We start from the raw sequence: 54978 nt of genomic DNA on the forward strand, positions 1-54978 counted from the left end.
TCCTGGAGGAGGTGGCTTTGGAACTGGAGATACTGACTGTCCTATCACTCCAGACCCCCAGATGCAGGTTTGATCCCAGTCACCCCATGGTCCCTCATGTCCTGCCAGGAGTGATTTCTGGAGCAACGCACCAGGAGTAGTCCCTGAGTACCACCCACCCACCCCATCCCCCACCAGAAAACAACTGAACAGGGCCAAAGTCCAAGGCAAAGCGCCTTTATCTGGGGTCTGAGGGTGGCAGAGAGCCACGGAGGGCACAGGAAGTGACTAGGGCTCCAGGGAGCACCAATTTTGGGCTGGCTCCAGGGAAGCCAGGGGCCGCCGTGAGCTCACTGCACTTTCCTAACACCCGGGGGCTCCCCGGGGAGGTCCGTGGGGCAGCCAGGAATGCGGTCAGAGGACAGCAGTGCCTCTGCTCTGGAATGCCCACTCCTGCCCATAACGATTAACACCAGGGCCCTGACTCAGTTTCCCATCCTGACCAGTGCAGCTAGAGGTGGGTGTTGCTGCTGCAGGGCCCAAGGAGATGGACCTCAGCCGGTGGCCCTGCCCGGCTGCTTTCTTCCTGTTTCAGATCCCGCTCCAGGCTAGGGTAGATGGTGATGGTGTGTTTGCTTATACTAAAGTGTGAATGACTGCCTTCTAGGTTGGGTGGGGGGAGGGAACAATGCTTCACCGACTCCAGCCAGGACTGGGACAAGCATCACTCCCTTCCTCTGGGAGGTCAGCCAGTCACAGGGGGTCCTAGGGCCTCCCTCCCCCGACCCCCACTCTGAGCCCCACGGAGGCCACCACGGACCTTAAGACAACACAAAGCACCTTTATTTCAGGGACAGAAACTCCAAAGCAGCCAAAGCGAGAGGCCTGTGGCCTTGCTGGTTGTGGCAGAATGTCTGCAGGCATTTTTCTTATCTTTTTTTTCCGTGCTTAGGCCTGACTCCTGGCTCTGTGCTCATGCTCGGGAATCATTCCCGGGCCCTAAGGAAGATGCCGGGGATCGAACCCAGGTCGGCTGCATGCCAGGCCCGGCACCCTCGCCGAGGCCCGGTTCCTCGAGCCCCACTGGGGGAATCTTTTTTCAGTCCACACGGCCAAGCGGGCTGGAGCTGGCTCAGAGTTCTTTCCCTTCCCCGCTACCGCCAGGCTCAAAGGCACGTTCCCTGGGAGCCTTTCATGAGCAGCTCCTAGGGTGCTGGGGGAAGAACCCCCGTAGCGAGAGACAAAAGTCAGCAGTGGGGGTTAGTGGGGGGGCCCCGCACCCCAAGTCCCTGAGTCCACCAGCACGGTGGAGACTGGTCTGCAGTTCTCCGCCACGTCCACGAGGGGGCAGCAGAGCCCCGGCGGGGTCAGAAGTCCAGCTCGGGCATCAGCGTGTGCCTGGGCGTCCGGGGGGGTTCCGGCTCCTCCTCGGGCACCAGCGTGTGCCTGGGCGTCTGGGAGGTTTCCGGCTGCTCCTCGGGGAGCACCATGCCCGCGTCCCCGTGCTGGGCCTCCCAGGCCCTCTGCTGGGCCGGCCAGTCCAGGTGCGCCCAGCGCGGGTCGGGGGCTCCGACCACCTCGTCCACCCAGACGGACAGGTCGCGGGGCGTCTCGGGGCGCTCCAGGAGCAGCGGGGAGAAGGGCCCGACCAGCCAGGGAAGGGGCACGGCCTGCAGCACCAGCTCCAGCAGCTCGTCCACGCAGGCGTGCGCGCGGGCCAGGCTGCCCCTGCCCTCGGCCAGCGCGGCGGCCGGCACGTCCCGCAGGCAGCGCGCGTCGGCGAAGGCGGCCTGCAGCGCGTCGACCCGCCGCCGCACTTCGGCCACCTTGTCCTGCGCGCCGGCCGGCAGGCCCCGCACGCTGCCCTCCAGCGCGTCCACCGAGCCTTGCAGCTCCCGCATCAGGCTGCGCGACAGCGACAGTGTCTCCAGCTCCGCCTGGGGCGGGGGGGGGGGGGGGGGGGGGGGGACGACAAGCCGCCCGGCCTCAGTTTCCCCGTGGGAGCCCGCGGGAAGCAGCGCACGCCACTCTGTTTCCAGCACCCTTGGGACGGGCTCTCGGCCTCAGCTCCCCCTCGGACTCCCAGGGGAGCATCTCTCTGCCTCCGTTTTCCAATGATACTCCCCTGACCCCCACCTCAGGACCACCATTTCTCTGCCTCAGTTTCAAGAGGCTCTCAGCGGGGCTGGCTCCCTGCCACGTGTCCCACATAGCCCAGTCAAAGGTCTGTCTCCGCACAGATGTGGCTGTTGACCATGTTCGAGAAGGCTACGGACCAGTTTCTCTCTCTCTCTCTCTCTCTCTCTCTCTCTCTCTCTCTCTCTCTCTCTCTCTCTCTCTCGGGGTGCCACACCCGGTGATGCTCAGGGATGACTCCTGTGCTCAAGAATCACTCCTGGCTCCTGGCGGGGCTCGGGGGACCATATGGTATGCCAGGGATAGAACCCGGGTTGGCCACATGCAAGGCCAGTGCCCTCCCTGCTGTCCTGTTGCTCTGGCCCGCGGCCCCCATTTCCCCAGGAATACCCTGCCTCAGTTCCCCCAACCCAGACCCTCCAGGAAACCACTGACCTGCCTCAGCTTCCCCAGAGACAACCCAAGATGGTTCTGTCTCTCCTCTCCCGTGTCCCATGAACTCTCCACAACACCATAGTCCTTCCTGCCTCAGTTTCCCCTGGTGACACCCTCCAATCTGGTCTCAGCACTTAAGTGCGTTCCAGCCTCTGACCCCTGGTACACGCCCCTCCGGGGTCTGACCCATGGTGCTCCCCAGCCCCCTCTTCTGCCCTTCTACCTGAGAGCGGGTGCACCCGTTTTCAGGGGGGCTCTGGCTCCAATCTTCCCATAGCTCCAGGACCTTCCCGGAGCGGCCCGGGGCTCTGGGGTTCGCGCCACACTGCATGAGGTCGATCTGCAGGGACAGGGATGGAGGGAGACTCAAGCCTGGGGGCTGAGGGAACCAGGACGCCCCCCACACACTCAGCCTCCAAGAGCACTTTTTAAAAAATGATTATTTTGGGGGGATGGAGTGATAGCACAGCGAATAGGGCGATTGCCTTGCACAAAGCCAACCCGGGTTCGATTCCCAGCATCCCATAGGGTCCCCCGAGCACCGCCAGGAGTGATTCCTGAGTGCATGAGCCAGGAGTGGCCCCTGTGCATCAACCAGTGTGACCCCAAAAGAAAAAGAAATTCTTTTTTGTTTGTTTCTTGGACTGCACTGCTGGTGCTCGGGGCTGACTCCTGGCTCTGTGCTCAGGGATCACTCCTGGCAGGACTCAGGGAACCCTATGGGGTGCCGGGGATCGAACCCGGCTCGGCCGCATGCAAGGCAAACACCTTCCTGCTGTCCGATCACTCTGGCCCCTCCGTGAGCATTCAAGGCAGTGGTGTCTGACACCACCTTCACACCTGCCCATCTCACCTGCCCAACCTGTCCTTTCTCTCCTCTGTCCTCTGACTTATGGCCTCTACTTCCCTTCCGCCCAGACTCAGCCAGGCCCTTGCTCATGCCGACCCCTGCCCCGGTTCACAGCAATTCAAGTTTCGGTTCACTGGCCACCCCTTTCAGGAAGCCTTCCCTCCTGCCCTGCTAGCTGGACAGATTCCTCCTCTGGATCCCCCATCACGCAGCTCATGCCCATCATGACCTTGATTCCTCTATTTTGAGGGACCTGTGTGTGTGTGAGCACAGCGCCCCCAGTGCCCAGAACAGGGCAGTGTTACAATAAAATACATCGTGATCTCTTCTTGCTCTGGAACACAGTCTTAAGAGACAGAACATTCTAAACCCACAACATGGGGAGAGAGTACCCAGAAAACATGAGGATCAGTGACATGAAACAGACTTTTGGTTTTGCTTTTGTTTTGGGTCACACCCGGCGATGCACAGGGGTTCCTCCTGGCTCTGCACTCAGGAATTACTCCTGGCGATGCTCAGGGGACCCTATGGGATGCTGGGAATCGAACCTGGGTCGGCCGCGTGCAAGGCAAACGCCCTCCCCGTGGTGCTCCAGCCCAACATGAGACAGACTTGCCAGGGCAAGTATGTACTCAGTATGTACTCAGTCACACCCCCCAGACCGCCCACCCCTACCCCCACCCCGTCCAAAGAGACAGCATTTAGAGCGAGTGGAAGGTGCTATCAGGGGCAGGAAAGGAGAGAGGAGAGGGTGTTGCATGGGGACAGAGTTTCGGTGGGGGTAGGGAACATTCTAGAGAGGATGATGGGGTGGACGGCAAGACCCTGGGAGTGGAGGAGCCTTGGGTCTTCCGCTGCCTGCTAGGACATGGCCACAATGTGGTTGATTGGTTTGTTTTAGGTCACACCTGACAGTGCTCAGGGCTGACTCCCGACACTGCGCTCAGGAATCACTGCTGGCAGGTGTTCGGGGGACCGTGTGGGGTGCCAGCGATCAAACCCAGGTTGGGCCACGTGCAAGGCCAGCCCTCCCCGGTGTGCTCCAGCCTCGGTCCGTGGTTCCACACGGAGTGCGCTGGGCTATGTGTGATGGGTCGCACGTGCCCTCGTGTGAAGGACTGCTCCACTGTTCACGGGGCAGTGACTGGGCCCCACAGCTCAGCTGACTCACCGCTCAAGCATCAAGTGTGTGTTGAGTCCTTGCCACGTGATCGGTGCTTGTGCCCGGTGCCTGGGTCAGGCCGGAGGTCTGGTCAGTTGCCCCAAGCAGCGCTTTACACTCAGGGTGACCGCCTTGCACATGGCCGACCCGGGTACGATCCCTGGCATCCCACAGGGTCCCCCGAGCCCTGCCAGGGGTGGCCCCTGTCGTCGGAACCCTGGAACACGCAAAGGGGGCTCTCACCAGCTCCAGGGCCTCCTGCAGCTGGGCCAGTGTATCCTGGGCTTGGTGTTTCCTTTGCCTCAGTTTTCCCAGGGAGTGTTCATACGCCAGGTGGCGGAGCCGCGCCGACAGGGAGCCCAGGCGGACAAAGTAGCCTTGCTGCTTCCGCTGCTCTTCCAGCGAGCCCACCTCAGGACCCTCAGCCTCAGCCGCCAGCGCCACTGGGGGGGCAGGACAGGGAGGGGGCTGGGATGGGGGTCACCCACTGTATATCTGCTCACCCCCTTCTGAGCTCTTGAGCTGTAAGAATCATCATTTCCCTTTGCTAATGGGGACCCCTTAGGCTCCCCCCAGGCCTCAGGTGTGTGTGGGGGGAAATCAAGGCAAACACCCTTCAAAAATGGAGAGGAGGAGTGGGCAGAGAGAGAGCACAGCGGGGAGGGCGTTTGCCTTGCACCCGGCCGACCCGGGTTCGATTCCCAGCATCCCATACGGTCCCCTGAGCACCGCCAGGGGTAATTCCTGAGTACAGAGCCAGGAGTGACCCCTGTGCATCGCTGGGTGTGACCCAACAAGCAAAAAAAAGTTAATAATAATAATAAATAGAGATGGAGACCGGTATCGTCTCTGGGGTCCCCGATTGCCCAATAAGACGGGCAAGATGCCAAACTCTGAAGAAAGACACCCTTACTTATTGGTTCGGGGCCAGACCCAGCATGCTCAGGAGTTACTCCTGGCTCTGCGCTCAGGAGTCACTCCTGGCGGCGCTCAGGGGACCCGAGGGGATGCGGGGGATTGAAGCCGCGGACACTGGCGTCCAGCCCAGGCGGTAAAGGGACTTCCTAAAGCGGCCAGTAGAGGGCGTCTTGAGCAGCCGGGCCCGGCCGCGCCTCTCGGCCCCCTCACCTGTCTTTCCCACCGCAGCCACGAGAGGGCGCCCCGGAGCTCTCGGCGCTCCCAGGCCAGTTGCAGCTCACAGTCCGGCACGCAAAGTCGGACTGTTAAGTGCCCGAACTGCGGCAGGCCACGTCAGAGACCAAATGACACAGTTGGGGCGGGGATCCCCCAATTTGAGACCCTGGGGGTCGGATTTCCGACGAGGAGCAAGTTTGGACGGGAGGAAGCTGTGTGGCCTCGCGAGGGCCCCGGACCTCTCTGATCAGGAAGGTCCCGGGACCGGGCTGGGGCTGGGGCAGCCTCACCGAGCTCCTCCTCCGTCATGGGCAGGAAGTGGTCCACCAGCTCTTCCGACTTGCCCAGCACCACATCCACGGCGTGGCTCACGGAGCGCTTCAGCTCCACGCTCCAACGGCGACTCTTCTGGGCCAAGCCCACCACACCCGTCACGCCGCTGGCCACAGCGTCCTTGGCCGAGGTCACTACCTGGAGGCAGGGGACACTCTGGGCACCGTCCCTGAGTCTCCGTGCCCCTGGGTGTGGGCTCAGGGATTCCAGGCTCTGAGCCTCAGTTTCCCCAACTCGTGGCAAACAGGATGGGCGCAGGGATGGACTGTGGGTGAGGAATGTTTTTGCCCGTTGAAAAACAGGTAAGTCTGGGTGGGTGGAAAAGAGAACGCCGGAGACCCCAATTCCAGCCGCAGCACCACATGGTCCCTCCGAGAGCACTGAGCCGGGAGTGTCCCCTGAGCACTGCCAGGTGCGGCCCAAACTTTAAAAAAGGAAAACAGGAGCCGGAGAGGGCTCGGTGGGCTGAGCGCACGCTACACATGTTGGAGCCCCGGGATGCCATCCATACCCCCTGAGCACTGCCCAGAGCAAGCCCTGAGCACAGAACCGGGCGGCCCCCAAGCACTGCTGCGGGGGAGGCAGCCCCCAGGCCCAAACCTGAGCGCAACAAATAAAACACAAAAGCGGGTGGATGTGGGCCCTGAGAGCCTCCCTGCCCCCAGCCCCCCTGCCCCGGCCCAGTCCAGCCCGGCCAGGCGGTACCATCTGGGAAGGCTGTTGCAGGAACGGAAGCTTCTGCTCCAGCTTGTCCAGGCCTCTGCAGGCCAGGTGGTTCATGGTGGCCACTGGGTGGGAGAGAGGCCCCGGGAGAGACAGACAGGGAGAGCGTGAGGTGCCTGGTCCCGCCTCCTCCGCCCGTCCATCGGGGAGCCCGGGGCGCCGCTTGCTCGCTCGCTCGCTAGGGGACCTCTCCTGCAGAGTCAGCTCAGGACAGGCCGGACTGACGGACGCAGGGACAGGTGGCAAAGGGAGGGAGGCCGAGGGAGGGGACCAGGCCAATGGGCCCGGGCATGTCGGGGACGGGCAGGGAGAGTGAGGCTGTGCCTACGGCGGCGGGTCACCCCCCTCCGCAGCAACCCCCCCTTGCAGGAAGGTGAGCGGGGACGCCCAGGTGGCGAGCCCGGCGAGAGCCCGTCCAGAGGGATCCCGGGCGGGGACTCGAGGCCCTTCTCGGCGCGGGGCAGGGCGGGGGCTGGAGCACTCACTCTGGGGCTGCAGGTGGCTGAGCAGCGGCTGAGCGTGGTCCAGGGCGCGGGTGGTGAGGTCCGACGCGCAGTGCTCGGCCAGGCGGCAGGCGGAGCCCAGCAGCGGATACTTGTCCTTGGCGGCGCTGTAGGCGCCCGACACGGCCGAGCACGTGCTCCTGACCAGGGGCAGCGCCGCCACACGCTGCACTGCGTTCTGAGTGAGGGGGCACAGAGCTGGGGAAGCCTGGGCGCGGGGGGCTTGGCCCACCTGCCCTCTGGGGACGCGAAGGGACGGGCGCAGGGGCCGGGGCAAAGCGTGCCACGTGCCATGCGCGCCCGCTAGTGGCGGCACACGCCCAGCCTCAATCTTCCCACCTATACAAATGGGTTTCTCAGCCGGCCTGGATGGGGGAATTCAGAGGAAGAGTGCAATGTTTCATGCAACGTGTGCATCGATTTATCTTGGGTATATATACTGCACCTGGCACTATTATTATTATTATCATACGGTTTGGGGGCCACACCCACTGCTCACCCAGTGGTACTATTTGGTAACTCCCCTCTCTGTGTTCAGGAATCACTCCTGGGGGTGCTTCTTGGGAGATCCTATGAGATTCTGGGGATCGAATGCGGGTCCCCACTCGTGAGACAGGAGCCCTCCTCGCTCGCTGTCTCTCATCTCAGTCCGACGCCATTATGGTGGTCAGATGCCAGTTAAGTTTCGCGCCGGAGATGCTGTAGGGTGAACACGCCCCTCTCTGGGCCTCAAGGGAAACGGGGAAGATGGGCTGGACCCCCCAGAAGCCCCCAATACACTCCCTGCGCCCTGCGCTCAGGAGGGGCAGCGCCTTACCTGCTGGTCAGGTTCCCACACGCTGGGACTCGGGGCCTGAGCTGACTCACTTTCAGACATTCTGGCTTCCAGTGGGCACCCCTGGGGGCCGGTACCTTGTGAGAAGGGGGCGGGGAGGAACCGAGCACTGCCGACCCCCGGCTTCCCCCCCACCCAGGTCTCGGGATTCCTCGGGTGGCTCTTGCAACAATCCATGCAAATGTCCCTTTCCTCTTAAGCCCTGTCTCCCCTAGGGGCCGGCAGACCCGCTTTGGGAGGTGATGACGCGTGTGCACAAGGCCCAGCGGTATCACAGAGTTTCTGTGAGTGGGGCGCCCGGTGCGAGTCAAAGCAGGGGCGATGGGGAGAGAGGGACCTGGGTTTCTTCTCTTGGCGTTTACCTGCTGTGTGACTTCGGGCTCAATTCTTCACCGCCGCTGCAAAGCCGTCAGGTGCCTGCTGCCCCCAAGTGTCCCCCTGCAGGTAGGAGGGTGTGGGGGGGAGGGGGGCAGCTGCAGAATCGACCTGTACCCACAATCCCTTTTTGACAGAAAGGGAAACTGAGGCAGCCAGCAGCCCTACGCTGATCCCAAGGTCAGTGCGCTGATAAGGCAGGGCAAGGGGGCGCGCTGCCGCCCCAGGCGCCCCTCCTGCCGTTCCTTTTTCATGCCCACCCGGTGCCCTTAACGCCTGGTCCACGGCCAACAGAGTCCTGGGCTTCAGCCAACTAGGCCAAGGGTCCAGCCACCTGCTCCATTCGGTCACTCCACTCCTCTCCCCTCCCTGTATGCCCAAACCTTCCTTCCACCCACTGATTGGGGTGACCCGGACCTGTGTAGGCCACACTCCCCAGGCTGACGCAGGCAGCCTCAGACCCTCACATACCTCCAAGGACCCCAGGCTCCCTCCAGGCTCCGCTCCCAGCCGCCCCATCCTCTTTATAGTGGCCGGTGGGCGGGGCCCTGGCACCGACCAATGAGGAGAGCTTATCCTGGGGGCGGGGCCAGGGCGGGGCTCCAGGCTCCGCCCCCGCAGGCCTGGGCGCTCTGGCCACTGTTGCCATAGTAACGTGAAGACGCTCGCCATCCAAGAAATGCGCTGCGGCTTCTGTGCGCCAAGTTTGGCCACCTGTCACCCTCGCCTCTGTCACAGCCCCCACCGCCTGGTCAAACGACCTTGGGCAGGGCCTCAAGGCCTTTCTTTTTTTAAACGTCAGTTAGGACCTGGCGCCTGGAGGGCTGCAGAGAGCACAGGGGGAAGGCGCTTCGTTGTCTGGCCAACCGGGTTCAATCCCCGGCATCCCGTAGGGTCCCCGGAGCATCGCCAGGAGTGACCCCTGAGCGCAGAGCCAGGAATCAACCCTGAGCACCGCTGGGTGTGACCCCCTCAAAAAAACGTCAGAACGAAACGAAAAAAATGGAGTTTGGAACTTGGAGAAATAGTACAGGCCTTAAGAGTCTTGCTTTGCATGCGGCCAGTTCTGTTCGAGTTTGATCTGCGGCACCACTTATGGTGCCCTGAGCTCCAGTGGAGACAGGAGTAAGCCCCGAACACCGCAAACTGAAAAAGAATAAATAATGGGCTGGAGCGATAGCACAGCGGTAGGGCGTCTGCCTTGCACGCAGCCAACATGGCCGCCCCGAGTTCGATTCCTCCGCCCCTCTCGGAGAGCCCGGCAAGCTACCGAGAGTATTCGATATGCCAGACACAGTAACAACAAAGTCTCCAATGGAGACGTTACTGGGCCGGCTCGAGCAAATCGACGATCAACGGGAGGGCCTTTACCTTTTACCTTTAATGACGAATAAAAGCAGGCACTTCAGGCAAGCAGGAACTAGATGGGCTTATTGCCTTGGACACCGCTTTTACCGTGGTTGAGGTCCCAGTAACTTAGAACACCTGCCCTGGCTCTCAGAGCGACTGAGGGAGCCATTGAAATTCCGCTCTGCCAAATTCCAAAGTCCAGAGTTTCCTCATCAAGCACATCAAGGGCGAGAGACTGGGGGTGAGGTGAGGCTATAAAGATCCCAGCGTTTCCCAAGTCTGACTCCAGTACCCCCATATGGTGTTGCAAGGAGGGGCCAGGGGATGGGGTGGGACCCAGACTGGGTGTGGTGGAAACGCAGTCTTTTACAGGGGTCTGCTTAGCCCCGTGCAGCTGAACCGAAGGATGGCTGCCCCCTGGTTTAGCAGGGGCGAGTAAAACAAATTGTTTGGAAACCTGAAGCAATCTGGTTTAATTTCAACCTTCCCCAGGGCACAAGTTCTGGCAGGAATCCAGCTGTAAAGTGACACGGGGCAATGGTCTGGGATTTATTTCCAGCTAAGCCCTGGGGATTGGAGGTAAGGGCGGGTGAACAGCCACCAACCATGGTGCCCCAATTATCATCCACGTGGGCATTCATGTTCTGCACCTCTGGGTCTAACAGAATTCCTTCTCCATCACCCTGGGGAGGGAGGAAGGGAGAAAAGGGGGGGGGGTTGAGGAGGGGGGAGGGGAAGCATGGAACCCGATTCACTTGGTTCTGCTCAAGTTATTTATTAATTCCTTTGGCGAGCCCCAAGGGATGTCTAGCAGAGGGGACTCCATCCCAGAACTTGCATTCAGAAAAAGCCCCTCAAACTCAGGCAGAAGGACCAAGCAAAGTCCATCTGTGGGGTTTGTGTGTGTGTGTGTGTGTGTGTGTGTGTGTGTGCGCGCGCGCGCACTGTTATGGGGGGTCTGGTTGAGGGTCCCCACAGAGGGATCTGGAAACACAGGAAAAGGTTCATCTAGAAGAGTAGAAAAGGTTGGGCCTGCAGAAAGGGTCCCCAGCCTTGGAAAGGGGACCGTGTACCTGTCTGCAAAGTGGGGTTCTGCAGCACCCCTACCCCCGCCCTCAGGGATCCTGGGCCACTGTCAGCAGCGTCTGGCCCTGAAGAGCCACAGGCTCCGCACAGCGGGTGTCATCGCGAGAGAACATCTTTTCCTGATTGACCAGCAGCCAGTCATAGAGGTCGCGCAGGGCCTGGTCGCAGACCCAGGGGTTCCTGGAAAGGTCAAATCCGTCCTCCATGTCCCGGCTGGGCCGCCCTAGGGAGGCCCAGAGACCCTCGGGCACGCGGCTCAGCGAGTTGTTGGACAGGTCCAGCATGTCCAGCTGCCGCAAGTTGCGGAAGGCGCCGGCCGCCACCTCGCTCAGCTCATTATCCCCCAGGAAAAGGAAGCGCAGGTTGCGCTGTGGGGCCAGCAGCTCGGCGCCCAGCACCCGCAGCCGGTTGCCCTCGAGATGCAAATGCTCCAAATTCACAGGGCCCCAGAGGAGGTCCTCAGGCAGAGCGTCCAGCTGGTTAGCGCTCAGGTCCAGGATTCGCAGCCGGGTGAGGTTGGCCAGCAGTCCGGGGGGCAGCTCCCGGAGCTGGTTCCCTGACGCGTCCAGATGCTCCAGGGCACCCAGGTCCTGCAGCCATGAGCGGTCCAGGGTCGCCAGCCGGTTCTCCTTCAGCACCAGAGTGCAGAGGGCGGCCGAGCGCCGGAAGAGCCCAGGGGGCAGCCGGGCCAGGGCGTTGCGCGTGAGATCCAGCACCTGGAGTCGAGGCACCTGCAGCAGGAAAGTCGCAGAGAGGTTCTCCAGCCGGTTGCTGGAGAGATGCAGGTCCTGGAGGTCGGGGACACCCCAGAGGATGCCCGCGGGCAGCTGCGTGAGGTTGAAGAACTCCACTACCAGGTGGATGGTGTCGGCTGGCAGCGAACGAGGCACCTGCGCTGGGGGATGGCAGGTGACGGACGTGCCATTTTCCAAGGGGACCACGACGCAGGCGTCGGGGTGCGGGCTGGAAGCCACGATGAGCAGGATCAGGATCAGGGTTCTGGAAAGATGGGGCGTCAGGCCCCCGGGGCTGCGGGCAATCACACGAGATATTCATTTGGACCGATTTTACTTTTTGGGTTTGGAGGCCATACCCAGTGCAGAGCAAGGGGCTTCGCTTTCCTTTTTTTTTTTAGGGGGTGTCACACCCAGTGATGCACAGAGATTACTTCTGGCCCTGCACTCAGGAATTATCCCTGGCTGTACTCAGGGGACCATGTGGGATGTTGGGAATCGAACCCAGGTTGGCTGCGTGCAACGCAAACGCCCTACCCGCTGTGCTATCACTCCAGCCCCTTGAGGGGCTTTGAAAGCAGGAAGTTCCGGTTTGATCCCTGGCACCACTTGGTTCCCTAAGTACCTCTGGAAGCGGCTCCTGAGCATTGCGGGATGTTGCCCAAAAAGGAATTTTTAAAAAGAACGTGAGGGGCTGGAGTGAACGTGACCCAAAGAGCAAAAACAACAAACCAAAGAACAATTCTCACAGCCCTCCCGGGTGGTGGAGCTGGGTTCAACTTACCTGTGGGTTTGCTCTCGGCTCCCAGGGGACATGGCGACCTCTCACTCTTCTCCTTGCTTGGTCCTGAGAGGTGGCCTTAAACCTGGGCAGGGGGCAGGGGTATGGCACAGGGACATCCCCACCCATTTCCGTTCAGTCAGGAGCTGAGCTTTGGCCAGGGCCAGCCAGGAGAAGGTGGGGTGAAGATTGCAAAACGGCTTCCTGGCAGGGGAGGCAGCTGGGTGGGGCCCTCACCCCCCTCAGCTGGGCTTTGACTCGGTTCCCCCCTCACCCCTTGAGTTCCTGCGTTAGGGACAGCGGGGCGGGGGAGGGGCTGAGTCTTGGGGGCCAGTGTCCAGCTTTCCTTCCTGCCCCCAGGACTGAAGCTGCCCTGGGGTGGGGGGGCGCTCTCTGAGCTGGAAATGTTGATGACGAATCTGTGTGATCAGAACGTTCAGTGCACAGGAAGAAGAAAAAAAGAACTTGTCTGGAATTCCTGACATATTGTTTTGATTCATGGAGAGAATTTTAAAAAGGAGTTCAAAAGTGGCTGATGGCAGGGCACCCAGATCTCTGAACAGTGGCGTGGAAGGACCAAACACCAGGCTTTGAATTCTCTGAACCTTGTGTTTAAATTATTTTGATTAACGTTTTTTGGGTTTGGGGGCCACACCCAGCAGTGCTTGGGGCTGACTCCTGGTTCTGTGTCCAGGGATCACCCCTGGCGGGGCTCAGGGGATCCTTAGGGGTGCCAGTGATTGAACCTGGGTTGGCAGGTCCAAACGGCCTCCCCACTCCAGCCCCTACGTGATTATTCACTGGGGGTGTGTAGCTAACTCCTCCCGAAATAAACATAAACTTCAGGAGATTCAAAGCATGTTTTGTTGTTTTGGGGTCACATCGGCGACGCTCAGGGCTGAGGATCCCTCCTGGAGGGCTCTGAGGACCCAGTGTGGTGCAGGGGGTCACACTGGCCCAACGTGAGGCCAGCGCCCAACCCACTCCACTATCTCTGGCAGCTCAAGTTCTAACTTGCTTCTCTGTGATGCGTCTCCCTGAGGCAGGGAAGGGGTGAGGTGCGGGCGCTGTGTATGTGGAAGGGTAACCCCATGATGCCCAAGACCCTGGTCCCCCCACCCCCCACAGAGCTGAAACAGGGTCTGGGGGCCGGTGGTTGTAAACAGTTTTATTGATGGGGAGGGGGCTGAGGGAGGTAAGTTCAGAGAGGGTCCAGGACCCTGCTGGCCACTGGCATGCATGGTCAGCCGCGGTCAAGAGGTCACAAGGGGACAGGTGGCCGGGACCCTCTGACCCCCCAGGGCCTTATTTACAGGGGGCTCCCCCCTCTTTGCCCAAAGCCCCCAAGACGAAGCCCTTCTGGCAGCTGTTGCCAACAGGGCGTCTGGGCAGACCCTGGGGTGTGGGGGGCCCTGAAGCCCCCTCCCGCCTCCCCTTAAAAGTCTGAACCGGCTCCTTGGAGGCCCCAGGGCCGTCTGGAAGCGACGCTGCTGCGTTGGCTCAGCCAACGGCCAGACCGCTGGGGGGTGGGAGGAGCCCCCGCTCGCACACAGACACGCACGCGCCGCACGGCAGCCCACAGACACACACAGATGTTTTCCCGGCTCCTTGCACACAAAAACAGCATGCACACACGCGCACACACGCACACACACACGCACGCGCGCCGGCTGCCGGGGGCGCGGACGGAGGGCTCGGTGTGGCGGGGAGGGGGCTATCTGCAACTCTGAGCCCCTTGCCCCTTCCACAGACACCACCCCACCCCACCTCCGCCTTGAGCCCCCCTCCCCCGGCCCTTCACCCCGAAAACGGAGTTGTGCAATTGTTAGAAGAAAAAAACAACCCCCCCAAAAAAACTGCCAAAGAAATGCAAGTTGGAAAACCAAACATCCCCGCGCGCACGCAGAAGGTCCACTTCAAGCCCACAGCACGTTCCTCCCGCCCCACCCTGGGTGCCCCTCACCCTCTCCCCAAACCGCCTCAGCGTCTGCGGCCCCGGCGGAAAGGGGTGGGGGCGACGGTGGCGCTTCCACGGAGGTCGAGGAACTTGTGCTTCCACTTCCACGCGGCGGGCACGAGGGGCTCCCGAGCACCGCTGGGTGCCGGCCCGCCGCTCGCGCTCCTAGAAAACCGTGGCTGGCACCGCCGAGGCGTCGTGCGGAGCGGGAAGGCTGCCCCGCGCTGCCCCGCGCCCCCGCCTAGGGCACGGGGGGTGCAGTCCTGTCCGTGCCCCCGTAGGAGAGCAGGTGGGCCAAGTCCGTGCTGGGCCGCGCGTGGCGCCCGCGGGGCCGCTCCCCGGGGCCGCTGTTGAACGTGTGCGTGCGTCGCAGCGCGGCGGCGGGAGGCGCGTGGGGCCCGGGTCTCCGGAGGCTGCCGGTGGGCGGGGGGCTCCAGGCGCGGCTCAGGCTGTCGCCGGCGGAGGGCGCGGAGTTTGGGTCCGAGGGGCCGGTGGGCGCCGACACCACGCGCCGGCGGTCCGGGCTGGCGTGCGGGGTGAGCGGGAAGTCGCCGGCGGCCCCGTGGGACGCGCGGCCGGGCCGAGGCGCGTAGAGGCGCGCGTCGAGGCTCGGCTCCAGGCCCGGCGCGGGGGGTCCCGGCTGCTCGGGGCCGCGGGCCGGGGCGAGCAGCAGGAGGGACGAGGAGGCGGAGGCGGTCAGCAGCGCGTGGCCGTGCTCCCAGGCGCGGGGGGCCAGCGCGTGGTGGGGGTGCGGCGTGGGCAGGCGCTTCTGCGGCAGCGGCGTCTGCTCGGGCGTGGGCAGCAGCCCCGAGTCCAGGTCGTGGGGGCCGCCCTGCAGCAGCGTGGCCGCGGTCCAGCCGTTCTGCATCAGCGGGGCCAGCAGCGCCTCCGGGGGACCCCCGGGGCCGGCCCCCGCGCCCACGCCGCCCCGGACCCCCGGGCCGCCACCGCGGCGCTCGCCCAGCCGGCTGACGCTCAGCACCGCCTCGCCCGCGCCGTGCGCCAGGATTGCCTCCTTGTCCTTGCGTCGCGCCGCCTCGCGCCGCTCGCGCAGCCCCACGTACCAACCCACGGTGAAGCCTGAGACCACGGCGCCCACCACGAACGCGGCCACCGACGACGTCACCAGGAGGTTCACGGACACCAGCCCCGCGCGCTCCTCCGACAGGCTGGCGCGGAGCAGCCCTGGGGGGCGGGGGGGGGGGGAGCAGGTGAGCACGGGAGGCCTCCCCCAGCCCCGGAGCCCCGCCCGCCAAGCCGGAGTGTGGGCTTGACCTGCAAGTTTTTCTCTTTTTTTTTTTCTTTTTGGGTCACACCCGGCGATGCACAGGGGTTCCTCCTGGCTCCGCACTCAGGAGTCACTCCTGGCGGTGCTGGGGGACCCTATGGGATGCTGGGAATCAAACCCGGGTTGGCCGTGTGCAAGGCAAACGCCCTACACGCTGTGCTATCGCCCCGGCCCCTGACCTGCAATATTTTTATATGTTCGCTTCCCCTGACTGTGCTCAGGACTGACTCGTGGCTCTGTGCTCAAGGATGACTCCTGGCAGCGTCTGTATGGGATGACGGGGATTGAACCCTGGTGGGCTGTGTGTAAGGCATGCGCCCTCCTCGCTGTGCTTTCTCCCACCCAGCCAGCAAATGCTTTCCTTTAATTTTGGCCACACCTGGCGGTGCTCAAGGCTGACACCTGGCTTTGCACTCAGGGATCACTCCTGGAGAATTCACCGGATCACACAGGGTGCTGGGGATAGACTCGGGTCACCCAATGCAAGGCAAGCACCCTAACCACCGTAGGTTATAGAACCACTGTATATCACTCCAGCACTCAGCACGATTCTGATTTTCTTTCTTTCTCTCCTTTTTCCCTTTTTTCTCCTGTTCTTTTTTCTGGGGGAGTCACACCCCTTGGTGCTCAGGGATTATTCCTGGCTCTGCACTTAGGAATCACTCCTGGGGGTGCTTGGGGGTATCTGAAGTGGTGGGGAACAACCCCCGGGTCAGCCATGTGCAAGGCAAGTGCCTTAACTGCCCTATTAATGCTCCAGACCCCACTGCAAATTCTGTCTCACATCCCTGAGGCTGTCTGTCCTCACCAATTTTTTTTCTTTCTTTGTTTTTATTTTGGGGGGGGGCAGGTGGAGGGGTGTTGGCCTTCACTCCCAGGTGCTCAGGGTGTTGTGCTCAGGCGCGCCCCCTAGCGGTGCTCAGGGAGACTGTATACGGAGCCCACGGTTTGATTTGACACGGGCCCAATAGCCAGCCATCCCTGCTGCCCCATCCCCCTAAGGCAAGTCGCTGGCCAACTCTTGGGCCTTTGCAAAGCTTGTCTGACTGAGGGTCTCCTTGTCTGTGTGTCCTCTCTCAGCCTCTCTCTGTCCCTGGGGCTCTGTCTGACTCCTTCCTCCCAGCCACAAGTGGGCGTCTCTGTTTCTCCCCCACCCTGACTCTGGGCCCGGGGCACGGGAACCCCAGGGGGTTCTCTCTGGAGCCCTTCCCCTCCCTCCCTCGTACCTGTGCAGTCCCCCAAGCCTGACGTGGTGGCCCCGGACACATCCTGCTCAAACGTGACCCTAAGGACAGGGAGAAGAAAAGTTGGGGCCCTGTGAGTGGGGGGGCCTCGATCCCACAGGGGGAGGGTGACCCCTGTGCGTCCCCCACCCCCATTTCTCTTTCCCGTACCTGGTGCCAGGGCTGAGGAAGATGCAGGAACCATCCGGGGCCCAGCCGCAGTAGGGGTCCTGGCTGCCAATACAGTTCCTAGAGCAGACGGGGGCCCCCCAAGAACAGTGAGTTCTCCCCCCACTGATGGCTGTACTCCCTGAGCGGCAGGGACGGGAAACACTCATGACCGCTCTGCAGTGGGACTGTCCATCCCCATTGTCCAGAGGAGAAAACCAAGGCCAGGAGTGTTCCTCGGGCATGACAAATGGAGGGTTTCTTTAGTGCCATGACTGGAAGGGGCTTCGTGGACAGGAGGTTCTCGTGTCTGGGGATCACCCGAGTCCTAAAGTTGGACAGCAGTTTCCCTGTGGCTGATCTGCACCACCTCCCTGCCTTTTTTTTTCTTTTGGGGTCACACCCAGCGATGCTCAGGGGTCACTCCTGGCTCTGCACTCAGGAATTACTCCTGGTGGTGCTCGGGGGACCCTATGGAATGCTGGGAATCGAACCCAGATTGGCTGCATGCAGGGCAAACGCCCTCCCCGCTGTGCTATCGCTCCAGCCCTTTCCATGCCATTTTTTGAGGGGGGAGGGACCACACTCAGCAATGCTCAGGGTTAACTCCTGGTTCTGACCTCAGGGGACCTGTTGGGGATCAAACCAGGGTGATCCTCAAGCAAGGCAAGAGCCCTCCCCACTGTCCCTCCCTCTGGTCCCTCCCCTCCCCCATTTTTCCCTGCAGTGCCAAAAGCCTCACATATGCAAAGCAAGTGCTCTTCTGCGGATCCCATTGCCAGATTCCCCGGCTCCTGTTCTTATTGCCCTTAAAAATGTTCAAGTCCTACATGGCCTCACCCCAGACCCCTCCCTCTCTCCCTCCTCTATCCCGGCTTAGCTCTGTCCCCTGGGTCTCCCCACTACTGTTCCCCTTCCCATCCTACCACAGGACCTCTGCACAGGCTCTGTTCAGTGAATCCAGCTCATGGTTCAATGAAATTGGATGGGGTGGGGTTCTGACACCGTGTTCTCCTCCCCTCGCTTGGCCCCGGACCCACACAACTGACATTTTGGGGCGGGCACTTACTTCATGCACCCCGAATACTGCTGGCAGCGGGCCACCGGGACCCGGACCACGCAGCGTGGGAAGGCCGCCAGCAAGCCGCCCGAGGCTGCGTCCAGCTCCAGGCTCAGGAGGCGCTGGCCACCCTCGCCGCTGGCTCCAGACCTTCCACACCTGCGAAAAGAAAGGCTCAGGGGGTGGCCACATTCAAAGGTGCGTAGCTCCCTCAAAGGTGTGGTCTCGGGGGTGCAACCAACCCAATGGTGCTCGCTTTCAGGGGTCTGGCCACATTACCCGCGTGGCTATATTCAGGGGCAGGTCACACTCAGGGCCTGGCCACACCTGGGAGTGGTCTCTTTCGGGGGCGTGGCCCCATCCAATCCACCCCGCCCCCTCGCACCTGTCTGGTCGGTAGGTGTCAAATTCCTCTAGGAAGACGCTGGGCCCGGTGATGCCCAAGGTGCTGGCATTGGGCCAGATGAGGAACTTGAGGACCGTGCCGGCCTCGGAGCCCAGGAAGACCACCGTCTGGTTGCCCCACGGGCCGGCGCCCACGTCCACGGCCACCCGCGTCAGCTGGTGCCTGGGTCCCGGGCAGCGGAGGGGAAGGTCAGGCTGGTCACACACAGCCCAAAGTTACCTGGGCACAGGCTGATAGCGCCTGTGACCGGTAGGGTGATCACAGACATCCCAAAACTGTTCTCCCAGTGAGGTCTGTCTGTGTCTCTGACTTGTTTTGCTAGAAACTGGTTCTGTTGTTACTTTATAGTTCACGGTCCTCTCGTTGTTCATCGATTTTCTCGAGCGGGCCCAGTAACGTCTCCATCATGAGACTTGTTGTTACTGTGTTTGGCATATTGAATACCTCACGGGTAGCTTGCCAGGCTCTGCCGTGCGGGTGAGATACTCTCGGTAGCTTGCCGGGTTCTCCGAGAGGGGCGGAGGCATCGAACCCGGGTCGGGAGGGTTGGCCGCGTGCAAGGCAAACACCCTTCTCAAATAAATAGCTGTGCTATTTATTTGAGAAAACAACAACAACAACAACAACAAAAAACCTGGGTCGGAGTGATAGCACAGTGGGTAGGGCGTTTGCCTTGCACACGACCGACCCGGGTTCGATACCCGGCATCCCATATGGTCCCTCAAGCACCACCAGGAGTAATTCCTGAGTGCAGAGACAGGAGTAACCCCTGAGCATCACTGTGTGTAACCCAAAAAGCAGAAGTAAAAACCTTTATAGTTATTTGTTTTGAGTCAGGCAGTGCTCAGGGCGGACTTCTGGCTCTGTGCTCAGGGATCACTCCTAGCGGTGCTCTGGGGACCCTATGGAGTATCAGGGATAGAACCCAGGTTGGCTGCATGCAAGCAAGGAAGCACCTTCCCTGCTGTGCTATCTCTCTGCCCCTGTTTTACTTTTTTTATTTCAGCAGTGGTCAGCAGTTACTAGGGTTATATCCAAGGATGCTTGGGAGCGGTGAAGTGCTGGTGATCAAACCCAGGACCTCACAGGCACAAGGCATAGGTTGTACGCAATGAGCTCCTCCCACCCAAGACTGAGCTGCTTTTCATGTCTGGTTCTAGCGGGAGAACCCTCCTCCCCTCCCCCCACCTCCTCCTCCTCCTCCTCCTCCTCCTCCTCCTCCTCCACCTCCTCCCACCTCCACCTCCTCCTCCTCCTCCTCCCCCAGCATCCAGCCCAGCCTCTTGTCCCCACCCAGCCTTGCCCTGAGACTGACCGCAAGAGTGTCCGCACAATCCAGGGTCCCTGACCCAGAGAGGGAACAGCCTCATCCATCAGGGGGTGGGTCTTAACGAAGTTGAGGATTTCGTCCGGGAGGGAGCTTGACGTGTTGTATTGCATGCCGGGAGTCACACAGCAGCCAGGCCTGGGGGAGGGGCAGAGGGGTGGTCAGGGCCGGCCTGGGGGGTCCTGGGGACTGGACCCGGGTCAGCAGCGTGCAAGGCTAGCCCCTTACCCACTCTCTTATCTCTCTGGCCACTAAGGGGTCTTGATTGGCCAGGAAACCTGGGGTTTCTGCCTACTAGGGCATCAGTTTACCCTGTCCTTGTGATGGGCATGGATGAACTTGGCCAAATAACTACCTGGGAAATCGAAGCACTCATACAAGAAAAAAAAAAAAGAAAGAAAAGAAAAGGGCGTCAGAGGGGGGAAAAAGGCAGACTATCACAGGTTTTTTGTGAGGGGGTGGACCCCCCTGGTGCTCAGGGGTTCCTCCTGGTTCTGCACTCAGGAATTACTCCTGGCAGTGCTCGAGGGACTCTATAGGATGCTGAGGATCAAACCCAGGTCAGCCGTGTGCAAAGTGCCTCCCTGCTGTCCTATTGCTGCAGCCCTCGACAAACACAGTTTGCAGATGTCAGAGAAAACCCTAACGACATCGAGAAAAAAAACACCTGCTAGAAACAAGAACTCAAGGCAGCAAAGTGGCAGGTTGCAGAGTCACCCGCCCGCCCCCCAAAAAAAACCCTCAATCTATTCTTATATGATAACAACCAACTTGAAGAAAAGGGGGAAAAACCAAATTTTTTGTTTTTTATTTTTTATTTGGGCATCACACCCAGCTGTGCTCAGGGCTGACTCCTGATTCTGCGCTCAGGGATCACTCCTGGAGGGGCTCGGGGCCTTGGGGGACCCTCTGAAGCTATAGCAATCAAACCTGTGGGGCTGGAGCGACAGCACAGCAGGGAGGGTGTTTGCCTTGCACATGGCTGACCCAGAGTCGATTCCCAGCATCCCATAGGGTCCTCTGAGCCCAGCAGGAATGACCTCTGAGCACAGAGCCAGGAGTAAGTCCTGAGCACTGCTGGGTGTGACCCAGGGGGTCACTGGGAAACAGTGATTCAGGACTGAAAACAGTCTGAGACCAAAGGTATAGAATGGAAGGTCCAGCATTATTCATCACAGGGGAGAGAGGGTTAATGATGACCAAGATCTGGGTCCAGGAAATGGAGCAAGAAGGGGCCAGAGAGATAGCACAGTGGGGAGGGCATTTGCCTTGCACACGGCCGACCCGGGTTCGATCCCTGACATCCCATATGGTCCCCCAAGCACCGCCAGGAGTCATTCCTGAGTGCAGAGCCAGGAGTAATCCCTGAGCATCGATGAGTGTGGCCTCAAAAGAAAAAAAAAAAAAGAAATAGAACAAGGGAAACCTCTTCAGCAAACAGTGTGGGAAAACTGGTCAGCCATGTGCGAAAAAAAAGATCAACCTACACTTTCGCCCCTTGCACAAGTGGTCATTCACTCTGCTTGAATGATAGTACAGTGGGGAGGGTGCTTGTCTTGCATGTGGCTGACCCGGGTTCGATCCCCGGATTCTCCTAGCGTCTGCTGAACCCCCCCTAGGAGTGATCCCTGAGCACCGAGCCAGGAATCTGCCCTGAGCACCTCTGGGTGTGGTGCAAAAATCACCACCACCAACAACAAAAAACAATAAACAAAAGTCTTGGGGAATTCTGGTCCACTGTATCCTGGACAGGGTCCCCACCCAGACAACCCCCTTGGGACAGGGCGGTTCTCACCGGGGCCGGGGCACCTGATCTTCTGGGACTGGCGTCCAGATGGATTCTGGAGATTTCTGTTCCCGGAAGCGACCTTCGAACACTGCTGCCACCTGGGTCATGTCAAAGGCGCAGACAGCGGATCCCGGGATGCTGGGGAGACGGGGTGGAGGAGCAAGGGGGGGCACTAGCTTAGGCAGGGATGTACGGGGGGCCTGGTCCCCCCAGGCTGTCGGAGGTTTGGACTACTGGTTCCGAACATTCCCCAGCATCCACCAGCCCATCCCTCCACCGGCTTTCCCAGGCTACCAGTAGGAACTGGTCCCACACCTGCCTCATTCTGCTGTATTCAGTATTCCAGACCTTTCCTCATGACCATGACCTTGACCTCAGGATCCCAGCTACTTCCCCTCTGGTCCTTTACTCTTTCGCTGAAACATTCCCCTGCAGCCTCCGGGCCTTTGCACATGCTGTCCGTACTGTCACCTACAACCTACTTTGCTATTCTCTCACCTCCTCCGAGTTTAATGTCAGTGTCCCCTCTTCCAGGAAGCCCTCCCTGACTTCCTCTGATGCAGAGGCCACGACTTTCCAGTGCTGACCCACCAGCCTTCAAAGGTGAGTGTTTGGCTCCCGTCCCTCACCCACATGCCCCTAGAGCCCCACTGACCTGTTACTGGGGGTAGAGAAGACTGCCAGGACCACGGGCCGGCCCCCCAGGCTGACCACGCCTGTGACGGCCTGTAGCACATTGAAGTAGAAGTGGGAGTCCCCGGGCACTGAGCAGTTAAGCCGAGCCTTCAGAAACGACGTCCACTGCTTCTCCAGCACACGGGGGGAGCCCCCCGCGTCGTTCTTACACACCCGGGCCACGCGGGACACCACTACCTGGGCGCATCAGGGGTGCGCAGGGAGGAAGGACAGGGGGCGGGGCGGTAAGGCCCTGGCCTGGCAGCATCCCACCGAGTTCCACCTGGCATCCCTCAGGGTCCCCAAGCACCACTGGTAGTGATCCCTGAGCACAGAGCTGGGAGTCAGCCCTGAGCATTTTAGAGTGTCCCCTAAAAATAGCAGGTGATTGAGCATATGGAAAGGGGGTGGCCTCGGAACGGGAAACCAGGGGTGTCTCTGACTCCCGGGCCTGACTTGGGGCTCTGTGTCTCCCCTCTGCCCCGACCACAGCCGCCTGGGACTGGCCGGGGTGTTGAGGGGCACGGCCAGCAGCGGGGGCAAGGCTGCCACTCCCGGGAGCCTGGAGTCATAGGACAGCGGGGAGGGAGCATTCGCTGCGCATGTAGCCCACCCAGCTTCATTCCAGGCATTTCATAGGGTCCCCCAGTCCCACCAGGAGTGATCCCTGAGCACAGGGCCAGGAGTCAGCCCTGAGCAACGCCAGGTGTGGTTCCCCCAAGAAAAGCAACAAATAAATAAACTAAGGGGCCAGAGCCATAGCCCAGCAGGGAGGGCGTCTGCCCGGGTTCCATCCCTGACATCTCATAGGGTCCCCTGAGCCCCACCAGGAGTGATCCCGCAGAACCAGGAGTCAGCCCTGAGCACTGCCAGGTGTGATTACCCCCCCAAAAAAAGACAATGTTGGGGCCGGAGCGACAGCACAGCGGGGAGGGCATTTGCCTTGCACGCGGCCGACCCGGGTTCAATCCCCAGCATCCCACATGGTCCCCCGAGCACTGCCAGGAGTAATTCCTGAGTGCAGAGCCAGGAGTAAACCCCGAGCACCACTGGGTGTGACCCAAAGGAAAAAAATAAAGAAAAGAAAATGTCGCTGAGATCGCTGGGCCCGCCTCTGTGCCCCACCGAGTTCCACCTGGCATCCCTCAGGGTACTGTTGCATTATCAGAGCCTCTCGCCCGTGCTGTGCTCCCAGCCTTACCTTCTCCAGGTAGTTGAACTCCATGGCGATCTCCCGGAAGAAGAAGTAAATATGGTTGCCCCACTCCACCGCGTGGACAAAGTAGGGCTCTGTGAGGCGGGAGGGATCAGAACCCAGACCCCAGTGTGAGAGAAGGAGTTTTTCAGAGCTCAGGAGATACTAGTCTGGAAGCGGAAGGAGGGCTTTTATGGTGAAAGGGGGGCCCACCCCAAACAGGGCCTCAGAGTTTGTTTTCCTTGGGTATGCAGGTGGTGGGATGTGTCAGAAGCTACTGTGTCTACACAGAGACCACACGCTATGTCTACACCTCCACACCCAGCCTTGGCTACTATTTTTGTCCCCTTCCACCCTGAGTAGTTTCTCTCAGGCTCAGCTTCGTGTGCAGTTCCCTTGCAGGCCCTTTCTAGCAAGTTCTACTTGGCATCCCACTTGAATCTTCCTTCTAGTAGGGGGATCCGGTGACTATGAGCCCACAATAGCCCCCGATGCTCACCACACCTTTGAACCACTTGGAGTCATGTTTGACGGTGCGGAGGGTAGGCCGGTCCCCAAGGCTGCGGTAGATGACAGCGTCAATGGCCAAAAAGTCTGTCACGGTGGCCGTGAAAAGCATGCCATCTGGTGGAGGAAGAGGCAGGTGAGAGATGAGATGCAACAGTCAATGGCAGACAGGTCAAAACTTCAGGGTCGGGGCTGGAGCGATAGCACAGCAGGTGGGGCGTTTGCCTTACACGAGGCCAACCCGGGTTTGATTCCCAGCATCCCATAGGGTCCCCTGAGCAGTGCAAGGAGAAATTTCTGAGTGGAGAACCAGGAGGAACCCCTATGCATTGCTGGGTGTGACCCAAAAAGAAAAAAGAAAAACCCTTCAGGGTCATAGAGAAAAAAACCCCTTCAGGATCAGGAGGAGAGCATGGATGGCAGGTAGGGGACCTCGGCAGGACCCCCGGAACTGTATGCTCAGCTGAGCACTGCAGGGAACAACCCCAAGCACTGAACTCAGAGTAACTTCCTAAGCACCACCAAGTGTGGCCTCCAGGCAAAACCAAATTAAAAAAAAACATTGGGGGCTGAAGTGAGGACAGGACAATGGAGAGGGCCTTTGCCTTGCATGCGGCCAACCCGGGTTCGATCCCTGGCATTCCATAGTTTCCCTGAACTCCACCGGGAGTGATTCCTGAGCACAGAGCCAGGAGTCATCCCTGAACATCACCAGGTCTGACCACACACACACACACACACACACACACACACACACACACACACCACACACACCTTCAAATCTTGAGCTAGCCTAAGTGAATCCCCCGTCTCTAGACCAAGTCTAAGACAGCTGAATCACCAGCTCCTATGGACATATGGCCCTTCTGCAGCTGGACAGACTCTCTCCCAGCTGCCCACCACGGGGCCTCAACTTGAAGAGTGGGCATGCCCACTCCTGACGAGGGCTGGACTTCTCATGGTGCCGGTCGTAGCTAAGGGTGGCACTTACCAGAGAAGAGGCCAACGTTGGCATGTTTGGGATCGTATGGGCAGCGGGCCATGCCGCTGATGTTGTCCCCGACGGGCTGCAGCGTGTCGATCTGCATGAGGATAGAGTCCTGGTCAGACTTGGCTGTCCCCAACACACACACCCCTGCCGCCTTCCCCAAAGGATCCTCGTTCCATCCAAATGGCTGCTAGAAGCAATCCAAGTCATTCGTAGAAACGGGCCGCGGCCTACGGAGTTCAGGGTTCCCTGCAGAGGAAGCCACCCTGGTGAGGGGTAAGGGATAAAAGGAGCAAAACCAGTGGGGCGGGTGCTTGCCTTGCACGTGCATGTACCCAACTTGGGATCGATCCTCAGCACCCCGTAAGCGCCCCGAGCCCTGCCGGGAGGGATCCCTGAGTGCAGAGCCAAGAAGAAACCCTGAGCACTACCACGTGTGGCCCCAAAAAAGAAAAGGGCGAAAAAGAGCAAAGCCAAGAAGGCTGCCTGTAGGAGGAGGAAGCGAAGCTGCCGAGGGTTGGCCCTGGGGCAACTAGGGCTGGCGCCGGGCGGAGACTCACGCTGTAGTTGGCACACACGGGGTTGAAGGCATTGGACCCGCACACGAAGAGCGTAGATTTGTCCCGGAGAAGCAGCACCTTGACGAAGTTGCGACACTCGCCCTGCGCGTGGGAAAGGAAGGTTCGGTGGGCGTGGCCACGGCTGGGCAGCGCCGGGCAGGGCCGGCTGGAGGGCGGGGCCAGAGTGTGGGCGTGGCCAAGGAAAAGCCGGGCCACGCAGGGAAGTTCTTTACATCTGGGGGTCCCCGGGGCACGAACCCGGGGATCGTGCCCTGTCTTAGGAGGGGAGCTCAGGCGTGAGGCCATGACCAGACCAAGTTCGGGTCTGGATAAAGAAGAGGGTTTCGGGGGCGAGGCCGTGCTTGGTGGGCGTGGGCGTGTGGGCGTGGCCACGGGGTGGGGCGGGGGCGAGGTCATCGGGGCACGGTCCGCGCTGGCTGCCGACCTCCTGTTTGCCTTTCATTCGACACACGTTGATGTCACTGGGATTGGAGCGCCACGTCAGCTTCTGGGGGCAGAAGGAACTGGTGAGGGGGGGGGAGTCCGGGGCTCAGCAGATCCACCTTGGGCCCCGGAGCCCAGAGTCGGGTCCCCTGGGCGCGAGCAAGCACAGACTCGCCGTCTCCTCCCGCCCGCTCCCAGCAGCGCTCACCCTCTGGTACCGCAGCTCCGAGGACGTGGGGGGCTCCAGCTCTACGCGGTACAGGTTGTCCCTGCGGGAGGCATGCTGTCAGGGCCACCCCCTCGCACCTCACCTCCGCCAGGGAGGCTCACAGTGCTCGGTGCACGGGTGTGCCCACGCCAAGTCTGCATGCCCCAGTGCGCCTCCTCCCGCCCGAAAATGACGCGCAGGTTCTGGCGCGCCCTGATCCCCGCCCACGCCCCGCGATGCAGACATCTACACCCCAGGCGTCTACACCGCCCTGGTGAACTGCCGATGTGTCCGAGCACATCCCTGACCCTCCTTCTCCTTCCTTGTGGCCCCCAGGTTCTACCCCTCCTCGACAAAGGGCAGAATAACGGCTGGCTGAAGAGCAGGGGGCAGGGGGCCAGAGTGATAGTACAGTGGGTAGGCGACCCGGGTTCGATCCCCGGCCGCCCAGAGGGTCCCCGAGCACCGCCGGGAGGAACCCCTGAGCATCGCCGGATGGGCCCAAGCAGCCAACAACAACAAAAGAGCGTTGGAGAGAAGCCAGAGACGCCTCCAGCGTCACCACATTCCTGCCTCCAGCTGGGACTGTGCCTGAACCCCAGACTTCGGGTCCCGCTGTCCTGGGGTGGAGGCACACGGGGTCTCCTTCAGTGAGGTCGGCCTGCAGCCAATTTGCGCCCCAAGACTGTTCCTCCACTGCCCCCCACCCCCGCCCCCGTTTCAGCTAAGCCACTAAATCCGGTCGGGGGTGCAGGCGGCCACGTGCACATATTAGCTATGACCGTGGGGCTCTGTCGTTAATGGTTAATGGCTCTGCGTTACGGAGTCAACCAGCATCAAAGTCTTGCACGTCCCCTCCCACCTGGACGAGCGGACACACCTGCCCGACTCCGTCTTTGGACGCCACAATGTCTCCGCAGCGACCACCAGGGGGCGCAGGTGAGACCGTTCCTCAGGCCTCTGGGGGCACCGCACCGGGCACCTTCCCTTAGGGGGCAAGGTCCCAGGCACGGCAGGCTCTGCACCACTTACCCCATTTCCTCCCTCCGTTCCAGCCTCCCTGTTCCTCCTCCTAAGAGCCTTCCTACCCCAGGACCTTTGTACAAGCTGTGGCCATTGCCTGCATTTCTCCTTTGCTTTCTGCTGCCACCGCCTCTGGCTTCTTTTCATTCAGGTCTTGACTTACATTGTCGAGCAGCCCAGAGGGACCACGTTGGCACCCTCGGAAGGGACACTGACCCCAAGATGACTCCCACCCCTCGACCGGCTCTGGGTCCGAATCAACCCTTAGGAGCCCCAGGGACACACAGTGGGTCACACGGCAGCCAACCCCAGGCTCCTTCATGCGCCCGCCCACCCCCAGGCTCCTTCATGCGCCCCCCCAAAAGCAAGCGACTTCTTGCCACCCTCGCTCTTCCCGAACACCTCGCCCAAGGTCCCCCATACCTGTCCCCTATGAACAGAGTCCTATTAACCCGCAGCACCCGCTGGATGTTGAGGTCGTCGGGGCCTTCTGCGGAGGTCAGGCGTCCCGGCCCGCTGCCCACGAACACGGGATAGTGGTTCAGGTCTGGGGAACGGGGTGCGCAGGGGTAACGATCCAGGGCTGGCGCGAGCCGGACCTGGCGACCCCCACTACCCCCGCCTTCCCCGAACTCCCCACTCACAGTCCCTGGGGGCCACGCTGAGCGGCGGTGACTCCTCGGGAAAGAGGCCGTGGGCGCCCCCCAGCAGTAGCAGCAGGATCTGTAGGGCCGGGCGGAGAGGGGGCGCTCTTGGGGTCCGCATGGCGAGGTCGGGGGCACCGGAGGCGAGACCTGCGGGCGAGGGGGCGGGGCTGTGAGCCCGGAGGGATGCAGTCCCGCCTGTCACCAGCAGAGGGCGCGCGCGAGCCGCGGCGACTCCCTATCCAGGCACATTCGTGACGGGTCGTGGCAGTAAGACAAGCTACAGCGTCACTTTTCAAAAAATAATCGGGCCAACTCGTTCCCGTCTTACTGTACAACCCCCGGCAGCGGTTTCTACTGGAAATGATCAAGAACGGGAAGCATCAGAGAGACACCATCTTCAGCCATTCCGACCCCAAAATACATTGGGTGTACACATTCCGACCCCAAAATACACTGAATATGCATTCTCCATATGCACACGCGCGCACACACATACACACACACGCGTGTACACATATGCACGGAAAAGGAAAGGCGCAAAAAAAATTCAAAGGCTCTTGAAATGTTATAAACCGCCACATGGGAATTGCAATATTTTAGTTTTATTTGTTTTAGATTTTAGGGCCACACCCAGCAATGCTCAGGGGTCACTCCTGGCTCTGCACTCAGAAATTACTCCTGGCGGGGCTTGTGGGGAATCCTATGAGGTGCCAGCAATCGAACCGGGGTTGGCAGAAAGCGCCCTCTCGGCTGTACTTTCACTCCAGTCACATGAGTTGCAATATTCTAAAATCATAGGAAATTGCGGGGGCTCTGAGATTCGGATAAGATGGATCTTGTATCCCAGTGGGCCCCCTTTTCCTTTCCAGTCCCGTGATAGAACCTCAAAACCCCTCCAGGGGTCGCCCCTCTGGGCTCCCTTCTAGGTAATGAAAAGACCCTCGCTGGGGCCAGAGGGCATTTGCCTTGCACGCGGCAGACCCAGTGTTTGATCCCGGCATCCCACAGGGTCCCCCAAGCCCCGCCAGGAGTGATTCCTGAGTGTACAGCCAGGAATCAGCCCTGAGCACTGCTGGGTGTGGAAAAAAAATCCATTCCAAGCATGTGTGGGGGTGTTCCTGATGAGGAAGAGGTTGAAGGGTGTGTGTGAAACTCACCCTCTGGAGCCCTCCACGCCCGGCCAGATGACAGTCTGAACCCCAGCAGCCTTGTCGGTTCTGGGGAAGTCCTGTGCCTCAGTTTCCCCATTTGAGTCACAGGGACTCAATCTCTGAGCCCTGACCTACCATGGGGATCCGCACCCCTGGAAGTGGAGGTGAGGCAGGAACTTTGCCTCAAGGGCCAAAAAAACAGGAAGACCTTGTGTGGAGTGGAGGGGCTTCCGCTCCCTGACCCTGGACTTCCAGGATTTGTGACTCAGAGCATGGCCAGGATCCCACGTGTTGGCGGTGGGGGGGGGGGACCTCAGCACATTTCCTTGAGGATGTCCTTCCCTGACTCCTCCCCTGCTTTGCACCTCCAGGAGTTCCTGGGGACTCCTGGTGCAGCCCCAGACCTCTCCACCCCTTGCCTGGCAGTTAAGACCTCAAAGCCAGGACTGGAAATTAGTTCAAGACTCACGCAATTATCTGGCTGGTTTCGAATCCCAGCACCTGTCCCCGTCAGGAGTGATCACTGCGCACAGAGCCAGGTATCAGCCCTGAGAACTGCTAGGTGTAGCCCCAAAACAAAATAGAGACAGAGAGATAGAGAGAGACAGAGAGAAGAAGAGAGACTAGAGAGAGTACAGGAATGATAGCACCCCACTAACGCCTGACCCTTTCTTTGCAATTTATGGACCTCTGAGTACCATCAGGGGGTGCCCCCTGAGAACTGAGCCTGGAATATTCTCTGAGAATCGCTGGGTTCAGCCCAACCTCCATACCCCACCAAAGAATAAGGTAAGGAATTAAAATTAGGGGTCCAGAGTTACCCCCTACAGAATTACTACAGCGGGGAGGACGTTTGCCTTGCACGCGATCTACCCAGGGTTGTTTCCCGGCATCCCACAGGGTCCCCTGAGCATCGCCAGGAGTGATTCCTGAGTGCAGAACCAGGAGTCAGCCCTGAGCATCACTGGGTGTGACTCCCTTCAAAACAAAAAAAAAAGGGGGGGGACTGAGGCAGATACAAACTCCCTAGGATCCATGGACTCCATGCCCTCTGGAAACTGTCATGGAATCCTTAGAAATGAACCTTGCCTTAAAAATGAACGTCGCCCTAAGTGTGAATTTCCTTCTGGAACACTGTACCAAGTGGCTCTTCCTGGATGGAGAAGTCTTGGTTACTTCCACACACACCCCCGCCCCCCAGATCCTCAGCTCACACTTTAGAAACAGTGACTAAGTTCCAAAACAACAGCCAATAAATCAACCTAGATCCCAAGGTCTGTGGGAGGGGCCAGGCGACCGTGACGCCTGGAGCTCCATCCCCGCTGCTGCCCACATGCACAAAACACAGTCCAGGCAGGTGAACGGTCCGGGACTCAGGGACACAGTGGGAAGTCCCCCGGGGCGCCACTAGAGGGCACCCCTGAGAACTGAGCCTGAAATCGCTCCTGACCACCTCTGGGTGTAGCCCAGGGGAAGCACCGAGGTTCCCCAGTGGACGGTGGGTTTTAACCCCACCCTGCCTGAAGCCGAAGCAACAGAGGACAGTGGGGAGGGCGTTTGCCCTGGTTCAATCTCCGGCATCCCACAGGGTCCCCTGAGCAGCACCAGGAGTGATCCCTGAGCACAGAGCCAGGAGTCAGCCCTGAGCATCGCCCCCCAAAATAAAAAGAAAGAAACTGGAGCAGGAACTGATCAACCAGTGTTCATAATCTGAGCTAGATTTGTTGGGTTTTATTTATTTATTTATTTATTTATGGGGGGGGGGACCACATCCGGTGATGCTGTCCCATGGTTCCAGCCCCACCTGAGCTGGATTTTCCCGGCTGACCCTGAGCGTCTCTGGACCAGGGGGGCAGTGGGGGGTGGGGCTCCATCTGCCGTGGGGGAGAGATGGGGGCTGCCGCCCTGTCCCGTCTCCAGTTCCACAGAAGGCGCGCCTGTCAGCCTGGCCGCCCCTGGATTCCGGCTCGGGGGCCCCTGGTGGGATCCCAGGGGGGATCGGGTAACCCGGCCCGCCAGCCGGGCCCCTGCCTGGCCCGCCCAGGTCCAGTTACCGGCTCTGCTTACAGCTGGCCCCTTCCAGCTGCCTCGTCACCCCCATCACGCTGGGGCTGTCTAGGAACTGGGATGCACGGCCAGAGGGTGTCCCTGGGGAGTGGGGGAGGCACGGAGGCGAGCGGGCCCGACTCTCCCTCGTTGGCCCCCTGCCCATTAACCCATCCCGGCTAGCGGCCACCAGTGCACGCTCCCGAGGCTTCCCCCTTCTCTAGGGCGCTTGGCTCGTCATTCCTCGGCTTCCACACCCAGGGGTGCTGGCCTAGAACCTACCACCTCTGGGGTCATCCAGTCAGGAGCAATGGCAACGCAGAAGTGCTGTGCACCCTTATGTTCCTGCCTTGCCCTCTCTGGGCCTGGTCCCAAACCAGCACAGCAAATGTAGGACGATGAGTTCACCAGGGACAGGCACAGCCTAGGCACTCAGCAAACTTCAGAAGGACAAATGGCCCCCCACCTCCACCCTGCAGACCCACCTCGGAGAGATCTGGAAAGGTTCAGGAAAGATCTGGAAGGATGTCTATTTCAGGCTTCCTGAGCACCAACTGGCCCGGGACTCAGCCCTGATTTTTTTTTTTCTTTTTGGGTTACACCCGGCAATGTTCAGCGGTTCCTCCTGGCTCTGCACTCAGGAATCACTCCTGGCAGTGCTCGGGGGACCATAGGGGATGCTGGAAATCGAACCCCGGTCGGCCGCGTGCAAGGCAAACGCCCTCCCCGCTGTGCTATTGCTCCAGTGCCCCAGCCATGATATTTTGGAGTGTTGGGTTGCTTTGGGGGGACCACAGACAGCAGTACTCAGGGGTGACTCCTGGCTCTGTGCTCAGGAATCTCTCCTGGACGGGCTGGGGGTCGAACCTAGCTTGGCTGCCAAGCCAGGCACGGCGCCTCACCCCTGCACCCACTCAGCTCTGTGTTTGGGCTCAGTGGAGCCTGCGACACCTGGGCTGGACCCCAGGGCTCCCCGTGCGCCCTCCTGGGCTCCCGCGCGGGGAAGCGTCCGCTCTGGCTCAGCAGCTGAAGCTGGACTCCTGGTGCGAAGGGGAGGTCTGGCGTTGATTCCTACCCGCATCGCCCCCCGACCTCAGCCGAGACCAGCACCACTGCCCCGTTCTGCGGAGGCTCGCAGAGAAAGTCATTGGATCAAGGTCACCCAGGTCACACAGGACCTGTCTGTGGCATGGGGGGGGCACCCACCATCTTCCGCCAGTGGGTGCCCAGACTCAAGAAGTAGAAATTGGGTAAGGGGGCGGCTGTCCACGGGAAACTGGGATGGCGGAAGCAGGACCTCGAGTGGGGGACTTGGGGCTCCCACCCCAGATGGGGCTGTAAGGGGGGGGGCGTCGGGTAATGAATTTTAATCACTATTTGGGAATTGGGCCACCAGGAGGGAAATGAGAGGCGTAACTGGTAATTAGGAGGGGGGAGGAGGCTTTCTGGGTGAGGATGCAAGCTTTCACGGAAATTAAAGTGTCATTTATACCCAGCGGTAATTAGGGGCCCCCTGAGGGTCAGCCCCCTGAAGGAGGGGAGCCTCTCCAGGAACCTGGAATGAGCCACGGGGGGCTCCCGGGGAGAGGAGAGGGCAGACACGCCGGGAAAGAGGGCCCTGGGTCAGTCTGCAGTGAAGCACACCTCGCTCTGTGCCCCATGCGGAGGGGACAAAGGGGTCCGGATCTGATCTGGGGGTCTGGTTGTTTGTGGAGGGGGCCAAGGTTTGAGCAGATGAAATACAGCTGCACCTGGGGGTGCAGTGATGCACACAGCTTCGGACCCTTTGGGTTGGACGCCCCACCCCGCACAGGGGCGCCAGAGCCCCGCCAGAAGTGAGCCCTGAGTTCCTCCGAGTGGGGCCCCAATCACCCCCCACAAAAAGTTTGATTCTATGGGGCTGGAGAGAGCACAGAGGGGAGGGCTCTTGCCTTGTACGCAGTCACTCGCGGCTCAATCCTCGGCATCCCACAGGGTCCCCCAAGCGCTGCCAGGAGTAATTCCTGAGTGCAGAGCCAGGAGTAAGCCCTGAGCATCACTGGGTGTGGCCCCAAACCAGGAAACAAAACCAAAAAAAGGTCTTACTCACGCCAGAGCGATAGTACAACAGGGAGGGTATTTGCCTTGCATATGGCTGACCCGGGTTCAGTCCCCGGCATCCCATAGGGTCCCCCGAGCACCACCAGGAGTAATTCCTGAGTGCAGAGCCAGGAGTAAGTCCTGAGCATCGCTGGGTGTGGCCCAAAAAGAAAAAAAAAGTTTTACTCTAGGACGCATATTTTAGGGTGTCCCTACCCTTGTCTTAGTTTTAAAGAGATCGTAGGAGGAACCCAGCCTCCACCTCCTGGAGCTTGGGGGAGCCCCGAACCCACTCAGCCTCTGAGTGGGAGATGAGATCAGAAAAAAGGGTGGGAGGACAGTGTGTGTGTGTGGGGGGGGGCAGGTCAGGTGTCGTGTCCCCACCAAGACCTGGACAAGAATTCAAAGAGGACGAAGGCAGAAATGGTGCCGCAGGGGGGTAGCGCCGTGAGCCAGGGCTGAGGAACGGCGGGGCTGCCCGCGCTGTGCTCTGGGGTCTGGGTGGACACAGAGAGCCAGGGGCAGGGGCTCCTCGGTTTATGGGGTGACCTTCAGAAATGCATATTCCTGCCCTCAATCTATGCCTCATTTGTCCCCCTGAGTAGGGAGGGTGGACGGGGAGGGGACTCACCCCTTCTCGATAGGGAAGAGAACAAACACGAAATGGAACTTTCAGGGAATTTCAAACGCAGTGATGAAAAAGAGAGGGATTTGTTCTCACCCTTTTGTAGGGGAGGAAATTTGAGGCTCAGAGAAGGCAAGCAACTTGTCTGAGGCTGCACAGCGAAGGGATGGATGAGCGGGGATGGGAACCCAGATCGTGAATCTTTTTATCACATTCTTCCCCCTCCCCCCATTTGGTTTTATTTTGGAGCCTCAGCTAAGCAGTGCTCAGGGTTACTCCTGGTTCTGTGCTCGAGGAGCCATGTGGTGCTGGGAATTAAACCCCACCGCCTGCATGCAAAACACTCGCTCAATTCATTGAATTAAGCTCCAGCCTTTATACCACGCTCATTCTTCTTGTTGTTTTGTTTTGAGACACACCCGACGATGCTCAGAGATAGTTCCTGGCTCTGCACTCAGGGACCATTCCCCTCCGTGCTCAGGGTACCCTATGGGATGCTGGAGGATCACCCCGGGCCAGCGTCCTCCCCACGGGGCGATCTCTCGGGCGCCCAAGACCACGCTCCAAACCATCGCTTTTCCCCGAGACAAACGGGGTTCTCAGGGCTTTTCTACAACTCCCCGGCAGCCAGTCCAAAACGTCCCCCATCCCCACCTCCTCGTCTCTGCGGTCTGGGCACCCCCATCCCCCTGGAGCTGGACCTGCCGGTGAGCGCCAAACGCGGGCCTGCAGCGACCACCAGAGGGCGCGCGGGAGCCCGAGTCGGCGCTTCCCCGCCCGCGCCCCTCCACCCCCCACCCCTATGCCCACTGTCCCGCAGGGCGCCACCTCCTTGGAGACCCAGCCAGGGTCCTCTCCAGCCCTCCAGGCCTTCGCACGGCATGCTTCTCTTCTCCCTGCCCTCCCCCTCCCCACCCCACCCCCAGTCACTCACTCAGCCCCAGTCCCACAGGCGCGCGGGCTGTTCAGCCCCACAGTTCCTACCCCAGGACCTTGGCGCGGACAGCGCTGGTCGCCGGCACTGCTCTCTCCGCCAGGTGAACAGACGACTGGCTGCTTCTCATCTGCCAGGTCTCAGCTCAGTTGCCACCTCCTGGGATACACCCTCCCTGACACCAACAGCTGCAGTGGCACCGCCCTTCACAGCTACATCATCGCATATTCTGGGCTTCAGGGTGACCATTACACATGATTTACTCTTCATCCCGGGCTGCTGTCTGTCTCCCAGCAGAGCCCAGTCAGCTGGGTCGCGGCTGGGTCCCTGCACCCAGCATTTGCTCGCTGTTCCTGATCTGCTAGTTCGCCGGCACTGCCATGGAGCCCAGAGCACCGAGCCCAGAGCGTGGCAGGGGAACAAGACACATTCCTGCCTTCAGTGTTTTCTTTCCTTTTTTTTTTTTTTTTTTTTTTTTGCTGGAGGAAGGAAAACAACAGACTCCGCCTGGCATTTCCCCCTGTATCCGCTTGTTTTAAAGTTCAACCCCAAAGGAGAGAGAATAGCATTCGTGTTTAACAGATGGGGGAAACTAAGGCTGGGAGAGGGGCAGGAGAGAGGCAGGAATTCAAAGTGGTGCTTGCAACTGACCAGAGGCTCTGAACAGGGAAGCAGAAGTTTCCTTTACAGCTCTCCAAACACGCGTTATTGTACCTCTCTCAAATGTCCCTGCCCCCACCCCCAAAACAACGAACTTCTATCCATCTGCTATGACCCCAGCTACAATACCCATCAGAGTATCTTCCTGATACACTGGCCAGGGAAACTGTCTTTCTCCATTCCAAGGGCTCCCTCTGCCTGCTCACCCTACTTAACACAGTGGACTGGGTGCATCAAGTCGGCCTCAGTTCTCCTCCTTTCCTCTGGAACTCCCGGAGGTCCAACGAGGCTGCCCAGTTAAAGCTTTGGCGACTGGCTTTAGTTATTGTTTTGGGGTCACACCCGGCCATGCTCAGGGCTGATTCCTGACTCTGCACTCAGGCACTCCAGGAGTTCTGGAGGGGCTCAGGGGTCTCCCTGGGGTGCTGGGGATCGAACCCGCTCAGCCACGTGTAAGGCAGCACCCTCCCGGCCGTGCTATCACTCCAGTCCACAGATTTGGTGTCTGGGATTCCAGGTTGCCAGCCAGCACCGGGTACTGGGACTATTCCTTGAGTGACTCATTTTTTCTCCCTTTGCTCCACATCACATCGCCCCACCCCCATTCACCCCTCCCCCAAGGACCCATAATCCTCTGCGCTCCTGCAATAGGTCACTTGTCTTTCAGGTCAGTCCTTGGGAGGCCGGCTTGGACCAAGCCCCGGTGCAGCCTGGGACTTGTAGTCCACCGCTTGGCCCAAGGCCGAGGTGCATCCTGGGAGCTGTAGTCCACACAGCCTCAGGCTGACTTTTTTGACAGGTCACGGGAATGATCATCTTTGGGCTCAGGATGTATCAGACAGGAGAGAGCCAGTGAGGGTAATGAGGGGGAGCATCTTTCCACCCAAAGGCGTGCAAAAAAGCGATCTCCGCCTGCCAATCACTGGCCTGGCACATTCTGATGCCTGTCACTTCATCTAGAATCTGTCTTTGGGATGAAGACCGCGACAATCAGAGGGAATAGGGCCAGAGCAATAAGGCAGCAGAGAGGACGCTGGCCTTGCAAGCAGCCGACTCGGGTTCGAGCCCTGGCATCCCCTAGGATCCCCCTGAGCCCCGCCAGGAGTGATTTCTGAGTGCAGAGCCAGGAGGAACCCTTATCATCACTAGGTGTGCCCCCAAACCCCAAAATAAGCAAAAAATGAAACTAAAAGGGAAGGACGGGTCTCTCATCAGCCGCAGGAAACCGAGGCTGGCTCCTGGATCATCCGAGCACAGAACATGGGCAGGTGGGGCTGCCGTGAGCGCTCAGATTCTCATGTCTTTTTCTTTTTTGGCTTTTGGGCCACATCCCGATGTGCTCAGGACTGACTCCTGGCTCTGCACTCAAGGATCACACTTCTGGCGAGGCTCAGGGACGCTAGGGGGTGCTGGGATCAAACCCGGGTTGGTCGCGTGCAAGGCTAGCGCCCTCCCTACTGTCACTCTGGCCCCCCAGATTCTAAAACTTTGAGGAGACTTATTACAGTCAAGCCCAATCCTTGCTGGGATCTTGTACCCTGAAAATTCGCAGTCCCTTGACTGGCTGAGAATTTCGGGGAGCACCCCAGGAAAGTCTCATCAGCCAGACACTGGTGCAGACCTGGAGGGGTGGCCCCCACCCCAACGCAGACTTTTTTCTCCAGGACAAAGGTTTCCCCCTTCCGCAGTTGCTACCCCCAGGCCCAGGAGCTGACTCCAGGCTCCCTTCACTCATCTCTGAGCATCTGGCAACCTGCCTCCGGGCTGCTCAAGGCCCCAAATGCTATTTATTCGGGGCCCCCACAAAATCCCCTCTCAACCTCCGCTAGTTCCTTATTGCTCGGGGGCGCTTTCTCCGTCTGGATTCAGTCTCTCTCTCTCTCTCTCTCTCTCTCTCTCTCTCTCTCTCTCTCTCTCTCTCTCTCTGTCTCTGTCTCTCCAGCCTCATAACTCATTGTTCACAGTCAAAACAGTCCTGGGATGGAGAAATGGCTCACCAGTTGAAGCACAGGCTTTGTCTAAGGAAAACCCTGGCTTTGACCCCTCAGAGTCCCCGAAATACTGCCGGGAGCACCCCTGGGCCTGCTGAGCCTAGAGTCCCAAGGAATGGCCCCAAACAACAAGAGTCCAGCCTTGCAGCTCCCTCTGCCTGAAATACCCAACTCCTCTCCTCCAGGCAAAACCCGCCAGGCCCCCTCCTGCAGGCAGTCTTCCCTGATTCCCGCAGACTCTTTCTGGATGGCAGAGCTGGGTGGGAGAGGGCTGGGCACACTGTACCGGCTCACACCCACCCCAGGACGCCTCCTTCCCAGGAGACAGACAGTGCTGGGCCGCCAGCATGTCCTGCAGACTCCGGGGACATCATTCATCTGTCCCGCTTGCTCATATCAGGGTCACCTTTGCAAGGACAGTGATCCATCTCCCCCTGGCCCCGCTTCAGGACCCCAGAGACTCTCCTGAGGGCCACAACGTGGTCCCTGAGGCAGAGAAACACCCTCCCTCCTGTCCCAATCTCCAGGGCCTGCAGCAGAGAGAAGTTTGAGCCTGCCGCCGTGACTCAATGCCTCTTTCCTCAGACCTCCTCACCTCTTCTGAGGTGTCAGCACCCCAAAGCCCTGGGAGAGCTCAGCCCCCACAAGGGGCCACCCAGAGACGCGAGATTTCCCCGTGAGGGCCCAGACCAGAGAGGGCAAGCAGCCTTTCTGAGGCCACACAGCCCAGTTTCTCCTCCTGGACTTTTTTTTTGCTTTTTGGGTCACACCCGGCAATGCTCAGGGCTTACTCCTGGCTCATGCACTCAGGAATTACTCCTGGCGGTGCTCGGGGGACCATATGGGATGCCGGGGATTGAACCCAGGTCAGCCGCGTGCAAGGCAAACGCCCTATCCACTGCGCTATGGCTCCAGCCGGGAACTTTTTTCTCTACATCCCCTGGCCCAGGGTCTGCCCTACCACCCACGCAGAAGGGCTGGTTTCCAGGGTGACTCTCGGGTGTGGGTCCGGATGTGGGACACTTCAAATGAGGGGACTCCTAACCCCCTTGGCAGAAGGCTCACACCAGAGGTCCCCCTGTCTGCTCTGGGGGCCAGCCTGGTTGTGGGTGGGATTTCTGCTAGACTCCCAGTCAGCCCTTATCTGAGGGCTGTCCCTGGCTTACCCTGATGCCTGGGGTATCAGGATCCCCCCCACTCTCTCTCCCTGGAGTTTCAGCAAGAGCTTCTAGAAATTTCCTCCTTGGAAGCAACCCTGAAGGTGGGAAGGGGGTGGAGAGGCGGGGTGGGGGGGGCACCTCCCAAACTTTGATTTTGGAGAGGGAGGGTGTGGACCTCCTGAGAAGCTGAGGGAACACAGAAGAGCAGGAAGCAAGGCGATTCTGTTCGTGGGTGCGGGGTCCCTCCTGCAGGGCCTCCTTCCGCTCACCCCCTTTGCTCGGTCAGCCCAAAAGCCTAGAGGGTCCCTTCCCCTTGCCCTGAGTTCCCCTCGGGTGGGGGTCTCAGGCGGAGGAGGTCAGAGAGCCCCAAGCCCAGCGCCTCCACGGGAGGGCCGGGCACCAAGAAGGGGGTTCCCCGAGGCAGCGCCCCCTTTCTGGAGGTGTCCCAAAGTTGAAGGGCGCAGGCACGCTGCGGGTGAGCGGGACAGTGGGACACGTGACCCCGCCGCGGGTCGGGGTGCGGGAACCAATCAGCGCCCGCAACAAGGGGCCACACTGGCACCCCCCCCCAACAGGCGCTCTCCAAGAGGCGCTTTCTTTGTCCCTTTGTCAGCTCTTGGGGGGCCGCACCCCCGGGGACCTCACTGCAGCATCGAGGGGCTCCAGACCGGCCGGCTCCGTGGCCCCCTCCGCACGTGGCCACATCCTGGGGCTTCCGTGGAAGGGGGCTGGGGGCGGCCTTGATGCGGAGGCTGCACTGGCCACGGGGCCGGCCGAGCCGGGCAGGGGACACCCCGGCAGCCCTGGGTCGCCCTGGACTTCGCGCCCAGGACCCCGCCCCCCGAGCCCCCCGTTTGCAGTCAAACACCCCGCTCGGGGGGACCGATCCCCCACCTGGGCCCAAATCCAGCTCCGGCGGCGGCGGCGCAGCCGCTAATCCCCATTATTCCGCCTTCTCCGCCCCCCCCCCCCACCAAATCTCCACCCGCTGCGGGGCCCACAGAACCCCTATTATAGCCGCGCATACAGGCCCCCAGTCAGAGGCCTGGCCCCCCAGCTGCAGTGCCGGAGCCACCCCCACCCCGCGCCTCCATCGGCGCCCAGGCCATCTCCCACCCCTCCGGGCTGCGGGCCCCGACGCCGCCCCGCGCCGCGACCCCCTCCCGGGGCCCCCACCCCGGAATCTGCGCCTGCCAGGCCCTTCCCCGAGCAACCCCCGGCCCCATCCATCCCCGCCGGGCGCGCTCATCCTGCCTCCAAGGGTAGCGCGCACCCCTCCCCCGGCAACGCAGCTAGCCCCCCGCCCCCCGCCCCCGGGCCGGCGCGGCGCCCCCAGCCCCTCCGCGGACGCCCGGGGGCGCTTACCTCGGAGCCGGGGCCGCGCGGACGCGCGGGCGGGAGCGCGAGGGCGCGAGGGCGCGGGGCGCGGGGCGCGGGGCGCGGGGGGGGCGCGGCGCGCACCTGTCCCGGCCGGGCCGGCTCAGCCGGGCATCCCGGCGCGGGGGAGGCGGCTGGGGCGGGGGGCTGGGGGCGCGCGCTCTCCCCGCCCCGGGCCGCGGCGCGCCGCTGGGGGAGGGGGTTCAGCCCCGGCCCCCCGCGCGCGGGCGTCGGCTGCGGGGGGCGCGCTGCGCGCCGGCGGCCGCCGGGCTCGGGGCGCGCCGCGGCCTCATCTCTGCGACTCGCGGCTCCGCGCACCCCCCCCCCCCGCACGCGACACCCCAACTCAGCGATCGCCGCCCCCCACCCCAAACCCACCCCCGGCGCCACCGCGAACACCCGCCACCCTAAAGCTGGGGCCGGAGCCGAGCAAAACCCGGCCTGGAGCCAGGGCGGCGCGGAGCGGAGGGCGGAGCCGGGTGGGCGGCCAGGAGGCGTGGGGGGTGGGGGGCACCCGAGCAACCTGCACCCCGCTTGCTGGAAGCCTCCTTGCTTCCCCTGCTCCAACCCCAGGCTTGCCTCCTTAGAGCCCTTTCCACGACTTAGGGCTACAATGAGGGGGGCCGCAGCAGAACACACACATTTTTCCAATCCGAGAACATGGCAATCACCAATGGCAGGATGGACTCCTTGAGGAAACTGAGGCAGAGAGAGTCAGTGGTGGCCAAGGTCACGCACTTAGGAAGTGGCTGAGGTGGGCATTGCACCTGCCGGTCGCAGAATGAGGTATCTTGGGGGCTAATGGGAATCCCAGACAACCCCACCCTCTGGCCGGGAGATCTTAGGCCAGCTTGTTCCTGCCTTCTGTTCCCCTGGGACCCAAGCACAGCCCCGTCAGGTATGGCTGTGCCTCCCATGACAGGGCCTCAGGTAGACAGCAGGAGCGCAGGAAGTGTGTGTTAGTATTATTAGTCTTATTATTAATGTTGGGCCACACCCACGATGCTCTGGGCTGACTCCAGGCTCTGCGCTCAGCCGTCACTGGTAGAGGGGGACGGGGGACCCTAGGGGATGCCAGGGACGAACCCAGGTCGGCCATGTGCAAGGCCAATGCCCGCCCCACTTGGCTATCACTCCTGCTTGCCATAAATGCCGTATTATTGGATTTTCGCCTGCAGACATTGCTTGCAGCCCTACTGTGTGCTGGAGCAAGGCTGCCCCTTTGGTTTTTAACCCTTTAACCACTCAGGGCCACCCTGGAGGGTCTCAGAGATGGCACAGAGAGGGCAAGAGTTTGTCCGAGGTGTCCACTTCACCCCCTCCAGGAGCCCTGCCAGGGGGGCTGGGCTGGGTCTCAGACAGGTCATGTGGCCCTTTTTTTTTTGCTTTTTGGGTCATGCCCAGAGATGCACAGGGGTCACTCCTGGCTCTGCACTCAGGAATTGCCCCTAGCGGTGCTCGGGGGACTATATGGGATTCTGGGGATTGAACCCAGGTCAGCAGTGTGCAAGGCAAACACCCTACTGGCTGTGCTATCGCTCCAGCCCGGGTCATGTGGCTTTCTCATAGTTACTGCAATAATACAACATGCCCCAATAACATACCTCAATAATTCTTTGGGGTCAGAAGTGGGGTGTGGGGCCAGAACGATTGGACAGAGGGGGGTGGCTTGCCTTGCATTTGGCCGCTCAGGTTTGATCCCCGCACCCCACAGGGCTCGCCACCAAGCACCTCCAGGAGTGATTCTCCTGAGTGCAGAGGCAGGAATAAATCCTGAACATCCCGGGGTGTGACCCCAAAACAAATGATAAATTAACGAATTAAAGATAGAAGTGGGGCACACTGGACCCCAGGCAACCTGACATTCGCATCTTGTCCCGGGCCTGGGCAGCTGCCCAGTGACCGCCCTGGTCCATGACCACAAACCTCCGCTGGCAGCCCTGTTTCCTGCCTGCGGTTTTGACCTCACCTGCTTTCCAGGGTGTGTGTGGGGGGGGGCGGGCCAGGCAAATGAGGTGGCTCCTGGACCCCTCCAGCGCCCACCTCCTGAGTCCCACCCAGCTGGGGGAAACTGAGGCAGGTGTCAGCTCTGAGGAGGGGTGTGGCTGAGTTTCCTGCTCATCCTGGGGGTCTCTCCCTGCACCTCCACGCCCAAAAGACTGTGCAGGAAGCCCTGAGCTTGGTTCCCTGCACGGCACCGCATTTCGACCTGAGCATCCTTCCGCTGAAGGTGGCCCTGGACCCCGCCCACCCGACTCCAGCCTTGCGCGGGAGCGAGACGCTCTCTCCCGCAAGGCTTTGTTTTTTGTTTTTGGGGGGACATATCCGGCAGTGCTCAGGGCTTACTCCTGGCTCTCTGCTCAGGAATCACTCCAGGCGGTGCTGGGGGACCCTATGGGTGCCAGGGATCAAACCCCGGGTCAGCCCGGTGCAAGGTAAACACCCTGCCTGCGGTGCTATCGCTCCTGCCCCCAGTAAAAGGGTTCTGCAGAGTTGGGGACGCAGCAAGAGAAACCCAAATGCTGCAGCTCCCCTGGAGAAAAAGTGCAGACACAGGCTGGCTCACCAGGAGGGCGTGGGGGTCAGAGAAGGGACCCCCAGATGGGTTAGAGGAAGCACTTGGGGTTCAGGTTGAGAAGGGCCCGGCAGGCAGTGGGATCAGCTTGGACAAAAGTCCGCAGAGCAGCTCCTCGCCCCCCAGGGTCACCTCAGCTGCCACCCAGGCTCCGAGCTGTGAAAGGGGGTCTTTCATGCCCCGGCGGGGGGCGGGGGCAAGGTCAGGCCGTGCGGGGCTCCCTCCGCCCCCCCCCCCAGGGGTGCGAATGTCTGAGCAGGGACTGGGGATGAGGAACAGGAAGTTCACAGCTGGCCCTGAGGGCCGAGGACCCCTGAGGTCAGCAGCCCCCGCATTCCCCACCAGGAGGGGGTTTCTCGGCATAGCCCGCCCCTTGGGCCTCAGTTTCCCGGCCTGCTCCCTGCACCTTGGGCACCGCTGCGCTCCCGGGCTCGATCCAGTGCGGGATTTGCGGGCGCCCGCGGCCCGCGACACTTGCCTCCCCGCTCGGCTCGGATCCGAGGGGGCCGCGGGGTACCCCGAGGGCCTTGGACTGGCGGGTGGGAGAGACTTGGGGGGGGGTAGGAAGCTGAGCCCGGCCTGCGGGAGGGGGCGTCCAAAAGCCGGCGGGATCGACCACCCCCCCATCCCCGCCGCCTGCGCCCCCGCATCCTCCAGGCTGGGCCACCCCCGCGGGTCTCTGTCTCGCTCTGGGCTCAGACGTGGGCAGCCGTCCCGAGTGACCGGCGGCCTGATCCCCATCCTCCCCCGCCCCGAAGTGGCGTGGGCCCCGCCTCAGTTTTCCCCGCGCCCGGGATGCGCGCGGGGTGGGGTGCGCTGGGTCACGGCCGGGTCGCGCCCGGGCTCGGGGATCCGGCCTGGGAATCCCCTGGGGGCTCGGGGAGGGCGGCTCCGATTGGCTGCGGACGCCAGTGACGTCAGGGCCTCCCCGACGCCCCCTCCCCAGAGGCCGGCGGCGGCGGCCGGAGAGAGGCCCCGTGTCCCTTCCGGCGGGTTGGGGTGTCCCTGCAGCCGGAGCCGGCAGCTGGGCCGCGAGGACAGACTTTTCCCCCTCGAGTCCCAAATCCTCTTCGCCGCGCCCCCCACCCCACCCCTGCGCGGCAGCTGCTCCGGCGACAGATGCTAAATCCGCGCAGCTGGTCCCTCCGCTGATCTGACCGCCCGTGTGTGTGTGTGTGTGTGTGTGTGTGTGTGTGTGTGTGTGTGTGTGGCGGGAACGGGGGTTGGGTAAGGGTCTGCGCGGTGTGACCCTAACCCGCCTCCCTCGCCCTGACCTCTGATCCCTGTCTCTTGAGGAGGGTAGTGGAGGGTGGGCACCCTTAGTCTCTCCCCCACCCGCACTCCGGAATGCAGAACTCTTCTGGGAGTACTAGGAAAAACCCAGAGCCCAGAGAGGGTGAGCCACTTTCTAAAAGCCACACAGCGTGGCTGGAGCACAGCGGGGAGGGAGTTTGCCTTGCAACACGGTGGAACCAGGTTCAGTTCCCAGCATCCCATAGGGTCCCCGAGCACTGCCAGGAGTAATTCCTGAGTGCAGAGCCAGGAGTAACCCCTGTGCATCACCAGTGTGACCCAAAAAGCCAAAATAAATGAATAAATAAAATAAAATAAATAAAAGCCACACAGCGCATCCAGAATTCTGCCTGGAACAAGTCGACAAATACACACAAGTGTTTGGTGCTCAGTGCTGACTCCTGACTCAGTGTTCTGAGGCCACTCCTGGCAGGACTCAGGGGATCTTTTGCAGTGGTGTTGGGGAAGGAACCAGGGTTGGCCGCGTGAGGCTGACCTTCCCCGGGGTCCCGGCTTCTTTTACTGTCATTTCATTTTCAGATGGGCCCACCAGGACACCTCCAGACCTGTCCTGGATCCCTTCCTCCTGTCTTCCACCTTTCAACAGGACTGTTCCCTTCCTCCCAGTCCCCTGCTCCCCCATCCACTGCCGTAGAGCAGCTCCTTTCTTCCCTCATCCCCCTGCTTCTTTTTGTTTATTTGTTTGGGTTTGGGGGCTGCACCCCCACGAGGCTCAGGGCTGACTCCTGGCTCTGGACTCAGGAATTACTCCTGGCTCGGGGAACCCTGTGGGATGCCGGGGATCGAACCCGGGTCGGCCGCGTGCAAGGCAAGTGCCCCCCCCCACTAGACTATCGCTCCTGCCCTTTTGGGTTTTTTTTTAGGAGTGGCAGAGGCTTGGACCACATTTTGCAGCCCTCAGGATCTACTAAGTCCCAGCTCAGGGGTTGCTCCTGGCAGTGCTCGGGGCTCTGAACTGAGCCTCCAGTGCTCCAAGGATGCGCTCAACCCTTGGACCGGCTCCTCCACCTGCCTGCTTTCCTGTCCCCGACTTCCTCGTGTTTGAGTCCCTGGTGGGTGGGTGGGTGGGTGGGTGGGGTGGAGGGAGGTGGGGGAAGGAGCTGCCTGTCCCCAGAGGCAAGCAAGGTGAAGGTGAGTGGCTCTGCTCTCTGCCCGGCTCGGGACAAGCTGCTTAGAGAGCAGACGTTTCTCAGGCTGGCCAGGGCACGGAAAACGCTTGCCTTGCATGTGCGCATGGAGCCCTGACGCCGCAGAATAAGCAAGATTCAGAGCTCCCGTGCACGGTCCACGCTGGGCGCTGCCCCTTTCCTGCCGGGCTCTGGCATTCTACAGCTTCCCCTTGCCTGGGCCACCCTCCTCCTCTCTCAGAATGAGGGAGAAAGAGCTCTGGTCCACCCTTACCCCCCTCCCCCCCCCCCCCCGACTTTGGCTCAGGCATGGTGAACCAGAGAAAGAACAAACCCAACGCGCCGCGGGACCTGGTGTTTGCACCGGAGCAGCGGGACCCACAGCTGCCCAAAGGGGGGGCGCAAGCCTGGCGCCCGCAGACAGATGGCCGGAAGCATACGTGTCCAACTGGAACATTCTGCAGCCCCTGATGAGGAGGGACACTCTGCAGCCCTTGCAACAGCCTGGCGGGACCAGGGAAAGAGAGGTGACAAGAACCAGAGGCCACAAGATGTGTCCTAGGGGATGAATCTCGGCGGTGCTTGGAAAAAGCCCCCCGAAAAGACAGGAAGTAGATGAGGATCAGGGTCTGTGAAGGCGGGGGCGAGAGAGATGTTTCCTGGAGACAGTACTCTGGGGGAGAATATTCTCAAAACAAGGGTGGGGGGCTTGAGCAATCATACAGTGAGGACGGTGTTCGCTTTGCACGTGGCTGGCCGGGGTTCCATTCCTGCCATCCCAACTGTCCCCGAGCACCGCCAGGAGGGATTCCTGAATACAGAGCCAGGAGGAACCCCCGAGCACCGCCAGGTGTGACCCAAAAAGCCAAATAAATATGCATAGAGAGAGAAAGCAGGGTGGGGAGGCTCACAGGGTCCCATGGGTGTCTGGCCCCAAGTGGGTGCAGGGCTCAGACTGTGACTGTGGTTCAAGAGACTGCAGGGGTGAAGGTGCTCGCCTTGCACAAAGCGACCCCAGTTCAATCCCTGGTACCTCCTAGGGTCCCCGGAACCCCTCCAAGGGTGACCCCTGAGCACAGAGCCAGGAGTAAGCTCTGAGCACCACCAGGTGTTGCCCAGTCTTGCCCCCCCCCCCAAAAGTAGGGTCTGGAAACCTAGAACAGTGGGCAGGGTGCTAGCCTTGCGTGTGGTTGACCCAGGTTCGATCCCGGGCACCCCATGGGGTCCCCCGAGCACAGAGTCAGGGGTCTTCCCTGAGCACCACCAGGTATGGCCCCCAAGCCAGAACAACACTAACAAAAACCAGCAGGACCCAACACCAGTATGAATAGCTGGAGAGGCCGTGATGCAGCAAGGGTGGATGGATGGGGCCCGAGTGAAGGGATGGGGCGCCAGGAGAATGCCAAACCTCGGGTACTCTGAATCTCACCCGAGGAGCCAATCAGAATAGACCATGGAGGGTGGGCGATGGGACAGACGTGGCGGCAGATACCAGGGCCCCCAGCCCTGCCTCACTTGCTCTTGGCCCCGGGCCAGCATCGCCCCCTTCACAGGCCGCAGGGTCAGGTAGGGCTGAGCGCCCAGACGGATGGCCAAGGACAGGCAGGGCCCAGATGCTCAGGGAAGCTCAGATTCAGGCAGGCTCTGAGGCCCAGGGAATGACAAATCCCGCACACGGGAGTCACACCCACGCTCACAGGGTTAAAGACGGAGGGAAGTGCTCAGAGGATAGAGAGCTACATGGCCTGGCTGTCTGTCACTTAGGGGTGAAGGAGCAGCCTTGGACATCTGGGCAGGGCCTAGACACAGCTGCTTGACCTGTCAGGCCCACTCTAACTCTTTTTTTTTTCTTTTTGGGGGTCACACCCGGGGATGCACAGGGGTTACTCCTGGCTCATGCACTCAGGAATTACTCCTGGTGCTCGGGGGACTATATGGGATGCTGGGAATTAAACCTGGGTTAACCGTGTGCAAGGAAAATTCCCTACCTGCTGTGTTATCACTCCAGCCCCCCAATTCTAGCTGTTAATCTTCTGAGTCTTGTATGCAAATTCTTCTTCTTCTTCTTCTTCTTCTTCTTCTTCTTCTTCTTCTTCTTCTTCTTCTCCTTCTCCTTCTCCTTCTTCTCCTCCTCCTCTTCCTCCTCCTCCCCCACCCCTCCTCCTCCTCCTCCTCCTCCTCTTTTTGGGTTACCCGCGGCGATGCTCAGGGATTACTCCTGGAGGTGCTTGCTCGGGGGACCATATGGGATGCTGGGAATCGAACCTGGGTTGGCCACGTGCAAGGCAAACGCCCTACCCGTTGTGCTATCACTCCAGCCCCTCTTCCTTTTCTTCTTCTTCCTCTTCTTCCTCCTCCTCCTCCTCCTTCTTCTTCCTCCTGACTCTGCACCCAGAACTCACTCCTAGTGGTGCTCAGGGGCCAAATGCAATGTTGGGGATCGAATTCAGATCATCCACATGTGAGGCAAATGCCCTCCCCACTGAACTATTACTCCGGCCCCACAAATCTGCCATACGATCTATTTTGGCATTAAGAGTCACACCAGGTCAGTGTACTTGTCTTGCACATGCAAGTGCAAGCCAGTGGGGCGCCTCTTGGCCCCCCCACCCCCACTCCCACCTGGCTAGGTACAAAATGGAGCGAGGCGAGAGTTGTAGACGTGCTGGGTGAGTCCCCCAAGCCCTCTGCCCTGCCCAAAATAAATAAATAAATAAAACCCACAGAAATGAAGGAAATGGCAACGACAATCACCTGCTGTATACTCCACATCGACGAGGAGAGAGGCAGAGAGGGACTGCAGGCGCCATGAGGGAGGATGGGGGGTGCGCGTGAGCTCCCATCACTCCTGCCATGGGGCAGCGGCTCAGGTCACACTGATGTCAGCCTGTCCAGATGTCCAGGGTGTTCCTGCGGGACCAGCTCCTGGAAGCCTCAGGCAGGCCAGGGCCTGAGAGAACGTTTCGGAAGCTGACTGTAAACTGCTCTGGGCACGTGGGTCGCACCAGGGATCCAACTCCGGACCTAGAGCTCCCAAGACACTGAGCCATCCCCCCCTGAAACCCAACTTCGGGCCCTTATGCTGGTACCACCCTCACTCTCTGTTCTTGCCTGCTTCTCGCTCACCTCCTTCAGTATGAAGCCCCAACAGATGTGGGCAGAGAAAGCAAAGGGGTCTCTGAAAGGGGCGGTGGGCTTCTGGCACCCGGGAGGGGGCCAAAGAAACAGAGGGCTCATTTTGCATAAAATTTGCATGAATTAGCATATGTCTTCCCGCGGGTCCTTTGGAACCGGACAAGGATCTTGCAAGGAAAATAGTAAAGTTTATGAAATGGGATCCGCTGCCTCCCCAAGGGAACAGCTTGTCACAAGCTTCTTGGCAGATGGGGACAGGCCCACGGAAGGGCGGGCTGCCAGGGTCTCTGGGGCCTGAGGGAGATGTTTGCACTTTAAGGGAGCCAGGAAGAAGGTTCCAGCAGGCGAGCCGAGCAAGCTCACCTTCCGGGCTTTCAGGGAAGACACCACGGGGCAAGGGGACCCGGGGCCAGGGCGGGGCGGGGGGGGGGAGGGGGCTGTGACCTCTGGGGGCTAGTGGCGTGGGGGAGGGGGCTGGATCGGAGCAGGTTTCCCAGAGGCGGAAAGAATGTGAGATTCTTTATTTTTAAGTTTGTTAATTTCATGTTTGGGCCACACCTGGCGACGCTCAGAGCTGACTCATGGCTCTCTGCTCAGGGATCACTCCTGGCAGGCTCCAGGACCCTCTGGGGCGCCGGAGGTCAAATCTAGGTCTGCTGCATGAAAGGCCAGCCCAGCCCCCTCCCCGCTGTCCTATGGCTCTGGGGCAGAATGAGAGAGTTGGGGGTCAGAGCAATAGTACAGTGGGAGGGCACTTGCCTCGTAAGCAGCCCACCCGGTTTCATCCCTGGGACCCCATAGAGTCCCCCAAGCCCCACTCAGAGCAATTCCTGAGCACTGCTGTGTGTGCCCCCAGCCCCCACCGCACACACAAAAATAAACAAAAGGTGAGAGCTTTGGAGAAAACTTTTGCCTACAGGGACAGCAGAGCTCAGGGAGCAAGACAGAAAGATGAGTCCGGGAAGCCCTGCCTCCCTTTCACCTGTACTCCTTGTAGGCTCAGTTCGCATCACCTCCTCCAGAAAGCCCCCCAGGGTTTCCCTGGCCAAGTCTGAACCACCGGCCTGACATCTTCCGTCTTCCCAGTAACCAACCAACGTTAGCGCAGACATTTCAGCTGTCCTCCAGAGAGTCGGAAGGAAGATTCCCAAGTCTGGAAATGGGAAGACCACAACAAGTTGGTAACGTTCTACCTTGTTGTCTATTGACTGATTTTGGTTTGGGGCTGCGCCCAGTTGTGCTCACGGCTGACTCCTGGGTTCTGTGCTCAGGGATCACACTGTGAGGGATGCGGATCCAACCCGGGTCGCCACGTGCAAGGCCAGCACTCTCCCTGCTGTGCTATCGCTCCGGGCTCACTTGGGTCTTCAGAGTCCCAGGGGCGTGTTCAGCAGATGCTGCCAGCGTGAGCTCAAGCCAGAGCCGAGGATGCTTCCTGCAGGGTCCCGGGCTGGGGGCTTTTGCCCCGTGCCTGGGGTCGGCGCCGCTGGGAAGGACGCGGAGCCAGGGCCAGCGGGCAGGGCCGGCTCTCTCCCCGCGCAGAGCCGTGTTTATAGGCGACCAGCGGCTGGCTGACCTGGTTCTGAGCTCCGGGAGGCGCCAGGCTCTCCCAGGCGCTCCTCAGACCTGGGGGGGGCAGCGGCTGTGCTGTGAGCGGGGGTCCCTGTGCTGAGGCAGGGGCCCGGGCAGCGAGGAGGGCGCTGGGAGCCGCTCTCAGTTTCTTCCTTTGCAAAACGGGCGTTTCTGCAAAGCTTAAACGTGGGCTTCACCCCGACGCCAGGGCGCGGGCCAAAGCACTGATGAGCTGGGGCCGGGGGGAGCGTCAGGGGCCCCCGGGGCTCGGAAGGGGTGGGGTGGGGGTGGGGTGGCTGGAGCGCAGGCTTCACACGCGGGAGGCTCCGCTGAGGCCATGGCCCCGAGCCCGCAGTGCCCACTGAGCACCATGCGTGCGGCTCCAGAGCCAGCACACGTGAGAATCCGAGCACTGATACCGGCCGGGGAGTGCGCGCCCGCCGTGGGGAGAATCGGCTCTTTTGGAAGGGGACCAGAGGAACCGCACCTTCCGCAAAGGTCCGGTGTAGTTAGGCAGTCTCCCCCCTTCCCTGCCCCTCCCCCCCCTCCTCCCCTTCCTCCCCTTCTGCCTCCTCTTCCTCCTCCTCCTCCTCCTCCTCCCCTCCCCCTTCTCCTCCTCCTCCTTCTCCTCCTCCCCCTCCCCCTCCTCCTCCTCCTCCTCCTCCTCCTCCTTCTCCTCCTCCTCCTCCCCCCCCTCCTCCTTTGCAAGCCCAGCAATGCCCAGAGGTCACTTACTCCTGATTCCAGGCTCAGGCATCACTGCTGGTGGGGCTCGGAGGATCCTGTGGGATCTGGGGATTGCCCCCAGGTGGCCGCACTCCAGGCCAGCTCCCTCCTCATCCTGTTTCTCCAGCCCAGATTTTTCTCTGGCTTGTTTATTTATTTGGATGCTGGGGCTACTCCCGACTCTGGGCTCAGCGGCCCACAGAACCTTTCGGATTGGTCTGGAACCGGAACATTCCCTCCAGGCAAGCGACCAGCCATGGGACATGCAACCCTTACCCGGCGCCCAGACCCAAACAGGAATCATTTTTAAATTCCGTGTCTGTCTATTTGTCACACTCGGGTTGAGGAGCGGAGGAATGACACGTGGCAATGCCGAGAAGGGTCACGACGTGCTCACGCCCAGGGCCACGACCTGAGTCACCTCCCGAAGAGATTTGATTTGATTTTGGTTTGGGGGGCCGCAGCCAGTAATTCTCGGGAACCTGGGCTGCCAGGTGGGGTTGATTTTTGAGACGGGACGGAAGGGAGCTGGCCTTGCACACGGCTGACCAGGGTTCAATCCCCAGCAGCCTGAGCATCGAGGGTTGTGATCCCAAAGCGAACAAATCTTAGAGGAACTAGACAGCGCAGTGGGAGGAGGGGCCCAGAAATGGCGATGAATTTTCCCAAGGTCACACAGCCAGTCCAGGCTAAAGCGGAGAGGAGTCTTCCCAGCAAGGGCTGGGAGCAGTGCTTAGGCTCTTAGGCATTCTCTCCTCTTCTCTCTCTCTCTCTCTCTCTCTCTCTCTCTCTCTCTCTCTCTCTCTCTCTCTCTCTCTCCCTCCCTCCCCCCACCCTGGGTCAAAAGGGACAATGCGGGGCCTCTGAAGACCCGGCATCCCGGCTCCAGGTTAAGCCCCATCAGCAGCTGAACTTCCGTGTCGCTCAGCGTTCTGACCTCCCTGGAAGTGTCGTGTAGGATGATCCGGAACTGGCGTCCTGGCCTTGACAGGCCAGCATACGCAGAAGGACAGCTGGCCGGGTGGGTGGGCTGGGGAGGGCCTGGGCAAGCGGCACCTTGGCAGGGGAAAAGGTCACAAGCTGTTTGCACCAGGCCCCTGGGCTGCCAGCCTTCTCGCCTGGGTGGGGGGTGTTTGCTGGGGTTCGTGCATATGGGGGGGAGCAGGGGGCGACTCTTCCCCTGGGGCTCTGAGACCAGGCCGTGTCGGGGGGAGCCAGGACCCCCGCATGGGAAGCCGGGCATGCACCTGAGGGCCAGCGACCCCAGCGCCTAAAACCTCCACCCCTGCGCCCACCCTGGGCCAACATTTAGAGCCGGCCAGGGTGCCCCACAGCGCCCTCTCCTGGGCTTCTGAAACTAAGGCGCTTACTCCTGGTCCTGCACTCAGGGATCACTGCTGGCAGCGCTATGGGGTGCTGCGGACAGAACCCGGATCAGCTGCATGCAAGCACTACCCACTGTACTATTGCTCTGGCATTAAGGCTCAGAACCATTCTGTTTTGTTTGTTTTTGCTTTTTGGGTCACACCCGGTGATGCACAGGGGTTACTCCTGGCTCTGCACTCAGGATTTTCTCCTGCGGTGCTCGGGAAACCATATGGGATGCTGGGGATCGAACCCGGGACGGCCGCGTGCAAGGCAAACGCCCTGCCCGCTGTGCTATCGCTCCAGCCCCAAGGCTCAGAACTATTACCTTTGTTCAGGAATCACTTGATCACTTGATCACTTCACTTCCTGTTAATTGTCGATTTGTTCGAGCGGGCGCCAGTAACGTCTCCATTTGTCCCTGTCACGTGCTAGTGTAGCCCAATGGCGTCTGTCCGCTCTAGGAACACGAAGAGCCTCAAATCGATCGTTCATGACCTTAATGAAGAAGTCTGACCATCTGGTAGGTGGTCGGCCACGCGGACTTTTGACATCCCGTGGAATCCAGTCGGTAACAGCTCTAGTCCAGCGGTCGTCTTTAAATCCATTACGTGACCAGCCCATCTGATTTTGGACACCTTGGCAAACAAGACAGCGTCCCTGATTCTTGATCGTCTACGGATGTCGGAACTCCGGATTCTTTCTCTCATTTGACTGAAACGTGATATTCCAAGCATAGCTCTTTCAATTCCTCTTTGGGAGACCCGAATAACGTTCTCATCCTGTTTGCATAGGGTCCAGGTCTCTGAGGCGTATGTTAATGCAGGAAGAACAGTGGAATCAAAGAGATGTGCCCGGAGCCGGAGGTTCTTCGTCCTCTTAGCTATTTCTTCGACGTTCTTGAAGGCGTTCCAAGCCGCTCTTCCTCCTGCGCAGCTCGGGTACCAGGTCATTTGTCATGTTGACCTCTCGACCTAGGTACACATAGCTGTTGCATTCGGAGATGGTTGTTCCGTTGAGAGCGAATGGGGCGTCAGGAACGAGGCTATTTCTCATAAACATTGTCTTCGTAAGATTCATCTGTAGTCCGACCTTTCCACACTCACGGTCGAAGTCGGCCAGCATTTGTGCGGCTTGGCTGATGTTTGGTGTTATTAAAACAATGTCATCAGCAAAGCGGAGGTGGTGTAGTTGCCGACCATCTATCTTCACTCCCATTCCTTCCCATTCTAGTCGTTGCATGATGTTCTCGAGGGTGGCACTGAAGAGTTTCGGTGAAATGGTATCACCCTGCCGCACCCCTCTCTTGACATCAACGATCACTTCTTTGTAGAATGGTGAGATCCTGGTAGTGAATCCGCAATACAGCTCACGGAGGATCCTGATGTATTGGGCTTGAATGCCCTGATTGGCTAGGGCTTCAATGACTGCTTCCATCTCAACAGAATCAAAGGCCTTCTTTAAATCAATGAACGTTAGACAGAGCGGTATCTTGAACTCCTGAGAAACCTCAATGAGCTTAGTTTTCATGTGGATATGGTCGATGGTGCTGAATCCTTTGCAGAACCCGGCTTGCTCGCATGGTTGTCCTTCATCTAGTGTTCTGCCAATCCTATTCAGGATGACTTGGGTGAACAACTTGTAGATGACAAACAACAGGCAGATTGGGTGATAGTTGCCAATGTCGTGGATGTCTCCCTTCTTGTACAGTAGTACAGTCCTGCTTGTTTTCCATTGGGACAGAACCTTGCATTCAGACAGGTAGCGTGTGAAGAGCCGAGCCAGTGTATTGATGAGTACTGACGGCAGGTTCTTCAGGTGTTCAGGTCTGACATTGTCTGGGCCGGGTGCTGTTCGTTTCTTTACCGACGAAATGGCGTGTCGGATTTTGGAAGGGAGAACGTTGGGAACAACATATCCATCCTGTGGAATCTGGTATGTCGGCAAGTGGACATGGCTATTGAAGAGATTTGAGTAGAAGTCATGGATAATCTTCTCCATTGCCATTCTGGAGGATGTGATAGATCCATCAGGACATCAGAGGGCAGTCATTTTGGTCTTGTAGTTGGCGAAGGACACGCGGGCGTTACGAATACTTTTCCCGGCTTCTGCCACATCTACCAGCACTTCTGCACTTCTCTCTTTGAGGTCTTCCTTGATTGCATCTCTGCACTGCTGTGCGAACTCAGATGTTCGATTGCGGTTGCCTGAGGCATGCGCCAAACCACATTGGCGAATAAGCTCAAGAGTTTTCGAAGACAGGCGTTTTTTTGTGGCTATCTCTCTCTTGGCATTCCTCACACAATCATGGAGGTGCTGATCGTATTCCTCGTCAATGTTGTCAACAATGGCCTCTTGCTATGTTGCCGCAATAGTGCCAAAGAGCTCCCAGTTGGTGGTCGTTCTGGGAGTTCTTTTCTTAAACTTTGCAGCCCTTTCTCCCCGTTCAGGAATCACAAGCAGGAAATAGGATGGCGGTGGGTACCAGCCAGGGCCTCATGCTGAACTCCCTCCATGCACTTAGCCACTGGGTTAGTGGACACCTCCTACAAGAAGCCTTCCTAGATGCACCACGCTTGCAAGCCCTGGGCACTGCTCCAAGCTGATGCATAGGAGAGTCTGAGGGAATGGATGATCAGTGGAGGAGAAAACTGGAGGAAGGAGGGGCTGGGTGAAGGTTAAGCCTTCCCCACGACTGGGCTGTGTTTTCATTTGGGGGTAAGTAGGAGGTGGGTCACACTTTCAATGCCCAGGGCCTACTCCTGGCTGTGCTGAGGGCTCCTTCTGGGTCCAGGACTGAACTGGGGTCCCCACATTCAGGATGCATGCCTTTACCCAGCAAGTGGGTGATCTCACAAGTATCTGCGGGATGATGAGCCCCGGGCTTTCCCCAAGGAGCATACCTGGAGGGTGGGCGGGATGAGGAGACTCTGCCGAGATGCAGGTGGGCCCAGGAGGCTCCTGGAGCCAAGGGGTCACATCTGTACCTGTTTCAGGAGACAGTCACTCCCCCGGGGACTGGGGACTGAAGGATGGGAAGGGGTGCCCAGAACGCTGGGTTGGGGTGGAGCGCTGAGATGGGGAAGGGCTGGAAGGGGGAGGGGCTGGAAAAGAAAGTGCTTGAATGGGTGGTGCTAGGGAAAGCTAGGGGGTTTCAGGGAGAGGGGCTTGAAGGGGGCGGGGCTCTGGCAGGAGGGCTTGGCCTGGTGGAGGGGCGTGGCTCTGGTCAGAGGGGCGTGGCTATGGCCGGAGGGGCGGGC

At 60.3% G+C, this 54978-nt stretch overlaps 3 protein-coding genes across 10 annotated transcripts; all 3 read right to left on the bottom strand.

Moving 5' to 3' along the window:
• Positions 1–799: 799 nt before the first annotated feature.
• On the bottom strand, positions 800–10364 carry PLIN5 (perilipin 5). Of its 7 annotated transcripts, XM_056119506.1 has the most exons (10): positions 8937–8953; positions 8453–8591; positions 8073–8153; positions 7755–7954; positions 7238–7433; positions 6735–6817; positions 5987–6167; positions 4806–5005; positions 2774–2890; positions 800–1916 (listed from the first exon to the last, which is right to left on the bottom strand). In XM_056119506.1, coding segments are annotated over exons 5-10 (1152 nt in total). In that variant the 5' UTR covers positions 7239–7433; positions 7755–7954; positions 8073–8153; positions 8453–8591; positions 8937–8953; the 3' UTR covers positions 800–1346. The 7 variants fall into 7 exon arrangements, with proteins under 7 accessions (XP_055975481.1, XP_055975477.1, XP_055975476.1 ...); XM_056119502.1 differs by lacking the exons at positions 7755–7954; positions 8937–8953 and adding an exon at positions 9844–10364 and having other exon boundaries at positions 8453–8528; XM_056119501.1 differs by lacking the exon at positions 7755–7954 and having other exon boundaries at positions 8453–8528; positions 8937–8957.
• Positions 10365–10533: 169 nt separating this feature from the next.
• LRG1 (leucine rich alpha-2-glycoprotein 1) lies at positions 10534–12534 on the bottom strand. The gene is made up of 2 exons (XM_056119507.1): positions 12420–12534; positions 10534–11930 (listed from the first exon to the last, which is right to left on the bottom strand). The coding sequence occupies exons 1-2, from the start codon at positions 12449–12451 to the stop codon at positions 10931–10933; spliced, it is 1032 nt and encodes a 343-aa protein (XP_055975482.1). The 5' UTR covers positions 12452–12534; the 3' UTR covers positions 10534–10930.
• A 1030-nt stretch (positions 12535–13564) lies between these two features.
• On the bottom strand, positions 13565–40020 carry SEMA6B (semaphorin 6B). 2 transcript variants are annotated; one of them, XM_056119494.1, is made up of 17 exons: positions 39893–40020; positions 27879–28028; positions 27658–27781; positions 26212–26272; positions 26005–26067; positions 25560–25661; positions 25003–25093; positions 24009–24128; positions 23511–23599; positions 22290–22507; positions 21641–21772; positions 19834–19983; positions 18498–18680; positions 18122–18271; positions 17056–17133; positions 16888–16946; positions 13565–15558 (listed from the first exon to the last, which is right to left on the bottom strand). In XM_056119494.1, exons 2-17 carry the CDS (start codon positions 27997–27999, stop codon positions 14615–14617), a joined length of 2685 nt encoding a protein of 894 aa, XP_055975469.1. In that variant the 5' UTR covers positions 28000–28028; positions 39893–40020; the 3' UTR covers positions 13565–14614. The 2 variants fall into 2 exon arrangements, with proteins under 2 accessions (XP_055975469.1, XP_055975470.1); XM_056119495.1 differs by lacking the exon at positions 39893–40020 and adding an exon at positions 34717–34739.
• Positions 40021–54978: the final 14958 nt, after the last annotated feature.

Source organism: Sorex fumeus, unplaced genomic scaffold (genome assembly GCF_029834395.1).
Source record: "Sorex fumeus unplaced genomic scaffold, SorFum_2.1 ptg000041l, whole genome shotgun sequence".
Taxonomy (NCBI): Eukaryota; Metazoa; Chordata; class Mammalia; order Eulipotyphla; family Soricidae; genus Sorex; species Sorex fumeus.

Coding starts and splice junctions, on each gene's coding strand:
- PLIN5 (XM_056119502.1), bottom strand. CDS start 8,132: ATGTCTGAAAGTGAGTCAGCTCAGGCCCCGAGTCCCAGCGTGTGGGAA. Junction 7,434..8,072: donor TGTGGGAACCTGACCAGCAG/GTAAGGCGCTGC, acceptor CCCCTCACTCAG/AACGCAGTGCAGCGTGTGGC. Junction 1,917..2,773: donor ACGGGTGCACCCGCTCTCAG/GTAGAAGGGCAG, acceptor CCCCCGCCCCAG/GCGGAGCTGGAGACACTGTC.
- LRG1 (XM_056119507.1), bottom strand. CDS start 12,451: ATGTCCCCTGGGAGCCGAGAGCAAACCCACAG. Junction 11,931..12,419: donor AGCCGAGAGCAAACCCACAG/GTAAGTTGAACC, acceptor GATTGCCCGCAG/CCCCGGGGGCCTGACGCCCC.
- SEMA6B (XM_056119494.1), bottom strand. CDS start 27,999: ATGCGGACCCCAAGAGCGCCCCCTCTCCGCCCGGCCCTACAGATCCTG. Junction 27,782..27,878: donor CAGCGTGGCCCCCAGGGACT/GTGAGTGGGGAG, acceptor CCCGTTCCCCAG/ACCTGAACCACTATCCCGTG. Junction 24,129..25,002: donor CAACGTTGGCCTCTTCTCTG/GTAAGTGCCACC, acceptor TTCCTCCACCAG/ATGGCATGCTTTTCACGGCC.